A 72,089-nucleotide genomic window follows, 5' to 3' on the forward strand; every position below is an offset into this window, starting at 1 on the left:
TTTTGCTTGAACAAAACAATACTAATCAAGCTTTTCCAAAAGGCTTAATGATCATATGGCGTTATGCTCTTTTGGTAGGATTTGTGTCCAAGGTTTAATCCTTCTATGTTATACGTATTAAAAAATACTACTAAAATAAAATAAAAATGATCAAAATTTTTTTTAAAAGCTAAAAGATCGATCAAGCTTAGTATTGAGCACACTGCATACTTCCTGGTATATATCTTGGACTTCAACATAACATCATAAGAAATACTGAATCCTTAATTGTGATGGAACTTGTTAACCCAAAACCCACATATTACATATACTGAGGATTGTCAAGGCAAATTTCACAAGCACGCTAAACTAGTTATGATTATTAGACCTTTATTATTTTAACTAGTAAAATTTCTAATTGTTGAATAAGAGATTTGAAGTTCAATCCTCGCTTATATCAAAAATTGATTGATGTCTTGGTCTGATGATAAAGAATTATTATCAAGAGTGGACTTATAGATTGAAACTCTCTAAAAAAAAAACTAGGATTAAAAAAGAACAATATTTACCATAAAATGTTACCACCAAGACCGGCTAGTGTTATATTAAAAATAAACCCCTTTTCATATTGCCATCGGAGTGCTGGACACGTGGACCCATAAAAGAGGAAAAAAAAAAGCGCACACACACACACACATAGGTCAAAATGGGGATATACTCCTTTCAGCTAAACTTTCTAACAAAATGTCCCATGTCTGAAACTAATTAGGAATATACTCCTGTTTTAAACTCAATTTTTTAAAAATCGAGTTATAGACAATCAAACTTAAAAATATATATGTATATATATATATATATATATGGAACTCGAGTTCCATGTAGATTTTTTCAAGCAACTCGATTTTCGGGAAATCGAGTTTTAAAACAAAGGCATATTCCTAAATAGTTTTAAATATGTGGTATTTTGCTGAAAAGTTTGGCTAAAATGGGCAAAACCTAATTTTGGCATATATATATATATATATATATATAATTTTACGTAAAAACACACCTGATTAGAACCTATTTGTCCCTCACCTAATCCTTTTCCTAATTTTGGCATATATATATATATATATATATATAATTTTACGTAAAAACACACCTGATTAGAACCTATTTGTCCCTCACCTAATCCTTTCTTTCTCTAATTCACTAGTAGCATTCTGAGACTTTAGGCCCGCTTAGTACGTGTGTTTAAACAACAGTTTTAAATTTTTTTTAAAAATACATATGAGTAAAAAAATACATAAAAATACATATAATATTATTTAAAAACTAAAAACATGTGTTTAACCACATGTGCTAAACAACCGTTTATTTCTAAGAAAGCCGTAAAACTTGATTCCTGGAGACTAACGAGCATTCAATAACTACGTGGTCGTTGTTCACTTTGCACATGTAGTGGTGGGAGCCCGTGGGGGCACATAAACCAAGCTTGGTACGTGTGTTTGCTATCCACTAGTACTAATTGCCTCTCTTTTTTTTTCTCCAAAAAAAGTGAAGTATATATCTAAATCCTTGGTTTTTGAGGTACTTTACTTGTCCTATTTTGGTGTATTCTTTCAGTTGGATGTTCCTTTGATCTAATTCTAGAATATCTGCATGTTGGTTTGCCTATCATAAGTTCATATGAAAGTAGAAAAAGAAATAAAGGAATGCTTCCAACGATATTGGTCATAATATTTTCTTTTTCCTTTTTTTAACTTTTTGAAGGTAACATATGAGAGTGCCCGTGAAACATTGGTAAGGCTTTCCCTCCAGTACTCTAGCATACGGAACATTTTATGATATGTGTGTGCCTATATATGTTGCATCTAATACACAAGAGTATTGGATGCAAGCCAAACCCATGATATTCTTCTTCAAAACAAACACTTTCTTTAAAATAAAACTTATTAGTAAGCTTTCAAATGTTATTAATATCAAACATAACAAAAAAATTCAAACAATAGGATCGATCCATACCTAAGAGCATCTCCAACAGGAGAGCTAAATACAAAATCCTCTCTACTATAGAGAGTAAACCCACAAAATAGGTCTCCAATGGACTCTCTATACCCGAAAATTTTTTTTGGCTCATGAACAGTAGCTCATCAAGTCTGATGGGCTACTACTTGATGAGCTACTGTTCATCCTTCAAATGTTTTTTTCTATTATAATAATCATATATTGAATAGAAAAATGTTGGAAGATGTGTAGTTGTTAAAAAAAGAATAAATAATGAATGAATAAATAATATTTAAATGAGATAGAGAGTGGGATAGAAAATCTGTTAGAAAGTGTATTTGAAAAAATGGATAGCTAAAAGGTAAAAATCACTGTTCATTCTCCAAACAGTACAAAAATTTGCCTAATCTGCTGGAGATACTCTAAGCTAGGTTAAGTAATTCCATCTTATCCTTATTAAATCAATTAAGGCAACAATAATAATAATACTCCACATCAAAATCATCTTCTTGATAATGCCTTCCAACATACCAAGCACTTAAATCGAGAATATCTATTTTGTGTTGCTCAAAAAATTATTTTTCTTTCACATGATGAGACAAAAATTTCATCTAGTTTCTCCCATTTTTGCAATCAATTCATTATTATTTTGGGTAATTATACTTTAGTACTCTAAACTATACCTCAAATTATACTGTATACCATAAACTTTCAGAAGTCATGATTAGCATCCCTAAACAATAACCCGTGTTACATTTTGCACTTGCTGTCAATTCTACTATTATTTTGGATGGAAAACAAAAGTTTAGGGTGCACAATGTAATTAAAAGTATAGTTTAGAATGGTAAAATATAATTTCAATTTTATTTTTAAGAGTTTGAGAAAAGAGGCAATCGAGTTTTTTCACGTGATGTCGTCCAAGATAATGACATAATTGACGATGGGGTGCAAAGTGTAACATGAGTTATACGTTATAGTTTAAATTGCTAACCGTACATTTTGAGAGTTTAGGATGCAAAGTGTAATTTAAGATATAGTTTAAGGTTGTAAAGTGTAACTTCCCCTACTATTTTAAATAAGATGCATAGTGTTTAGAATATCTTGAGATTTTCATTGCAAAACTTGAGAAATAATATAGTGATTTTTATGATGTTGTTCATCAGTTGCAATATAAAGAAACCTCTTGGTATTTTCAATGAAAACATTTAGAGTTTAAATTCCTCTCCTCCAATTATCAAGTTATATATATATATATATATACAAGTTTGCAAAATAACCATTTTCTTCTTATGAATGGGGGCAAATACGCTAGATTATGAAGTATTTAACAAGAGCTAAATCATTAAGGGTACATTTGATACACTAAATGATAATTACATTAAGAATGATCATTTGTATTATTGGGAATAAAAAGTGATGTAATGTATTCACTATTCTTATTAATATTTCTATAAAAAAAAAAAATTTATTAAAATGTTTGCTTGTGAAATAGGAATAAAAGCACAAATCTGTATTTTTTGGAAATATTATAATTTTATAATATTTAATAATGCACATAGAAATGATTTGTATTTTTGTAAATATAATAAATTTTAAAGTTATTATATATATATATATATATATTAAGGAATAGTTAATACATCTTTTTTAGAGAGGAATTACTATTCTTCAATTTAAGAAATAACTATTTAATAAAAATATAGCCAAACCATCAAATAGCTATTCCACGTGAATAAGCATTCCACTTTTTTATTTTTTATAGAAAGCAACTGGTTGTTTATTTCATTGACACTAAGAATTAACAAAAAATATATAAGGAGCAACATCCACATGTATGTCTTCTAACCAAACTTGTAGCTTATCACAATTTCTATTACATTATGGGACCTATTACAAGAATAAACATTTCATTACGAGACCTATTGTAGGGTATCAAACATACCCTAATTCAAAATATTTATTCTGTTGTCTAATATCTATTGGTAACATAACATATACCCTTGTAAATTATATCATTTGTTAGGGATACCGTCTGATTAATGTTCCATTTCTTTGCAAGGTTGTGGAATTGTTCGACCTTCTTTTTTTTTTTACTGCAGTCATAATAAATTATAGATTTTAAATTTCGAAACCAATTTCCTAAAATTACTTATTAGAGCATTCACAGCAAGGTTATAAAAAATATAGATTTTAGTAACTCAAAAACATACTTTATTTATTTCAACAACTAACTTTATAATACACCTAACATCAAAAGTTCTATTTTAACATACAACACATTAAAAATAATATAAACAATACAACAAAATAATATATCCCAACACAATATACAATCAACCCACACCCACAACCCAAAGCCACTCCGATCAACCCACACCCATATTTCACAATAAGCCCATGAACTTGTCTTGAAGGACAAAGTGCCAACATTGCACCATAAAACCTAAGAATGTTGGCGAACGTGACCTCACTCGCATAAACTCCTAATCTATTCTTGTCTGAAAACAATTACAAGGCCTTCTTAGGACACCCACCTTGCGTATACGCTGTAATTGTCGCATTCCAAGACCCCTCCATCTCTTTGAGGAATTTCCTCAAACAACTCTCTTGCATCAACTAAACATCCACATTTACCATAAGTCTCCCTTGCCCAGTTCAGGAGAAACACTGGCTGTGTAGGGGAGAAGGTGACCAAATGGGAGTCGGGACTTGACCTTCCGGGCTTCAACAATGACGTGATTGGAAGAACAAATTTGGAAGAGATAAGCGCAAAGGGAATAAGGAAAAAGTACTAGGGTTGAAAGAGAATGGAGAGAGCTTTTTGGAGACAACTGGCTTTGAGGTGAGTAAAGACAGTGTTAGTTAAGGCTTTGGCGCTAATTAAAGTCAAATTAAAGAAAGAGGGAGACAGAAAGGCAAAGAGAAAGAGAAAGAGAATGAGTGAGGGACCTAGCAAGAGAGAGAGAGAGAGAGAGAGAGAGAGAGAGCAACTTAGAAAATCCCAAACGAGGTTGCTAAATTGACAAAAAATTCAATTTAGCAACCCATTCTCCAAAATTGTGGCTATAGCAAAGCAGCTACTGTAGCTTAAACTCAAAACATTTTTTTTTTTAAATTTTAAATGTAGTTTGTTAAAAAAAAAAAAAAAAGTAGTATTTTAATGTGTTGATGGTTGTGGTTATTGTATTAGATATATTATTTTAATGTACTGAATGTTAAAATAAAATCTTTGACATTAGATGTATTATAAAGTGGAATGTTAAAATAGATAAAGTAATATTTTGAGTTGTTAAAAGCTAAATTTTATAGATGTTTTGCTGTGAATGTTGTTATTGTAACAAGTTGCTAAAACTTTCTAAATTTGGTAGTTTTGATGTAAAGCACGTTTTAATTTTTTGAGCTATAAAATAGCATTTTTGCAATTTTTGCAATTTTTTTTTTTTATATGTAAGAGCACTCACAACAGTGTAACTAAATAGTTATATAGCTATTTTAGCTTCACTAAAATACAAAAATCCATACTACAGTAGTGGAGCTAAAGGTAAAATTTTCACCTTCATTGTTACAATGCATAGCTATATATGGTTGTGCACTGTAATTGAGAGCTAAATTTTATTTTTTATTTTTTATTTTGCGTTCGCACAACTTTTTATTTTTATTTGTTATTCTTTCTGCATTTCATTCTCCTTTCTCCATATCTCTCCCCTCACTGCCTCTCCATCTCTTCTTTCTTCCTTCACATACCCTTCTTTCTTCCTCCACAGACCCATCACCGATCTGCATGAGCCCAGCCGCCACAGACCCATCGCCGTTGACCCACGCTCCGCTGCTAACCTGACCCATCTCGGCCTTTCTTCTCTATTTTCAGCATTTCGGCTTTGTGTTTCAAGTTGTGCTTATGTTTCGGGCTGAGTTTTTGTTTCGAGCATGGGTTTCGATTTAGCTGTGTTGATTTTTTTGTTTTATTTTTTTGTTCTTCTTCATTCGTTTTGATGGGCACGGCAATGTTGTGGTTGTGCTGTGATATTTATGGATTTGATGATGGTTGTGGTAGTGTGTTGGTAGTTAAATGAAATACTCCCTCCGTTCTACTTTTTTTGTCATCTATTCTATTTTGAGATGTCCCAAAATATTGTCTTGTTTCTAAAAATAAAAGTCATTAATTTACTAATATTTCTATTATACCCCTATTAATTTACTAATTCAATTTTTTGATAAATTTTTTTAAGAGTAGTTTTGGAAACGTATATATTTTTAAAAGATAGCCAAGACAATAAATGATATTCTCTTAAAAAGTTTGACTTTTTAAATATGACAAAAAAAAAAAGACGGAAGGAGTATTATTTTATTATAGTGTTTATATATTATTTTATTATGTTAAAAGTTAAAATAAAAACGCTATAATAAGATGTGAAAAGATAAAATAAGTAAAATAATTTTTGTGTATTTAAAAAGTTAAAAATTTAGCTCTTACTGTAGATACCTTAGGTGCTCTTTTAAGGCTCATACCCATGTATAATAACGAAAAGATGCAGAGAGACATGGGAGTGTGAAGATGATTTCGATGATCCGCTAGTCCGGAAACTTCCTTAGTAACTATCCCATTAAATTCTGTCAGTAAATCCAAACCGTACGATCAGCATCAGCTAGAAAGGACTCTGCATTATATCTTTCACCATATTGGACTAGTTGGGCCCCACACGGCCACACCACTCCTAACGACTCCCAGCTCCTAGACTTAGTATTTTAAGAGTATTTAATATATGCATTTAAAAATTAAAAATATATGTTTAAAAATATTTGTGAAAATATGTATTAGTGAAAAGTGTATAAAAAAAATATATATATATATATATATATAATATTATTTAAAAATTTGTGTTTGTGTGTATCTGAGGAAAAAGAAAAAGATGAGAAGTGGTGAGGTTGTTGAGCCCGGAGAAGAGAGAGAAAAAAGGGAGCGAAAAAAAAATTAATAAACTAATCTATACATGAGCTACAGTAGCCGTGTAAATTTACACGGTTACTGTAGCTCGTGTATAGATATACACGATTTTAGCTATTTTTAGAGGGACTGATGGAGTCTAATTTTGAGCCAAAATGTGTAAAAACAACTTTTTTTTCTATTTTACATGATTTTAAATACACTGATGTGAATGCTCTTATAAAGTGGAATGTTAAAATAGATAAAGTAATGTTTTGAGTTGTTAAAAGCTAAATTTTATAGATGTTTTGCTGTGAATGTTGTTATTGTAACAAGTTGCTAAAACTTTCTAAATTTGGTAGTTTTGATGTAAAGCACGTTTTAATTTTTTGAGCTATAAAATAGCATTTTTGCAATTTTCATTTTTTTTTTATATGTAAGAGCACTCACAACAGCGTAGCTAAATAGCTATATAGCTATTTTAGCTTCATTAAAATACAAAAATCCATACTACAGTAGTGGAGTTAAAGGTAAAATTTTCACCTTCATTGTTATAATGCATAGCTATATATGGTTGTGCACTGTAATTGAGAGCTAAATTTTATTTTTTATTTTTTATTTTGCGTTCGCACAACTTTTTATTTTTATTTGTTATTCTTTCTGCATTTCATTCTCCTTTCTCCATATCTCTCCCCTCACTGCCTCTCCATCTCTTCTATCTTCCTCCACATACCCTTCTTTCTTTCTCTACATACCCTTCTTTCTTCCTCCACAGACCCATCGCCAATCTGCATGAGCCCAGCCGCCACAGACCCATCGCCGTTGACCCACGCTTTGCTGCTAACCTGACCCATCTCGGCCTTTCTTCTCTATTTTCGGCATTTCGGCTTTGTGTTTCAAGTTGTGCTTATGTTTCGGGCTGAGTTTTTGTTTCGAGCATGGGTTTCGATTTAGCTGTGTTGATTTTTCTGTGATATTTTTTTGTTCGTCTTCATTCGTTTTGATGGGCACGGCAATGTTGTGGTTGTGCAGTGATTTTTATGGATTTGATGGTGGTTGTGGTAGTGTGTTGGTGGTTAAATGAAATACTCCCTCCGTTCTACTTTTTTTGTCCTCTATTCTATTTTGAGATGTCCTAAAATATTGTCTTGTTTCTAAAAATAAAAGTCATTAATTTACTAATATTCTTATTATACCCCTATTAATTTACTAATTCAATTTTTTGATAATTTTTTTTAAGGGTAGTTTTGGAAACGTATACATTTTTAAAAGATAGAAAAGATAATAAATGATATTCCCTTAAAAAGTTTGACTTTTTAAATATGACCAAAAAAATGAGACGGAAAGAGTATTATTTTATCATAGTGTTTATATATTATTTTATTATGTTAAAAGTTAAAATAAAAACGTTATAGTAAGATGTGAAAAGATAAAATAAGGAAAATAATTTTTGTGTATTTAAAAATTTAAAAATTTAGCTCTTACTGTACATACCTTAAGTGCTCTTTTAAGGCTCATACCCATGTATTATAACGAAAAGATGCAGAGAGACATGGGAGTGTGAAGATGATTTCGATGAGCCGCTAGTCCGGAACCTTCCTTAGTAACTATCCCATTAAATTCTGTCAGTAAATCCAAACCGTACGATCAGCATCAGCTAGAAAGGACTCTGCATTATATCTTTCACCATATTGGACTGGTAGGGCCCCACACGGCCACACCACTCCTAACGACTCCCAGCTCCTAGACTTAGTATTTTAAGGGTATTTAATATATGCATTTAAAAATTAAAAATATATGTTTATAAATATTTGTGAAAATATGTATGAGTGAAAAGTGTATAAAAATATATATAATATTATTTAAAAATTAAAAATATGTGTTTGAATAGATATACTAACTAGAGATGACAATTTAGATCCGATCCATGGATACCCAGCTCGGCCCGACTCTAATGGGCTGGATTTTATTCGGCTCGATAAAGAATAGGGTCGGGTATAGATTTATAAAAAAAAAAAAAAAACCCAGAGCAAGTTCGGGTCGGGTCCGAGTTTTATAAAAAAAAACCGAAACCCGACCCGAATAAGACCCGGTTATATATATATATATATATAATTACTAAATTACTCCGGAGCAAGTTCGGATAGAGTCCGGGTTTTATAAAAAAAAAACTCGAAACCTGACCCGAATAAGACCCGGTTTTATATATATATATAATTATTAAATTACCCTCACCTATATATATTTAAAAACCCTAAATTTTTCTATCCCACTCCTCATTTCAGCTCACACCTGACCTGCGCCTCTCCCTCTTCATCTCTCAGCTCTCTCAGATGCATGGCCACAAGCCCACAACACACACGGCCACAGTTAGTCCTCTACCCCTCTCATCTTCCTCACGCCGCCGCACTGGCTCTCTACTCTCTCAACTCCATTTCATCTTCCTCGCCCATGGCCACAACTACAAGCGAGACACGGCCTCACTCCACCTCATTCTCCATTTTTTTTTTCTGGGTTCAGTTCGCCTCAATCATTTGAGTTTGTGTTTGTGTTTGTGTTTATGATTTCTGAAAAGGGAAAAATGAAAATCATAAATCTGAAATTTGTGTTTGGTTTGTGATTTTGAAAGAGAAAATCGTAGATTTAAAATTTGTGTTTGTGATTTCTGTGATTATGTTTGTGATTGTGTTTGGATTTGTGTTTGTGTTTGTGATTTTGGGCCGAAAAATCATAAATCAAAATTTTTGTTTCTGACTTTGGGTTGGGCTAGTCATGAGGGACGGGGCCCACGGGGCCCGACGGAGGCGGGTTCGGGTCCTAGAAAAAAATCCGTTTAGTAAACGGGTCGGGTCTGGGCCGCAGGTCTTGGCCCGCGGGTCAGGTCCGGATATGAAAAAACTCGGCTTGAACCCGACCCGTTGCCATTCCTAGTACTAACAAGAGTCTTAGTATGTGCATTGGACATACAGTAGGCAAAATACGACAAACCTACTCAAGCTTAAACAAAGGCTTGGGGTATTTTGGTCTTTCGGCAACCTGGCGATGGAGATAATTTCGGTATTTAACGTAAAATATGGTGAGTGTGATATGCATTTAAAAATTAAAAATATATGTTTAAAAATATTTGTGAAAATATGTATTAGTGAAAAAGCGTATAAAAATATATATAATATTATTTAAAAATTGAAAATATGTGTTTGAATAGATGTACTAACAAGAGTCTTAGTATGTGCATTGGACATACAGTAGGCAAAATACGACAAACCTACTCAAGCTCAAACAAAGGCCTGGGGTATTTTGGTCTTTCAGTAACCTGGTGATAGAGATAATTTCGGTATTTAACGTAAAATATGGTGAGTGTGATATGCATTTAAAAATTAAAAATATATGTTTAAAAATATTTGTGAAAATATGTATTAGTAAAAAGTGTATAAAAATATATATAATATTATTTAAAAATTGAAAATATGTGTTTGAATAGATGTACTAACAAGGGTCTTAGTATGTGCAGTTGGACATACGGTAGGCAAAATACGACAAACCTACTCAAGCTCAAACAAAGGCCTGGGGTATTTTGGTCTTTCGGCAACCTGGCGATAGAGATAATTTCGGTATTTAACGTAAAATATGGTCAGTGTGTGCTGCTGCAGCTGTAGCTGTAGCTGTAGCTGAAGCCTGAATAGAATAGAATAGGATCCACCTAGAATTTGTCAAAAGGGTTAAACCCCAAAAATATATAATAAAAGAAAAAAAGAATTTAAGGGGATTAACTGGGAGACCACCGCGTCACTGTCCAATCCCTTATCTCCACGTCACCAAGCTCATCTGACGGTCCCAGATTTATTCGCCGCTCTCACAATCACAAATCGAGCGGCCACGATTCCGTGTTCTAGAGCCTTCCATACACTAATTAATCACAGAAAAGAGAAGAGAAGAGCAGAGAGTAGTAGAGAAGAGTAATTAGACTGAGAGCAAAAGACAAAAAGTGTGGGGTCAGCTTTAGCTTTTTTAACCAGGGTTACTAAACCCATGTTGTGCTGTGGTTAGCTATGTTAAATGTTAAAGAAAATAAACATCCCTAAGCTGAGTTTTGAGTCTGAGTGAGGCCCCAACCTTGAAACCAAAACACAAAGAGAGGAAGAAGGGACTGCATTTTATTGAAGACTACTACTTGTCCTACTTATTATCAGAGAAAACAGAAGAGAAGAGAAGAGAAGAGAAGAAAAAGGGGTTGAATCATCGGACTGAGAGTCGGCATCCTTTGGCCTTGGCCTTGGCCTGAGTATTATTGAGCTGAGACTCGGGTCGTTAAGCCTTTTGGTTCTTGGTCAGATTGAAAGGTCCCTCTCTAACGCCCGGATCTCGCATTCTCTGGTTAGTCTCTTCTTCTGATTCTTTGTTCATCGGACGCATATCAACTACCTACCTTTCAAAAATCTAATCTTTCATTTTTCAACTTCAGAAATGTACTAAATACTTGTATTCGATCTTTTCACTGGGGGATCAATGTTTTCTTAGCTTGGACGATTTTTTTTACATCAAAATATATTCCTTTGTCCATATTTTTGCAGTTTCTTTACGTTTTCTCTGTTTCCTATTTGTGCAAGCTAAAGCTAAAGAGGATGTTTTTGCTTCAGATTCAGACATATATGATACAAAATAAATGTTCCAAAAACTGAAGGATGCCTTAAATCTGTTATAACAAGTAGCTTAACGCTCCCATGTATTCTGCTAACATCTATCTATTTATTTATTTTTTGTTTTTGGTTAAAGTACACTGGTTATGGCATTATTATTTCGGTTTCTTTTTCTGGGAGGGGAATGGATGAAAGGGTTTTATTGATTTCAGTCCAAATCAAGTGAATTTCTTATTTAGATTCAGATTCTTGTTGAATCATCGGACTGAGAGTCGGCATCCTTTGGCCTTGGCCTTGGCCTGAGTATTATTGAGCTGAGACTCGGGTCGTTAAGCCTTTTGGTTCTTGGTCAGATTGAAAGGTCCCTCTCTAACGCCCGGATCTCGCATTCTCTGGTTAGTCTCTTCTTCTGATTCTTTGTTCATCGGACGCATATCAACTACCTACCTTTCAAAAATCTAATCTTTCATTTTTCAACTTCAGAAATGTACTAAATACTTGTATTCGATCTTTTCACTGGGGGATCAATGTTTTCTTAGCTTGGACGATTTTTTTTACATCAAAATATATTCCTTTGTCCATATTTTTGCAGTTTCTTTACGTTTTCTCTGTTTCCTATTTGTGCAAGCTAAAGCTAAAGAGGATGTTTTTGCTTCAGATTCAGACATATATGATACAAAATAAATGTTCCAAAAACTGAAGGATGCCTTAAATCTGTTATAACAAGTAGCTTAACGCTCCCATGTATTCTGCTAACATCTATCTATTTATTTATTTTTTGTTTTTGGTTAAAGTACACTGGTTATGGCATTATTATTTCGGTTTCTTTTTCTGGGAGGGGAATGGATGAAAGGGTTTTATTGATTTCAGTCCAAATCAAGTGAATTTCTTATTTAGATTCAGATTCTGATTCTTATTATGAGTGAGTTAGCCATTTAGGATTTATGTAGTGCTTCTTTGTGAATGTTAGTAAATATATTTGGTGGGTTTCAATTTTTAAGTCAGTTGGAATTATTTTTGCAGATTCTTGCATCCTATTACTCGGGAGCGATGGCTGGTTCGATGTAATACTGAGCTACATCTCTTTCTTCTTCTTCTTCTTCTTCTTCTTCTTCTTCTTGTTCCTGTGTTTTTGTTTTGGTTCTTTGACAATCTTGGGTGTGATTTGAATTTTTGAGTTTGTTGATTGATGATAGTTTGGGAGACATACATTGTTCGCGCACAATCGATATCGGCTTTGGAGTTTGGTGTCTTCTTGGGAGGGAAGAAACTCTCTTCCACCACCAACACCAACACCTCCTCCGTTGTCGACTGTGCAAACTCTCAGTTACTCTATTTACTGAATGTCTCGTAAATTGGACAGCCCTGTTCAGACTCAGATGGCTGTGACACTCTTTAAGAGCCCACTCAGCAGGGAGTACCACGGAAGCAGGAGAACGGAGGGCAAACAGCCTGCTGGGAGGAGACGGGTTTTTGTGCAAACCGAAACTGGGTGTGTTTTTGGGATGGAATTGGATCGCAATGACAATGCCCATACCGTGAAGAGGAGGCTGCAGCTAGCTCTTAATTTCCCAACTGAGGAGAGCTCGCTCACTTTTGGGGATAAGGTGTTGAAGAATGATCTTAGTTCCGTTCGAAATGATTCCCCTCTTCTTCTTACACGGAGCCTTATCCATAGGAGCTCCTCAACTCCTTGTTTGTCACCCACGGGGAGGGATATCCAGCAGAGAGATCAGAGTGGTCTTATTGAGATTTTAGGACAGTCAAATTGCATTGTTAAAACAATACCAGTAGTCAAGGAAATTGTGAAGGCAATTAAGATGGGGATCGATCCAGTTCCTGTTCATGGTGGACTTGGTGGTGCATACTATTTTAGGAATTCCAAAGGTGAGAGTGTTGCGATTGTGAAGCCTACAGATGAAGAACCTTTTGCACCAAACAATCCAAAAGGTTTTGTTGGCAAAGCTCTTGGGCAACCAGGTTTGAAACGATCAGTGCGGGTTGGGGAGACGGGCTTCAGAGAAGTTGCAGCTTTCCTTCTCGACTATGATCACTTTGCAAATGTTCCTCCCACTGCACTCGTGAAGATCACTCACTCAATCTTCAATGTCAATGATGGGGTGAATGGCAATAAGCCTCACAAAAAGAATCAGGTCAGCAAGATTGCATCTCTCCAGCAGTACATCTCACATGATTTTGATGCCAGTGATCATGGGACCTCTAGTTTCCCAGTTGCAGCGGTGCATCGTATAGGGATCTTAGACATTAGGATATTTAACACGGACAGGCATGCAGGAAACCTTCTAGTCAGAAAACTTGATGGTGTTGGGAGGTTTGGTCAGGTGGAGCTCATTCCTATTGATCATGGCCTTTGCTTGCCAGAAACTTTGGAGGACCCATACTTCGAGTGGATTCATTGGCCTCAGGCTTCAATTCCATTCACGGAAGACGAGCTTCAGTACATAAAAAATCTTAACCCAGATCGGGATTGTGAGATGCTGCAAAGTGAGCTTCCCATGATTCGAGAGGCTTGCCTTAGGGTCTTGGTTCTATGCACCATTTTCCTCAAGGAAGCTGCTACTTTCGGTCTCTGCCTTGCTGAAATTGGGGAGATGATGAGCAGGGAATTCCGTAGCGGCGAGGAGGAACCCAGTGAACTCGAGGTTGTATGCATGGAAGCGAGGAGGATGCTAGCAGATGAGGTGTTATCCCCTAAAGCTGATTCTGTAGAAGAGGATTTTCAATTTGACATAGACTATGAGGAACTTGAGTTGGACTTTACGCCGAAGATGGCTCTAGACGATTATATGACCAGAGCATCATTCCAATATGGAACAGGTTTCGGGCTTGGGCGCAATCCACTATCTAAACTGGAGGAAAGCATCGAGGAGGATGAAAGTGAAGGGGAAGAAGAGCAAGAAGGAATTGCTACTCTTCCAGCTCTGGAAAGGTCCCCTGCTATTTCAAAGCTTTCTATGTCATTGAAGAATACAGTTTTAGCTGAGAAGAATCATAAACATCAGAAATATCCTGGAACAAAAGTTGAAAATGGCTATTTATCCAGTACATCATCTGGGCACAGGAGTGCAAATGAGCAGCTTCCGGCAAGCGTGAGCTTTGTGAAGCTAGCAGATATGAGTAAGGATGAATGGAAAATGTTTCTGGAGAAGTTTCAGGAGCTGCTGTACCCAGCACTTGCCAAAAGGAAATCGGTGACCCTAGGTCAGAGGCAGAGACAGAGGCTTGGTACTTCGTGCCAGTTTTGAGATTGAGAGATACCTATAGTTGTTTGACCGAGAGGATTAAAGAAAGATAAATAAGACTTAGTAGCTTTGTGGGAGTGGAGAATTGTTAGGATAGGGTTTGTTTTATGGGTTTCCTTGCCGGCACGAGTTATAGTTTGGAGCAATGGTATTAGGAGGGACTGCTGTAAATATTCTTGGTATCAGCTAAAGGCCAATGAACCTGAGTAGAATTGGTTGCTGCATTCCTTTATTAACTTTTCTTTTATTTTTTTCCCCTTTCACTCCTTATGGACTTGTTTGATAAATAAACTGTAGAATGAAATCCAAAAAAGAGATATCCTGTAAATATAGCATCCTGTTCAATTTGCTTGGAAATGTGAGTATCAGAGCTATGGTGTTTCATTAGTGTGTTCCTTCACGTCTTGACCATCAATTATCATGGTAGAGGCTTGTTGTATAGGCATTGGAAGTTGGCATTTCTGTCGTCAGCTGTTAATGAGAACTGGGATTTTTGTAGTTTTTAGATTTGAGTGAAATAATATTAAGCTGGTGCATTCTCAGGTCTCTTTTTATCATATCTTGACCTATATTCTATCGCTTCAAACACAACATATTTTAGGTTTCAAAGATTTGAAACTGTTTATTTTTATTCTTGCGTTGAAAGGCACTTCAGCGTACGGCTAAACGAAGGTTGTTGTGATGCATTCAGAACAAATTGGAAATTTTAAAGACAAAGCTTCAGTCAAATTTTGCTTTATTATAGCTTTAAAATGAATATTCAGTTTCACCTTCAGGGTCCAGAAAGTCTCCTAGTTCTGCCAATCATTACCCGGGTAGATGGGATCTCACAATGGATATATTTTTATTTTTTGGATGGAAACAATGGATTTTGATTATAGAAAGGCGAATGACCTACATGCTGTGCTAAGATATCGACGTTTCTTTTCCTTAGTGGAAGTATGTCTTATCATTTAGTTGATTGATTGTATGTTGTGAAAATTAATTTTGAAATCTACAATAAAACGTATGCGATATATTACTTAGTGATGACTTTTTGTTGAAGAAAGAGAATGTACATAAGTGCATGTATTGTTACCACTTGTGCCAGGCCACTTGCTTATCACGAAGCATGATTTCCACAAAAACAATTGGCGCCCATGTAAAAAATCACAAAAAAACAAGCAACTCTTTGTGCTGTCTTAAATACAAGAAAGGCTTTGTGATGAGTGATGACAGAATCGAGTATGGTATACGTGAATTTCTTGACGTCCTTCTGTGTTCCAAAACACCTGGCCGCCTTCCATTTTCCGATCTAATCCAATTATTTTCCCACCGTCTGAATTGGGGGATTTTTATCAGTTTTTTTTTTTATTACTCTTTAATGTCATTTTGAAAAGGACAAGAGTCTTGTTTATGTCATGGTTGTTCATATTAACTACTCAGAAGAAGGATTACAAAAAATCATTGTCTATGCTGACATAGCTAGCCTAGAAGGCAAAAAAATATATATTAGCAACCAACAAAGGAACATCTTAAGCGAAATAAACCAACAAAGGAACATCACATGTTATGGTCCCACGAGCAACTTGACTGAAATGATTTCAAGGATTGGCCTTTCAACCTGTTGGCGGGGTCTATGACTATGCTCAATAGTCCACGTTTCTTTTCTTTCTTTCTTTTTTATTTTTTATTTTTATTTTATTAAATCCGTTTTCATTCATTTCCTTGTCAATATTTGCGGGTTTCTTATAGTTTGTGCTTCTTGTTATCAATGTTCATGGGTTTAGCCAAATTTGGATTTAGTAGTGTTGGAAATTTGTTGTTGTTTTGGTCTGATAGCTCAAATTATGCTCTAGCATCTGAAATATTATATAAGGTCTACAGCCACAATTGATTGTGTCAGGCATCAGCGATATGGCCTTAGTTTGCATGCATCAATTTTTGTTTTGTTAGGTCTAACAAAGTGCCTGGTAAAAAAAAAAAATGAGGTACCTCCAAATGTACTGCTTGAGTTATAGCATTGAGTAATGTTAAAAAAGTGAAAATTGAGTGTGTTCTCAGCATCAAGGACCGCAATGAAGCCTCAAGAATGGACAACTAATGCTACTAGCTAGCACACAAAACAAGCTTGCTTAGAGATAGGTCGTAATGGTTACTATCACAGTATCACTGGTGGGGTTTTATTGCTATCACTGTAACAAACACAGCTTAATATTTAAGCGTACAAATCGAAGTAATCCAGATTTGAGGATAGACTCGAGGTTTGGTGGAGGTCTCCATCTAACATTATATGTGAGCAGAAAAGGGTCGTTATAGTTTAGGTGACCGAATAGTTGCCTCATTTGACAAGAGTAAACATGAAGGTATTTAAGCAGTTTGATGAGATTACATATGTTATTGGGAGAGAATATTAGCGTGCGTTTGCTTGAGAATGTTTGCGCATTTTGCCTTTTTTTTGGTTGGTCCCACAGCACTGTTCATGAATCAGCCAATTTGTGAAAAATGAAAAACATAAACAGTGTTTTACTTTTTAAAAAATATTTTAATACAGTATTTTAAATTTTTAACAAAATAAACAATATTTAAACAAACTTTTAATCTTCCCAATGACTGAGGGGAAATGTGGCAGCCTTATCTTTGATTTGGGTTGTTTTTGTTTTATATAGCCACTTGTCTGTGGAGTGGGGTTCGTAAGGGAATGCTTTTCAATGTTTGCAATGCAAGATAATCATAAATTGATTCATCATTAGAGGAGCATAGACAGACTGGTGGGGACTGAGATTCCTCTATTTGTCTGTCCCCTCATAATATCTTGAAGCAAAATCATGGTAAAGTTCGATAAAGTTTGTTAAATTGACTTAAAAACTGTGGGGAAAACAATTGACCGTGTAAGTTTTCTTTGTTTTACTGTGTATTTTTTTTTTAAAAAAAAAACAATTTTACAAAGTAGTTTTATTTTGTAAAATTGGAATACAAATAAACAAGTTTCACTTGGGCAGAATTTGTTGTGACCTAGTTTATCTACTTTTTATCAAGTGAATTCATAGACAAGATGAAACGTACATAGAGAAAAGAAGTCAAAAAGTAAAGACAAAGTTAAGGGCAAGGCACTTACTCAAAGCATATACTGGGAAAGCTGAAATGTATGTATTACTCTGTATGTGTGAAGAAAAAAGATCAAAAGGAACAGAAGAATTTTGCATGTGCATTTGACCATGAAAGTGAGTAAAGATGTACTTTTGCGGAATAGATTATAGAAAGCATAAGAAACATGGATCGAGTAGTGTAATATCTGTGATTGAGGGGATTTGTGTGTTGCACGAGCTTGTGTTAAGTTCCATATCAAATATGTACTAATTTAACATAGGCATAAGCAAATTATGGGGAGTCCAATCCTGACTAGTCATTTTGCATATAGTGAAAATATAGACTAATACTTTCTCAAGTCATGGCTAATGGAATCATGGCCAAAATGATAATGTCATGTGACTCGAGAGTATCAGGCTATCAGTATGTGGACCTTGACAAGGACATTAGGAATTTTAGTGAAGAAAGTATAATATCCCTAATTATTACTATTCTTTTCAAGCATAATGTAGATATGGCTAGCGGTTCCTCGAGTTATGACAGGAAGATGAAGATGAAAAAGTTCTTGCCATCAATCACGCTTGGAAGGATCATTTAATTTATGAGAGAAGGGAGCCAAAGCTGGTCCAAAGTTGTAGGCCTGATGTATCAAACATCGAGGAACTTGGCTTTTAGTCATGGCTTTAACATAGTTTTTTTACTAGTTTTAAAAATGGCAACGCATATATGTGCTACAACTACAGCACCAGTGGTGCAGCAGTTACAACTCCACAAAAACACAACTCACACCTGATAGGTGATAAACAGGATAACCTGCAGAGAGTACTTGGATATCTACAGAAGTCTGCAAATACATCATCCAGTAATTTCCACGTGGTAATTTGAGACATCATATCATATCATATCTCGTTCGGATTCCTATGTAATCAACACTAGTGCACCTACCATTCTTTGAAGGAATCCAAAAAAGTGTACCTCTCTCAGTCAGTGTAACATTGCACCTTGCAACTTGGAAGTTGCAACACGCTTTGAGTCATACAAAACTCTATGCCCATATATAAAATAATAAAAGTGGACATTATTCAGGGTGCCAATGATCATGCCAAAGAAAGACGCAATCTCCTTCTCCTACTTTGAAATATCCTTAATTGCAGAATTTTTCTCCACCTCATGCACTGTCATGTGGGACAGATAAATCCCAAAAACTCCTTCCTCGAAACACATATTCCTTAATCCGAACAGCGCATATCCGACTAGCCTTCCCAGAAAGAACCCAAATTTCTCCTATAAAAACGTGGGTGACTCATCTTTTTTGTATGATTTTGTTAGGTCTGACAATTCACAAACTGCCATTAATTAAAAAATGGCAAGTGTGACCCACAAAATAGTATGTCCAGACTGATAACAACTTCCAGTGGTAGAGCTATAGATCGTGAGCAGAGTCAAGTGCCTATATCCTTGTTAAAAGTTATGTTAATCAACCTATGACTTAGTCACATCAAAATCATATCATTCATCTATCTTCAACTATTTTTTTTAATTTTTTTCTTTTTAGAAAAATTACATTTTACCCACTTGTGGTTTACTTTAAAAACACTTTACCTACCTGTGGTTTAAAAATTAGCACTTTACCCACCTGAGGTTAGCTCTAATTATCTTCCATTACCCACCTCTGTTAAAAACAGGGATAAATTTGTATTTTTATTACCATTTTATGTCTCTTTCCTCTCAAAACATAAAAACTAAAAAAAATCAAAATAAAAGAAGATCTAAAAACTAAGTTTTGTAAAAATAAAAACTTAACTTTTACATCTTTTCATGAATCAACTTTTAGATCTTCTATTCTAACATATTAAAAATTGAAATTATGTGTTTCCTCACCTAAACCAAAGAATGAGAAAAAAAAAAAAAAAAATCAATTAAGTTCACCAGGTCTCACTCTAAGAAGCACCACGGCCTAAGCTGAATTCACAGAAAGAATTCATCTAGACTAACCCAGTTCTTTCCTTCAAGCTAACAATAGAAAGAGGATGATGTGTATCTTGCAATCCCAGACATGAGTGCATATATAACAACCAGTGCAATAACAAAGCTCCTCAGTTGTATGGATAAAATACACCAACCAACGCAAGCATAAAAATGAAGACAGTGCTGGAAATACAAACAAAGAATGAAGAGGGCGTTTAGGATAGTGACGTGATAAACTGAGCTTCATGAATCTAAACAAAATATAAAAATAAAAAGATCCTTATAGAGTGAACAATTGGCTGCCAAAACCAAGGGCAGCAGCAAACAAGTATTTGTACTTTGGGAACCGAAAAACATCACCATAAAGACGCATAATTTCAATTTTTAATGTGTTAAAGTAGAAGATTTAAAAGTTGATAAATAAAAAGAAGATGTAAAAGTTAGGTTTTAATTTTTGCAAAACTTAACTTTTAGATATTCTTTTCCCTTCATTTTTTAGTTTTTTATGTTTTGAGAGGAGAGAGATATAAAAGGGTAACAAAAATACAAATTTACCTCTATTTTTAACCGAGGTGGGTAACAGAAGACAAACGGAGCTAACCTCAGGTGGGTAAAGTGTCAATTTTTAAACCACAGGTAAGCAAAGTGTTTTTTGGGCAAATCACAGGTGGGCAAAGTGTAATTTCCCTTTTCTTTTTATTAATTCCAAATTTATTGTTATACAATTCAAAATTTATTGTTATACTTTTTCAAACTTTCTCATTGCTTTTACATTTTCATCTTTTTACTATTGTCTATCTTAGAGGCTGTTTGGTTTACTAGTTTTAATGACTCAATTCTCTGTTTTCATAACTCAATTCTCAAAAATGGTGGAACCCACAGCAAAATACTCGTTTGCCTGCACAATTTCTTTATTTTCATAACTCTGTTTTCAACACTTAATTCTCTACTTTTTGAGTTATGAGTTATGAAAACTGAAAACAACTTTTGGCTATTTTCAGTTTTCAATTCTCATAACTCAATGACATTTTTGTAATAAAACAAACAAGGGGGACCCACTGTCATAAATTCAACAGCACCTTTTGACTCCTTTTTCACCTTTTTTTTTTTCCTTTGCTCTTGGGTTGTCTTCTCCACTCCTCCTGGGGTTTTTTTTTTTTTTCACCTGGGTTCACCATCCCTGTTCTTCCTTCTTCTTTTTTTTTTTTCTCGGCAACCCAAAGAAAATAAGGAACAACAATGAGAGAGAGAGATGGTCGCCGGTCATTAATTGAAGATTGGATCAAAGCAAAGCAAACGAAAGGAGATACTGCATAAGGGAAGATTTCTTTATATTCCGATGTTTTTTTTGCATTTTGAGGAATCCTAATTTGCAAGGGATTTATTTATTTATTTTTTTTTTCCTTAGTTGATTTGGGAATTTGTTATAGATTTTTTGTGTGTTTGGATTTGGAAATTTGTAATTGAATTGAACATGGGCTAGACGCTATTTTTTTGTGGTCTTTGTAGAAGACAAGATGCCATAACACAACAGCATAGAGGAGCAGAAAAAACCATTGAGCAATTTAGGAAAAAGAGAAACCCACCAACGGTAATATTTTTGTTTTGTGAAAACGCGTTTGTACGTTTTGCAATTGCAGCTCAAAGCTGTCGTGCCAAAACGCGTAAGGCCTCCACATTTCAAAATGCAACTTTTTAGAAAAAATTGCGTTTAAAACCTTACCAAACGCAAATATTATTTTTTGGATTTCAAAAAGTGCTTTTTGCCAGAGGAAAGTGCAAACAAACAGGCACTTAATAAAATAACATTAATAGAATAATATTATATTCTTATACACTATCTTTATAAGAATATGAGTTTGAGTTTAAGAGGTTTAAAGTCTGTGCTGTGTATCTAAGAGTTAGACCATTTTGGATATACACCGCTGTAAGTTTCTTTAAAAAACCTTCTCCACAAGGAGTGTGAGTTAAAAATACTTAGTATTCTAAAAAATAAATAAAATCATTATAATGCAGTAGAATAACATCTATGAGATTAAAGAAAAAAATAATAATAACTTAAAAACACAAAACTAAATCACATCAACCTAAGTAGATTTCTAATGAACACAAAAATTAATCAACCTAAAATAGAGAAGTAAGAAAAAAATCAACCAAAACATGAAAAAATAATTGAGAGAGAGATAACATTTTTTGTGATGGAAAACTATGCATTAAATGTGAGAAAATTGCAAATTTACAGGAAGAAAATGAGAATTAGTAAAGCCAAAAATAAAGGAAAATAAAGAGATAGAAGAATGGTGATATTAAGGGTCCGTTTGGTTGCCGTAAAATATTTTCTGGAAAATACTTATTTTCTGGAAATGCTATTTTCCGAAAAAGGAAAATATTTTCGAGTGTTTGGTTGTATTATGAAAATTGTTGTGGAAAATATTTTTATGTGTTTGGTTCTATTAGGAAAATGCTATTTTCCTACCATTTTTTCACAATTTTCGGCAACAAATTCCGGCAACAACAACAACAGCAGCAGCAGCAGCAAATTCCAGAACAACAACACAACAACCACAACAACAACAACAACAACAACAATCAGTTCATAAAAAAAAAAAAAAACAACAACAACACAAAACCCACGGACAATCCACCATACACACCACCGCAACGGAAAAAAAAAAAAAAATCAGAGGAGGACGACGAGATCGAGAGGGCGGCGCGATCGAGACGACGACGAGATCGGAGATGATGATCTGACCCAGAGGAGGACGGCGTGATCTCGGCGTGATCTCGGCGCCGTGATCGCGATCTTGGCGCGATCGAGAAGGCAGTGCGATCGAGAGGGCTGCGCGATCGGTGACGAAGGAGGCGACGAGATCGGAGACGAAGTAGGCGACGAGATCAAGGACGAAGGAGGCGACAGCGACGAGGATGGCGATCTGACCGGCGAGGACGTGCTTCAGGTGGAGTGCGCCTGGGCTCACCGTTTCTTCCTTCCTCTCTCTCTCTCTCTCTTCGTGCTCTGTTTCTCTTTTTCGGAAAATTAGATTTGAAGTGAAAATGAAAGGTGAAATCGTTTTCAGCCTTGACCATTGGTCAACGGAAATTAATTTCCGGAAAATGCGTTTTCCGTGCGCAACCAAACATCCGGAAATGGTGAAAAACATTTCCGGAAATGCTTTTCACCCGATTCAAACGCAGCCTAAGAGGCTGTTTGGATGCATTTTTTGGTCACTCAATTTTCATCACTCAATTTTCATCACTCATAACTCATAACTTATCACTCATCACTCATCACTCATCACCCTAAAATACCATGTTTGTTTGGCACCATCACTCATTTCCCATCACTCAATATTTTTCACACTATTTGTGAGCCCCATTTCTGTCATCCATTGCAGCTTTTTCTTTTTTTTCTTTTTTTTTTTCACTGGGTTCAGTGAGTTTCCCAGTGAAAAAAAAAAGANTAACTAAAATTTGTTGTAAAAATATTTTAAAGATAACATTACTCTAATATAATTTTTTTCATAGGCTTACTTTAAAAATATATATATATATATATATATTTGTTCATGCCCTTGCCTCACACCACACGTATAACCAAAACCAACACAACACCTTTTTTCTTTTTCTTTTTTTCCTTTTTCTTCTCAGCCACATTTTCTTCACCATTTGTCTCCTTTATTTCTCCCTTATCTCTATTTTCCTCCACACACTTCTTCACTTTGTCTTCTTTCAAGTTTCAACACCTTTCGGTCAAAAAAGTTTCAACACCTCTAAACTATTACTTCATCAAAGGGGAGAGAGTGAGAAAGATCAAAATGAAAAATAGAGAGATCTCGGCAAACCCAAAGAAAATAAGGAACAACAATGAGAGAGAGAGATGGTCGCCGGTCATTAATTGAAGATTGGATCAAAGCAAAGCAAACGAAAGGGAGATACTGCATAAGGGAAGATTTCTTTATATTCCGATGTTTTTTTTGCATTTTGAGGAATCCTAATTTGCAAGGGATTTATTTATTTATTTTTTTTTCCTTAGTTGATTTGGGAATTTGTTATAGATTTTTTGTGTGTTTGGATTTGGAAATTTGTAATTGAATTGAACATGGGCTAGACGCTATTTTTTTGTGGTCTTTGTAGAAGACAAGATGCCATAACACAACAGCATAGAGGAGCAGAAAAAACCATTGAGCAATTTAGGAAAAAGAGAAACCCACCAACGGTAATATTTTTGTTTTGTGAAAACGCGTTTGTACGTTTTGCAATTGCAGCTCAAAGCTGTCGTGCCAAAACGCGTAAGGCCTCCACATTTCAAAATGCAACTTTTTAGAAAAAATTGCGTTTAAAACCTTACCAAACGCAAATATTATTTTTTGGATTTCAAAAAGTGCTTTTTGCCAGAGGAAAGTGCAAACAAACAGGCACTTAATAAAATAACATTAATAGAATAATATTATATTCTTATACACTATCTTTATAAGAATATGAGTTTGAGTTTAAGAGGTTTAAAGTCTGTGCTGTGTATCTAAGAGTTAGACCATTTTGGATATACACCGCTGTAAGTTTCTTTAAAAAACCTTCTCCACAAGGAGTGTGAGTTAAAAATACTTAGTATTCTAAAAAATAAATAAAATCATTATAATGCAGTAGAATAACATCTATGAGATTAAAGAAAAAAATAATAATAACTTAAAAACACAAAACTAAATCACATCAACCTAAGTAGATTTCTAATGAACACAAAAATTAATCAACCTAAAATAGAGAAGTAAGAAAAAAATCAACCAAAACATGAAAAAATAATTGAGAGAGAGATAACATTTTTTGTGATGGAAAACTATGCATTAAATGTGAGAAAATTGCAAATTTACAGGAAGAAAATGAGAATTAGTAAAGCCAAAAATAAAGGAAAATAAAGAGATAGAAGAATGGTGATATTAAGGGTCCGTTTGGTTGCCGTAAAATATTTTCTGGAAAATACTTATTTTCTGGAAATGCTATTTTCCGAAAAAGGAAAATATTTTCGAGTGTTTGGTTGTATTATGAAAATTGTTGTGGAAAATATTTTTATGTGTTTGGTTCTATTAGGAAAATGCTATTTTCCTACCATTTTTTCACAATTTTCGGCAACAAATTCCGGCAACAACAACAACAGCAGCAGCAGCAGCAAATTCCAGAACAACAACACAACAACCACAACAACAACAACAACAACAACAATCAGTTCATAAAAAAAAAAACAACAACAACAACACAAAACCCACGGACAATCCACCATACACACCACCGCAACGGAAAAAAAAAAAAAAATCAGAGGAGGACGACGAGATCGAGAGGGCGGCGCGATCGAGACGACGACGAGATCGGAGATGATGATCTGACCCAGAGGAGGACGGCGTGATCTCGGCGTGATCTCGGCGCCGTGATCGCGATCTTGGCGCGATCGAGAAGGCAGTGCGATCGAGAGGGCTGCGCGATCGGTGACGAAGGAGGCGACGAGATCGGAGACGAAGTAGGCGACGAGATCAAGGACGAAGGAGGCGACAGCGACGAGGATGGCGATCTGACCGGCGAGGACGTGCTTCAGGTGGAGTGCGCCTGGGCTCACCGTTCTTCTCTTTTTATATTTTTACAACAAATTTTAGTTAACAATATTTTTATAACAAATTTTAGTTAACAATAAATTATTATTATTATTATTATTAATAAGTAGTTTTTTTTTTTGAGTAAGTATTATTAAGTAGTTGATTTAAATATGAAATAAACTCCCTTATATATACATTGTCATTTTTGGTAATTTACAATTCAAACCGCCACTTTTATAAGTCCTAGCCAAATATTCAATTTTTCCAAAAAACACTTTTTATCAGTTTTTACCAAACACTCAGTTTTAAAAAAGCTCAATTTTATACCGCACTTTTTGAAACCCCCACTTTTTCAAAAAGTCAATTTCAAAAAGTTGAACCAAACTCACCTTAAGCTACATTAATGGCCATGTCGTGCTTTTTGTCCTCTCTCCTTTTTATTTTTAGAACCATAGCATTATTTATTCGAATTGGACTTCCTGTTTTCTTTCTTCATTTTTCCCCTCTATTTACCGTTCCTTTTCAATGTCCTTCCATGTCCCCTTAAAGTTTCTCTTACCAAATAAATCAACTTGAAAGAGTAAAACCATTGCAAAATTCAATGTTATGCCAGGGAGGTTTAGATGATAGTTACTTCGAGGGAATTTTAAGAGGCGGTTTGTGTTCATCTCCCATAATTGTTGCACAACGTGGCATTGTTCCACTTTCAACCAGTATCATATATTTAGAAGTGGGTTGAACTCAATTTCATGGAGAGGATTGGGTGGAATTGCGCAAGAAATGAAAAGAGATTTGAGGGGAATTAAGGCATTTAATTGTAAGGATAGCACAAAACGTGGTAGATTTTCCTATTGTGCAGAATAAATAAAAAATTCCCATTAATTCCAGCACTCTTTAACATTAGTTATTTATCTTACACATGGTAGATTTTCCTATTGTGCACAATAAAGAAGTGTAAAATGTTTTGACAAGACTGGTATAAGACTGATTGACATATGAAATATTGAAAAGAACTTCGGTAATTTCCATCACTATATATCTACAATGTTGCACGATCAACGTTTCAACCCAGATTGAATCAGATGGTTGCACCACAACAGGCCATGACCTAGTTTCTCCTAATGACTGGAAGCAACAGCATAAAATTTCCCCTTTGATTTTTTATGGCTGGTAAAGTTTGGAGATTGATGGAAATATCAATAGATTCAATACCCAATCTTAGTGAAGGTCCAAGTAAAGTAATTAAAACATTACTTGTAGTGCAAGTATTCAAGCTTTAGATTAGTCTATGGTTAATTTAGGATTTAACATATTATAAAAACCTTTTGACAGTTTAACGTTCATTCTAAAATGTAGATCTCAATAGTAAATATATAGCCATCAAAAGTTTTCTCTTGTAAATGTCATAATGGACAACGTAAATTTCTTATGTTCTTTATTTATCATCTTTAATTTCTCCTTTGTATTTTCCTATACACTTTATCATGGTATCAAAATTATGTCTTGCCATTTACTAATATGATATCAGAGTTATGTTTTATCTTTTCTAATATGGTATTAGAGCAAAACTTTTGTGGCCTCTATTAATTCATATCTTAATCACAAAATCCCATCCAACTTCCTTCTCTCATCACAATTTTTAGTCATTTTGTAGACTTATCCTTATCAATGGCAGCGTTATTTCTCTCATTATTGCTGTCGGCCACTCTATAGGCTCATTCTAATTAATTCCTTATCTTTTTTTTTTTTTTCGGTAAACAAAAATGGGAACTACCTCATATGCGTCTTTCTCAAATTTGATATTTTCTTACAAGATTATCTTAATGATTTTCTTTCCAGTCACCCTCTGTTTCATGTTTAGGTTGCATTACTCAAATTGTGCCTCTAATTAGTAACCATTATTTGCTTTCTCTTTGGTCACACATCTCTATCATTTTTAATTAGAGTTTTTTCAAATGACACCTTTGATTGGTAGCTTCCACTAGTATGATAAGTATGTACACCTCATTCATCATGTGCATCCAGCAGCTTGTTGTCTATGCCATTTAATTTGGTTTTTCTTGGTTCACTCCACATCTAATTTGGTCACAATTTCTTTCAAGGTCTCACTCTCTTTCCAAACTCAGGTTGTGTTCAAGTTTCCACCTTGAGTTTGAGGAGATGTTAGAGATATCAAGGCCTAATCCTAGTTAAGGCTTAAGTCTGTTATATAATTCTAGCATATGTTCATTGTATCTAATAGTGTAAGTAAAGTAATCCCAATCCTACTTGTATTGCAAGTATTACAATCCTAGTTTAGTCTATGAGTAGCTAGTCTAGAATTTAGCCTACAATATACATAGATCTCACTAGTAAAAATGTAACTGTCAATGATGTTGATGTGTGCTTCTACATTCTCATTCCCACTATCATCTTTATTTATTTGTATTTTCCCATACAATTTATCAATCATAGTATCAAAGTTATGTTTTACCATTTTCTAATAAAACAATCATATAGAAGTTTTGCCATCCAAGTCATCCTCAGTTTCATTATCACTCATGCGTTTTTTTTTTTTTTTTTTGGGGTAGAAACGGGAGGTCTTATTTATTTAATATATAGTTCATACAACAACATCATAATCCGACCATTGGGCATGCAGTTTATTACTCCCAAGGCCAGCCAAATCCCTTACGAAATAGTGGTATACAAAACTAGGACAGCTAGTATAAACAAACAAAAGATGTTGTTGGTGGGTTCCTCACTTTGCTAGAGCATCCACGCATCCATTTGCTTCACGGTATATATGACGGGCCTGCACCTCCCATTCTTGCTCCATGAGGCTCCTGCAATCACATAGTAAAGACATCACATTAAGAGCGTAAGTAGCATTATATTAGTTAACCATGATAACACTGTAACAGAATCAATCTCAAGCTGGATAAACTTGAATCCCAATTCCTATGCTAATAAGAGACCCCGCTGGACTACTGCTAGTTCGGCCATATTATTAGTGGCTATACCTAGATTTAGAGAAAATCCAAATAGCCAAAAACCAGAGCTATCACACAGTAGTCCCCCTGCACCAACCAACCCTGGATTGCCTATGACACTTCCATCCGTATTGAGTTTTATATAGGGGTCAGTTGGCACAGCCCATCTAATGCAGGGTCCTAACTTGAATCAATTTATCGGAGCTGGCTAAGAAAAAATATTTGATGGCTGCTTGCATTATTATGTAAACTAGACTATGCTTGGATCAAGATTGGTTCTTAAAAATCTGTTTATTTTTGACTAGCCATAAATTCCAATAGAGAAAAGGAAAATATATGTTCCAAGGGAGTTGCATGTGTAGAATAACCCCTACTGCAGTCGCGTTGCTCCGCAGCCTCGCTTGTAAGGGCATGTGGAGAAAGGATAGAGGTAGGATCCCCGGGGATTAATCCCAAACCTCCTTAGCCCATGGGCAATCATGTAAGATATGAATTGTTGTTTCCAGAGTGTTGCATCTGGGGTAGTGGGCAGTTATGTGTTGGTGAGAAAAGGTTAAATATTGCCTTGTGGGAAGCCGGTTGTGCATAGCTTTCCAAAGGAATAGTTAGATCTTTTTGGGACATTGTAATTTCCAAATCCAGTACCACAACTATTTATTCAGAGGCAATAGTTTTTGGTGATATACAAATTTTGATGCTGAACTAACCGAGCAAGTACCATTATTATGGGGCCATATGAAGGTATTTGAAAGCCTGGCAATATGTGCCATGGGGATACCTTTAATAAGTTGCTCAAGTTGTGGTGGCAGAGGAACGTGGAGAGAGTCAAAAGTCCAAGTATGATTAGTGTACTAACTCGGCTGTTTTCGTCATTTAGCATGAACGGTCCTTTAATGCGACTACGAAGGGTGCCTCCACGGATCCAGTGATCATCCTATACGCTGATAGTTTGCCCATCCCCTATTATCCATTTCATACTAGATTGTAACTATTGAATTCCGTCAAACAAGGCTTTCCAGAAATGGGACCCTCTCGAGTTTCTGGCACTCTCAAATAGGCTCATATATGGGAAATATTTGGCTTCTAAGACTTGGGCCTAGAGCATATTAGGATTAAGATACAAGCGCTAAGCCTAGTTCATAAGGATTGCCCTATTCCTATGGTGGATCGATTGTATTCCCAACCCTCATGCGCCCTTTGGTAGGGTTACCATGTCCCAATTAACTGTATGATAGCATTGGTGCTGGTTTGTATCCCCCCATAAGAACTGGCAACTTAATTTGTCTAGTTGTTGACTAATCCTCTGAGGAAGCAATGTAGTTTGCATGGCCAGGAACTGCCATCCTTCAATTTTCTTTTGAATTTTGTCAACTAAATAATGGTATGCATTGGTCATTCGGTGGGTTATGAAAATGGCGGTTCCTAAGTATGGGCCTATGTGATCTATGGTTGGGGTGCCAAAGATTCCGACCACCTGATCTTTTGTTTGCCGAGAAGTGTTAGGGGAAAACCATATTCGAGATTTGTGAGTGCTCATTATTTGGCCTGAACAATGGCAAAATTTCTTTAGGTTCAACTTAGGTTTTGGCAGTCCCTGGCCTTAGCTTCAGTGAATAGAAAGATATCATATGCAAAAAATAAATGTGAAATACGAAGTTGGCCCTTGAATCCTATAAGGTGGATGAGTCTGTCCCAAATAGCCTTTTCCAACATAATGGAAAGGCGTTCCAAACAGAGGATCGAAAGATATGGGGATAAGGGATCACCCTGACGTACCCCCCTACTTTGAATCACTTCTGGAAGAGGAGCCCCATTCCATTTTATATGAAAACAGGTGGATGATATCATATTCATGATAAGCGTGATGAGGTTTGGCAGGACGTGGGAAAATTCTAGTGATTCCTTAATAAAAGGCCATTCTAAATGATCGTAGGCTTTCTCAAGGTCTAATTTTAAAGCTACGTAACAAGTTCTACCCCTTTCAGGATGAGGACAAGATTGGTTATGCCCCAGTCAGGCGAAATAGTTAGCTTTTCAAAAATCTATTGAATGACTTGAATCACACTAGGCCCAAGGATATGCCAATTCTTTTGGAAGAAGAGAGTGTGGTACCCATCTAGCCTTAGGGCCTTCAGAGGAGGAAGCGAAAAAACATTCCTAACAATCTCTATTGGTTAGGGAATACTTGATAACGACTGAGAATGATCTAAAAAGGGGCTATTATGACTAAAATGCAGACCTATACTAGTCGTTGTCCTTATATGAGCCAAGGTGGCCATAAACAACATTTTAAACGCATCAGTAATGTGATTAGTTAAAGTTTCCCCAGAGAGCCATAAACCAATCCCATCTTTTAAAGTCACAATACAAGATTGTCTACGACATTTTAAAGTTTTTATATAAAAGTATTTAGTATTGGCATCACCCTAGCTAAGCCACATGATTCGAGATTTAAGTTTCCAATAAAGGTAATCTTGGTGTAGGATGGTATTATACTCTTGGATGAGCTGTTGCTCCAGTGAGTATAGAAAAGCCGAGGGTTTTCCAGTTAACGCATTTTGGATACCACGAAGCCTAGCCAAAAGATGGGTCTTTCGCTGGAATAAATTGCCGAAGTGGTGTTTACTCCAATCGATGATTTACCAGTTAAAAAGACTAGGTGGTGTTGAAACCTAGAGAGGGGAGATGAAACTGATGGAACATTTTCTGATGCCTAGTGTCACGCCCCAAACCCGATACCTGGATTTGTGACCATGATTGGCATGCTAATATCAAGCTTAAACCTGATTTTAACAAGAACCAACTTAACTTTTACAAAAGCTTCCCTCTTTCTTTTCATTCTTGTTTCTTTACTTAAATGGTATAACTTTTCAATTGATATTCAGAGCATCTACATTGTACTCAAAGAATAACATAATCCACCACTTAAATTCTAAATTTCACATAATACATCTCTTAATGTTTTAAGGTACACGACTTTCATTAGATCCTAAAATACACAATACTACAAAGCTAAACTTCAAATTGCTAATTTGGGATCTATATATTAAAACTAAAACTAGCTCCTTCCAAAACTTGACTAAGGCTCCCTCTGCTCTAAATTAAAACCTATTAACTGAAAGAGTGGAAGGGGGTGAGCTACACAACTCAGTAAAGGTAAGATACATAAGAATTTAATAAGAATGCATGTAAATCAAATCGTTTCCTTTTATAAATATTCAGATAGGAGAACATCTTTTCATACATAGTATTTTATACTATTTATAATAATAACTTATACGCTCTTCGTAGAAAATAATTGTTCTTCTTTTTCTTACGGAATAATATTGCCAAAACCTTTCAGATTGAATCCCTTTCATTTCTTACAAAGTCACCAAATATAATATTAATTATTTAAAATCACATATATGTATGTATCCTTATAAAAAAAGTAATCATTTTAACTTAAATTAGATAATCAGTAATTTTGTCTTAAACTAGAAACATTTTAAAGAATAACAAAACTTTTCTTCATAAACTTCGCGTATAATATTATAACTTTCATAGTTATAAAACTTAACCTTTCATAAAGAACAGATATCTGATGATTTTTTAACATAAAGTTGTACTTTCATCAGAAACTTTATCTCTATAGAACATTAAAACTTTTTCATCAAATTCTTTATCTTTAGAGCACAACAAAACTTTAGAAACTTTTATCTTTAAAGAATAACTTTTTTTTTTCCTCAGAAACTTCTTTTCATAAGAGCTTTTAACTTTTTATAATGCATTTAAATAAAATTATTCTCTCATGATCAATAATATATTATAGCTATTCATAACATATTGGTTAGTCCATATCTGATAAGTCTGTACTTGGTGCATATGCACAACAGAGAAGGCCTCATCACATTTGGGTGTCCTTGTGTGTATGATATTGTCCTCTTTGAGAGGCCTGATAGCACATCCCCTTAAGGTTTTGTTCCTCCACGATGTCCGTACACATTGGGAAGAAGGCCTTGTTCAGATTAGAGTTATGGGCAGCCCCATTTCCCCTACTTTAAATGGCCAAACAGATAACATTTTTCATGGAAAGCCAGTAATTTAACCCCTACTGGCCAAGTTCAAATTAACAAAGGACATAACCCGAAAACATTTCATACTTATATATCATACTGAAATTCAAAATTTGCATAACATTTCTCAATAATAACATTTCCATCACTTTCTTTAAGCATCATGTTTGTGGAAATTAGTAATAGCATCAATATGCTTAAATCACATACTTAAGGTTTCGAAAGCTCATAAACATATCTTTGTCTGAAATATGCTTATATGTCATATCTCTAATAAAAAACCTTTTAATGCATAATACACTTTAAAATAACCTCATGACTTACCAAATGCTCATATAATTTATCCCTTACCTGAAAGCAAAGGAACCAAAAGCCTACAGTCGAAGGAGCTTAGACTTGGGTACTGGTAACACCTAAACCAAATATCAAAATTTATTACTATCAATTATTCCTTATCATAAGCTTACACATTCATCTCAAAACCTATATCTTAAAATTAAGGAAATCCTAATCTCACCTCAACGAGGTTCCCACAAACATATAATGCACACATCAACAAATGATGTACCAAACTAAAGAAAAACCATCATTCTTATATTTATATCATATCTCCAAAGGAGCCAACTTCATTTCAAGATGTCCTTTGAGATTAGGGCAATAATGCATGCATAAACATAAAATCCTTTAAACATGGTCAAATAACCACATACACTCACATGGCAACATATAATGCATTGAACAAGACAACTTCATAAAGACAATAGGCAGATGGTTTAGAACCTCTCCTTTGAGTACTAAACCTTAAACCAAGTTATACACAATTAATCTATAATCTAGACATACCAAAACATAAGCATATTAAATTATAGCTCAAAACATTCACCATAACTTTAAAATTAAATCCTCAAAGTCAGAGTTACCATTTACTATTTACTGCTTATTTCAATAGCATATACCTCATTTGTAAAATACAAATGAGCTATCTAAACACATCCAATCTTCATGCAATTTTATAGAGCAACTCCTCTAGATATCTAGTAAAGACAATATCAATTTCGGAGTCAAAGCATAAACCATGATTTACTAAAAATCATACAATACAGCGTACCTAGATCTGTCCTGACAGAATTTCATGCAACTTAGAAATTAAACCATTATTTTTGTATTAATCTAAATGCTGTGAGACCACTCATTACAACCATATATGTCTTAGATTTCATAAAAAATATCCCTAATATCCAAATTTACTGTATACAATTTAATACATAATTTATCATGTGTAAACACAAAATTTGTCACAGTGATAGCTTTGCAACATTTTCTTGTAAATTCACAAACAATTATCAAACAATGGTATTTTCATATGAAATTTAATACACACCTACTAGACACATCATATAATAATTTATAACAAGCCCTTTACCCATAGATGTCCTAGAAAAATACAAGATTTATAATGACCAAATAGATTAACCAGTGAGTGCAACTCTAAACAAGTTCTTGAACTAATTCTTAACAAGTTTTAATTAATGAATCAACTACACATTCAGCACCTCCATTAACAATTCTATAAAGTTAATCTAGCTATTTTACTCATTTTAACACTTACCCATAACAGATTTTATCTTAATCTATCATCTAGGAGCAAATGCAAGCATAAATAATGACTTTCTTCATATTCAGCCAATCAACAGTCTTTAAAATCCAACACACCCATATACAAATTCATATAACCATCACTTAAGTTTAAAATGAACAATAGATTAAAAAGATTAGATTTTCCCCTTACCCTAGATATAGGTTCTTGGAGTGATAGAGCTAGAATCACTCTAGCTTTAAATTGGGAACAAGAGCTTGAGAAGATTTGAAAGAAACCCTTGTAGCTGTTGGACCCATAGGTATGAGAGGGAGAGCAGAGTTGAGAGTTTTTTTTTTTTTCTTCTTCTTTTGGTGTTGGACCCGTGGGTATGAAAAAGGGAGAGAGCTTCTTGAGTCTTCTAGTTTCTTTGAGACAATCAAAGAAGAGATAAGGTGCTGTCGTGTGGGAACAATGGAAGAAGAAAGAGATAAGAACAAAGAAAAAGGAATAGAGAAAGAAGAATAGGACTTGAAGCTTTTGGTGCAACCAAGAAAAGATAAGGGAGATTGAATTGGGTGGGGCACATGTATGCCAAGGAGAATAGTGAGTTGATGGCTTACCTTACAACTTTTAAAATTTACTTTCCACCCCCCCCCCCCTTTTTTTTTTTTTTCTTTTGTTGTTGGACTCGTGGGTATGAAAAAGGGAGAGAGCTTCTTGAGTCTTCTAGTTTCTTTGAGACAGTCAAAGAAGAGATAAGGTGCTGCCGTGTGGGAACAATGGAAGAAGAAAGAGATAAGAACAAAGAAAAAGGAATAGAGAAAGAAGAATAGGGCTTGAAGCTTTTGGTTCAACCAAGAAAAGATAAGGGAGATTGACTTGGGTGGGGCACATGTATGCCAAGGAGAATAGTGAGTTGATGGCTTACCTTACAACTTTTAAAATTTACTTTCCACACCCCCCCCCCCCCCCTTTTATAAGCTTATATTCTATAAAGACCCAAACTATAAAATAACTTGGCATATAAACCCTTACCTTAAACACCTAATTAAACAAAAACAACTATATATCTAATAACTCAACCACTTAATATAATTTTGTACATACTTATTATATATTCATAATACAATTAGTCGTTCAATTATTTACAATCTTTACAATTCTTATTCAATGGCATTATAAAATAATATGCTTATTAAATACTCTTATATTAATTTTAGAAAGTAAGTGACTCAAGATGATAATTAATCACTTGAACACATAGGTTAACTATAAAATTGGGTCGGGGTGTTACACCTAGGGGTGACAAAAATGGCCCAACCCGCAAAACAAATGGGGTGAGTTTGAGTTTTAGAAACCCAACCTGTAACGGGTTCGGGTATTATGCAAAGCTGACCTAAACCCGACCAGTATAAATATATTTATTAAAAAAAATTAAAAACCCTAACTATAAATACTAACTATCCTAACCCCTAATCCTCATTTTTTATTTTCCATCACTCACTCTTAACTGCCACCCTCTCCCTCACTCTCACTGTTACTTGTTACTTATTGCCACCACCCTTCTCCATCTCACCATTGCCAGTCTCTCCTCCACCTCAACGATCCATCCTCCCTCCGTTCCTCACCACATCACTCCCTCCCTTACCACGCTACCACTCCTCCACCTAGCCATAGACACCGATCCTTCCTTCTGCCTCCCTCAATGTGCAACCACTCCTCTACCTCACCACAGACACTGATCCTTACTCCTTGCCTCCCTCACCTCACCTTGATTGGAAAAAGAAGGGATTTTTGTTGGGTTTTCCAGGTCTGTTGTGGTTTTATTTTTGGAGTTTTGGAAGGGTTGAGACAGTGGTAGCTTTCAAGTTGTAAAGGGCAGATTAATCATTGTTTTGTGTTAGTGTAAAAGGAAAAATGAAGGATTTTTATGTATTTGGGTTATGGATTTAGGATTTCTATATTTGGGTTTCTAATTTTTATGTATTATTTCATTGTCAATTTTTTTAAAAAGATTATGTATTTAGGATTTCTGTATTTGGGTTTGTGATTTTATATATTATTTCATTGTCAAATGTATTTTGAAGGTTATGTATTAATTAGGTTTGTGATTTTGAAAGGGAAAATGAGAATTATGAAATTAAATTATTGTAGATTTGTGTGATTTGATTGTCAAATGCTATTGATTTTTTAAAAAATAAATAAATTGGGCCATGGTTTAGGCTATATAGGGACTTCGGATTGGGCCCTGAAATGGCAAATTTGGGCTGGGCCCATGGGCCCAGATTGCGCGGGTTTGGGTTTAAAAAAAAAGACCCATTTATTAAACGAGGCGTGTTTAGGCATAAAAAACCTCGACTCAAACTGACCCGTTGCCATTCCTACTGATGCCCACCAGCTGTCCTCCACTAAGATGGGAAAGGAATGATCAGTAAGCCATATTTGCTCAAACCAAAAAGGCTTAGGAGCTTTCCGATCCATGGGGTCAGTAATAAGAAAAATGGGGCAATGATCAAACTTAACTCTGAGAAGATGGTGTAATTCTGTTTTAGGAAACTGTATTTTCCATTCTACATTGCCTAGAGCTCTATCCAAATGCTCTTTTATATTACATTGCCAAATCGTGTTTTTATTAGTCCACGTGAATCTAGGGCCATGAAAAGCTAGGTCAAGAAGCCCACACTGATCCATACAATTTCTAAAAGCTAATATCCTTCTTCTATTTAAAGGTAAACCCCCCCATTCTTTCATCTTTAGAGAGCATATCATTAAACTCTCCCAATAAAACCTGAGGCAAATTAACTACTATAGCTAAATTTTTTAAGTAGTTCCAAAAAGTTTTCCTTTTATTAAAATTTGGAGAAGCATAAATGGCAATAAGTAGAAAAGAAAGAGATAGGGTCAGTACCTTAACGAGCACATGTATACTGTACTCACTATTAGTGAGAATCTCCACCTTGAGATTGCTACTCTTATTCATAAGCATCCATACGCCTCCTGAAAAACCAGTTAGGTCCACCCCTCAAGAATAGGTGTACAGAAGGGTGTTAATAACAGCCTACTCTCGTTTTTCAACAATACGAGGCTCCACGATGATCAGAATTTGTGGATGATGCCTACGATGCAGTTTGTAAGCATGACTCTGAAAAGCTACATTACCAGCACCGTGGCAATTCCATGCTATCATCTTCATGGAGGAAGAGTTGGGGTTTAGGTAGTCATTGAGGACCCCCCAGGTCCTCGGAGTCCTCAATACGGACTGAGTAGTGCATTGATGTCTAGCTGTCGTTGTCTTTTCCCTGTACATAGGCTCTAGCTCTCTTAGCCTTACCCAATGCGTGACGGACACGATAAATGGTAGGCTTGGGCTGGAGTACATGATGATGTGCAATTTTGGTTCGTCCTCCCTTATCGCGATTTTCATTTTGCTTAAGTCGAGAAAGTGAAAAAATGGCTTCGGGTAGATGTTTTGATGATTCCACACTAGTCGAACTCTCCTGGGCATTCCGTTACCTGACTAATTGTGCAACCGAGTGCCCTACTGGGGCTTGGTAGGGGTGCACAGAATGCCGAACTCGGACATGACTTCTGGTCAGTTGTCGATGTTAGAAATACTGAATGTAATAGTATTGTATTTCTTGATTAAAGAATATACATAGATGCCTTTATATAGGAGGCATATATGTGCAGTATAAGTAAAGTGTAGTACAAGATGTGTGCTATACAATTAATCTAACTAGGCCTAAAGCCCACTATATTATACACGTTAATAGCCCCTCCCAAACTTAAGGTGGATGTGAGACCAGCTTGAGGTTGTCAACCAAATCACGAAGGCATCCCTTAGGATGTGACTTGGTGAAGATATCAGCAAGTTGATCTTTGGAGGAGATTGAGAAGAGCTTGAGAGCACCATGGACAAGATGATAACGAATAAAATGACAATCAATCTCGATGTATTTAGTCCGTTCATGGAAGACATCATTGTGATCAATATGAATGGCACTCTGGTTGTCACAATAAAGAGGAGTAGTAGAGGATGTGGACACACCTAAATCCTTAAGAAGTCATCGTAGCCAAAAGAGCTCAGATATGGTATCAGCAAGGGCACGATATTCTGCTTCAGTATTAGAGCGGGCAATAAAAATTTGTTTCTTACTTCGCCAAGGAATCAAAGAAAAACCAAGAAGAAAGCAATAACCTGTAGTGGACCTGCGATCAGTGAGATCTCCTGCCCAATCAGCATCAGAGAATGTGTGGAGTATAAAAGGAGACTGAGTTGAGTAGAAAAGGCCATGGAAGAGAGTGCCTTTCAAGTATAGAAGAATGCGCAGAACAATAGCATAGGGAGTCGATCGTGGAGCAGACAAATACTGGCTCACCTAATGAACAGCATAGGAAATGTCTGGGTGAGTAACTGTGAGATAAACTAGGCTGCCAACCAATCGTCTGTAAAGAGAGGGATTAGACAATGGTTTTCCCCCCAAGGGTGTCAGATGCGCATTAAGTTCAACTGGAGTGTTAACAGTCTTGTTGTCAGTGAGTCCAGCTCTAGATAAGAGGTCAGAAGCATACTTGGCTTGAATAATATAAAGACCATCTGTGGAACAAATGATTTCAAGACCCAAGAAATAGCTGAGATGTCCTACATCTTTCATCTCAAACTGCTGACTGAGAAAATTCTTGAGTTCTTGAATGCCACTGAGGTCATCACCAGTTATGATCATATCATACATATATAGGAGAAGCAAAATGGTGCCTTTATCATTGCAACGAAGAAGTAAGGCAGAATCATAAGGACCGGTTGTATAACCCAAGCAAAAGATGGTGGACCTGAACTTGGCAAACCAAGCTCGTGGAGCTTGTTTAAGGCCATAAAGTGCACGTCGAAGGCGACAAACTTTGTTTGACTCAACAAGAAGACCAAGAGAAGGTTGTATATAGACTTCTTCACTCAGATCCCCATTAAAAGTCCTATTTACTAGCAGCGGTAACATCTAAGAGGGCACGAACAGATGAGATACGAGCAACTAGAGCATATGTCTCTTCATAATCAATCTCATACTCCTGTGTAAAATCTTTTGCAACAAGACGAGCCTTGTAGCACTCAATAGACCCATCAGAGCGAGTCTTGATCTTATAGATCCACTTAAAACCAACCATAGACTGTCCAGGAGGGAGAGTAGCCAGATCCCAAGTATGATTTTTGGTTAATGCATCAAGTTCCTCTTTCATTACAATTTGCCATAAAGGGTCAGTGGAGGCCTCACGATAGGTTTGAAGCTCGTGGAGTGTAGCAAAGGCAGTGTAACAGTGATAGTCAAGTAAATGTATAGGAATGGATCTTACCCGAGTTGAGTGGCGAGGTGGAATGTCTTGTAGAGGATATTTAGGTGGAGCAGGAGTAGGGGACCCAGGCTCAAGGTGGGGTAACTCATCATCAACCTGTTCATTTTCAACTTGTCTAGGAGAAGCATCAAAAATATCTGGACGATGGATAGAGATGTCCAAAGGAGGATCAAGAGTATTTGTAGAAGGAACATGAGACTCATTTGGAAATATTTCTAAAATAGAGGAGGTAGTCAAAGAAGAACGAAAGTGAGAGAGTTCAACAAACAAGCGGTGTTCCTAAAAGACAACATTACGGGAAACACGAAGACGATGAGTGACAGGATCATAACACTGATACCCTTTTTGAGTTTCGCCATAGCCAAGAAAACAACAAAGTCTAGATCGAGACTTAAGTTTGTTGTGCTTATGAGGTTGAAAAGGAACGAAACAAGCAGATCCCAAGGAGCGAAGGTAATGATAGTCAGGGGGTGACCCAAAAAGGCGCTCATATGGAGCCTAAAAGGGGCTCAGGGGATGATAGCGCTTGGAATACGATTAATAGCATGAACAACATGAAGATCAGTTTCACCCCAAAATGGGGCAAGAACTTTGGCAGAAAGAAGAAGAGCACGAACAGTGTCAAGAATATGACGAAACTTTCTTTCGGCTCGACCATTTTGCTGAGAGGTACCTGGACAAGTTCGATGATGTACAGTGCCATAAGAATGTAACAGAGCTTGAAAAACATATTTAGTATATTCAAGAGAATTATCAGATAGAAAAGTTTTGATACATTTAGAGAATTGTGTTTCAACCATTTTTGCAAAGTTACTGTATATTGGCAAGATTTCAGAACGAGATTTCATAGGAAATATCCAACTATAACAAGAATAATCATCAATAAAAAAAAAAAAAAATATTGAGATCCACCAATACTAGTAACAGGAGAAGGTCCCTAAACATCGGAATGAATTAACTCAAAAATACTATTAGAAATAGATTCACTGTTATTGAAAGGTAAAACTGGTTGTTTTCCTAACTGGCATGAAGTACAATCAAAATTGTCTTTGGACACAAAACCCAACAAACCCTTAGAAGCTAACTATTGTACCCGAGAAGAGGGTGCATGACCGAGACGGGAATGCCATAGTCCGAGAGAAGGTAAGGAAGAAACTGCAGCAGCAGCAGCAACAACAGAAACAGGAGCAACAGGTGGAAGATGAAGATTGTCCACGGAAAACATACGCTCAACTCTAGGACCGGTCCCAAGCTCTTGCCCCGTCCTCAGATCCTGCACAATACACCCAGAATAGTAAAAAAATAAGGTGATATCCTAGTTCAGCTAATTGTCCCACAGGGCACAAATTATAGGATAGGTTAGGTACATGGAAGACACCAGAAACAGAGAGGTTAGCGGTTAAAACAAAACCTAGACTATTCCCATGCATGGTGGAACCATCAGCTATATGAATATTTAGAGGATGTGGTGGAGGGTCAAGTTTAGAGAATAAGGACGAGTGAGATGTCATGTGATTGCAATAGGCAGAATCAAAAAGCCAAGTTTGAGACTTACCGGGTAGAACTGAAAGAGCAGTGGAAAGAGTTGCATTACCAGCCATATGAACAGCCTGAGCTATGATATCCTATAGTTTAGTGGAGGAGAGGTTGATAGTGGATCCAGGAGACTGGGACTCAGTTGAAATGGAAGGTATTGGCAGAGTAGGCTTAGTATTAGCAACAGCAACAGTAAATTTGTTGCGACAGTAACAAGTCTCAATGGTGTGGCCAGGACACTTGCAATAGTTGCAAAACTTTTTGTTGGTCTGCTTACGACGATTACTAGAGCCAAAGGAATCACCTGATTGCTGAAGATGCTTTATGGGAGGAGCAGAAGGAGTAATAGCCAAAACATTGAGCTTATTCTGGGCTTGAAGGGTTGCAAGATGAACTTCTTCTCAAACCAACTCATTTACAACAGTATCAAGAGAAGGGGGAGGACTGCGATTAAGTAACTAACCTCAAATGGGCTCATAGTCCTTGTGAAGTGACATCAGGAATTCATAGAGACGAAATTCATCTCTAACTGTAGCATATTGCTGAACACCCTTTGAGCATGCCCAAGTTGGATCAGAAAGGTCAACTTGGTCCCAAATGAAGCAAAGCTGATCATAGTAGTCATTCATGGATTGCCTTGGTTCTTGCCTGAGTTGATGCAATTCAACCACTAACTAATATTTCATGGATTCGTGAGTAGTGGAGTATCTTTCAGCTAAGATATCCCATGCTGATTTTGCATCATCAAAGCTACCCAACAGATTTGAGATAGAAGGAATGGAAATGTTCCGAATCCATGTGAGGATCATGTGGTTGTGACTATCCCATTCAATCATGCGATTAAGGAAGGCAGCATCTTCTCCCCTTGACAAGAATAGTGATTGTACCAGTACAATAATGCCAGAGCATGCGACCTTTAAGAAAACTGCTCATAGCTTGAGACAAAGATAAGTAATTCTTATTCCCCTCCAATATAGTATTGATGGGGCGAGGAAGAAAAATATCCTTTTTATTCATTTAGACACACAATATGCAAAAACAGACTGCAAAAAATGAAATTTACGTGAAAAATTGGGTAAGGAGAACCTAGACGGAAAAAGTCAACTAGGAGACAAGTCAATGGTCAAAGTCAACGGCCCAGTCAAAGTCAATAGTAAAAGTCAACGTGGTCAACGGTCAAAGGTGATGACGTAATCGTTGCTGAATACTGACGTAAGCAAGCTAATGTGTTGCTGACGCAAGCAATGATGACGTCACTAGGGCTGACGTGGCGTAACTGAAGACGTTAGCGGACTGAGTTCTGGCGCATGGAAGCACGTGGAGGTGCGTGAAAGTATGGCAGCGCGTGGAGGTATGTGCCGGTAACGCCGAGAATTCTTGTGGCACGTGGAAGGTTCGATGAAGAGGATATTTCACAGAAAGGCAGATCAGAGAGATTACTTTCCAATGGTACAATATGTGGTCTAATAGAAGAAGCGAAAGTGGTGGTGGTGGCAAGGCAGTGTTCTTTGATGTACTAAAGTCGCGGTGGAGGCAGTGGTGCTACTCACAACAACGACTGTAGATGACACCCAAGAAGACAAAACTGCTTAAGAACGGCACACCAAAGTATTAGGACAATGGCTTTGATATTATGTTAGAAATACTGAATGTAATAGTATTGTATTTCTTGATTAAAGAATATATATAGATGTCTTTATATAGGAGGCATATGTGTGCAGTACAAGTAAAGTGTAGTACAAGATGTGTAGTACAAGAGGTGTGCTATACAAGTAATCTAACTAGGCCTAAAGTCCACTATATTATACACGTTAACAGTCGAGGTTCGTTTTGAGGTGGTGGTTCGAGGTGAAGTGGTAGACTAGGTGTCTGTGTCACCTGGTTCCATGCCATCATTGCCCATAGGTGTACCGGGATGCAAACATAACTCACTATTTCCTTGTTGGAGTTTTTTAAGGAGAGGCAGCTCCAAATCTATTCGAGGTTTCCCATCCCTAGAGCTTGGTCGTTGGGAGTTGGGGATTGCGTGTGCATAGAGTGGCGGGATGGGTGGTTCGGGCTTCCTAAAGAAGGTGGTGTGAATTGTAGGTCTAGGTCGATCGGGGTGGGGGTTGTGGATTGTTGGTCTAACGAAGGTGCCATGGTTAGTCGTTAGTGTACTCTATTTTGGCGCGATGAGAACAAAGTCGGCTTTATGCAACAATTCACTCGGTGGGTGAGTATGTGGACTTACCTAAGGGGGTCTAGGATAGTTGTTCGTGTGGTGGGATTGCATGCAAGCCATGCTCTTCTCATGTAGTAGCTATAATTCACAATTTTCACCATGCAATGCCACATCGACGCAGTGAAATCTAGCTGGGGTCATCGAGTCATCTTCCTAAATTTGTAACATCGAGTCATCTTGTTGATTTTGCAACACTTGGAAGTTAAAGGATGAAGGTTGGACACGTTGGGAATTTGGTGGACGAGGGTCGTGTGATCTCATCATTAGCCATGGAGGCGTTTCCTTATTGGTCCCACTTGGTTGAGGTCGACGGGTCTGCACCGTTTTCCATGGGATGTGAGAATGGTCATTCTCAGCCATCCCATTATCCCCACATAGAGCGACTGCATGAGTCGACGTGTCCGTGGCTCCTTCTCTAGCTTTGGAGCAATGCACATCCTTGTGCCCTACTTTCCCACAACGGTAATAGAGCTCCAGAACGTTCTCATAAACAATATCTTGCCAAAAGGAACCAATTTTGACACGTTTAGGTAAGGGGTTGGCCATATTAATTTGAACACACGAGCAAACCTCCCCTGAATGGCAGAATTAGTCACCGTATCTAACGTAAACGGATCCATACCGCGGTACGATGTTTGTAACTTTGGCTACATTATGGTGAAAATCTGCCTCCCATGCCTGAACATAGAGGTACTGTTCTCCAGGGGCAGAGCCACGTTGCCCCTTGGGGGGGCCGTGGCCCCTGCACAAAAAAATCCCCCAATGATGTAAATCTGGCCCCCCCTCCTATTTCTGTTCAATTCACTCTTAGGCCCCAGCATTCTCTAGTTTCAATTGTAGGCCTCTTTTATCCTCTAATAAAACAAAACATGGCCCACTTATATTTAAATACCCAAAGGCACTACCCAACAAAATAACACTTTATCACCCATTCTCAAACTCAAAATCAAAACCCTTTCTTTTGCTATTCTTTTTATTCTCTTCTTGTCTTCTGTGTACACGCCACTGCCCACTCCACTGGTACCAGCAACCCCTAAACAAAATAAAACCTCAGCTTAGCTCTTTTCTTAAACTCAGTCCTCACGATCCAAAAAAAAAAAAAACCTGACCATTATTTTCTTTTTTCTTGCTTTCTTAAAATAAATCATTTAGAGGGTGAGTTTTCAGTTTTCTTTTCTTTCTTCAGCACTACACCTTCATCTCTTTTTAGTGTTTTTTTTTTTTTTTTTCTCAACTATATACACTTACTTAAATATTCACATGCTCTTTAATTTTTTCATAGATTTTTAGAGAAATATATGATTGAAGGCATGGGAAGGTTGTTTGTGATGAGTTTTGAAGGGAAGATCTACTAGGCATTGCCACACCCACACGATCCACACCCCATCTTTGCACTTTGTGAAGACAAAGTTTCAAAGGTAATTTTTTTTTGATTTATTACCTATTTTTAATTAGTTAGATATCATGTGGCAGTGAGTGTTGTTAAATTGTTTGGTTTATATTGTGTACTTGTGTGTTTAATTTTTGTTTTTGTTTGAGGGGTTATTCTTAATTTTAAAAAATTAAAATACAGGAAAATTTTAATAATAGGAATGATGATGGGTTGACTATTTAAATTATAGTGGAATTTTGTTTTTTCTTGGGTATGAATAACATCCATATAACTAAATAAAAATTTCTAATTAAAATTTTATTTTTTAAAGTTCTTTTCTAGTTAATATGATAGTTTATATAGAAAATGAAATTGTTGGGACTTTCACCATGGAAATGATTATGGATGAATTCTATTCCATGAAAAATCGTCGTCAGGCATGATTTTGATGTGAAATGTTTTTTTTGTGTGGATATTTTGTATATGTTTACAATAAACTAGACAGTTTTTGCTGTTCTCCCACCAACCAAGATCCATCCATGAGTGCATGGTGATAGTCCTTAAGCACCTCAAATTTCATAATAAAGAAACCGTACCCAATATCAATTAAATTTATATTACCTGTGGGGTGCCATATACCTGCTAACCTGGTTTGGAGAGCACAATACCCTAGTTGTTTGCCCATAAGTTTGAGGCTGACACTAGTTTGCCATAGCCTGGCCCGCTTGCGCTTCAATTCTGTGGACATCGGGATTTCCCATGTGTCGTCAGTCATGCGGTCCTCCTCCCTGTGTTGCTCATCGTCCGTCCCTGGCGACATATCATCTTTGGTTTCAGTTTCAGATTGCTCATCAACTTCCACATCACCTTCACCATAATCTGTATCTTGCATGACAGCATCCTTGGTTGCCTCCGCATATGCTTTTTTTTCGTGAGTTGTCCTTCAGAAAACTGCTCTCGAGGTCATCGGTTTCATAGGACGAGTTGTTAGTATGTGTTATATTATTGATTGTCTCAAAAGCTTAAACTGTTAGGAAATGGTGAATTTAATCACTTAACCATAAGTTTAACACTCACCCTCACTTGTGGGCCTAAACTTCCCCTTAATAAGTGGAGGCCCAACAAGTGGGAATTTAACATTTTAATGGAAGGTAGAGTAAAGCCAAGGATCGAGCTTAGGATCTCCTGCTCTGATACCATGTTAAATTAACGGTTGTCCAAAAAGCTTAAGCTATTAGGAAATGATGAATTTAATCACTTAACCATAAGTCTGACAGTGTGCGTTTCCATTTCTATAAGAAAAGCTCTCCTTTTTTTTTTCTTTCTTTCTTTTTTTTAAATGCTTCAATTTGAAACAAAATTATTGAACCACTCACTCGTTTGAAACTTAACTACTCATGCGTCTTTACCTTATACAAAATATGCATCAAATTCAGCATACATTTCATTCATTGGTGCAGCTTACATGGCATAGCCTTAGCCAATCACTGGGCTAGCATGGATATGATATGATAAACCTAATTGCCAAACGTATTGGATTTATGGAATGGGCTACGTACAGACCTGATTTCAGTTGCGCATCAGTGCATCACCTAACTTTATGCATCTACAATCAACTGCCTCAATAATAACTAAATTGGATCTCCCTGATGGACTTTGCTGGGAACAATTTTGGGCTTTGTGTACAAAACATTTTAGGAGCGTCCCTACTCAATTTAGAGTTTTTTTTTTTTCTTAAATATTTTTTGAATTATTTGATTCACCGATGAACGTTAATTATTTATTTACAAGGAGTGAGAGAGGGAGGAGCTAAATCCAAATCTTCTCATTAGAAGAATCAGACAATACCACTAAATTATGGGTCCCTGGAGTTTTCGGGATGTCTCATTTCTCATAGATATCATTTTTTACTTTAACCCCACCAATCAGTGCAGGTTCCTCCTATTCATGACTTTGTTTGGGCTTTTGGGAGAGTTTCTGGACCGTATTGGATGAAGAACATAAGATTTAGTTTTGATATCAATAAAGTCCACTAGACTAGATAAAGGGCTTTAAGCCTGTCAAGCTAGGCCTTAAAGAGTAAGAGATGCGGTCTGGAGTGGAGGAGAGGCCGATTTACTAATTTGTCTTCGAGAATCGTTGACTTCCCTGGATTCTCTCTTGCTCTCAAACAAGCATTTGTATATTGCTACTTTGAGAATTAGGTAGATTCTTATCAATGAAAACTTAATTAAACAGATACATTTGTGCATGCCTGGGTGAGAGAGAGAAACAAACCAAAATAACCAAACGGCTGTCCTAATAATCAATCTGAATCACCAGAACTTCTTCAACTTACAAAGCTTTACCATACAAAAAAGGATCTATGATTGTTGGTTATTATTAAGGCATTACCATATGGTCCATATTCACCACCCTTGTCATTCTCATAAGTACAACCGAATTATATTGTAACAAAACAAGCGCTCAGATCCTCTACATGTTGCCACTTTCAAGTACACAACGTAATAATTACTATTTGCTTCTTCTTTTACAGAATTAGTACATATCCATATGATAAATTACTAGTTGTTCCACAAAGCTTAAGCTTTTAAATAGGAGGTAAAATGGAAACATGATTCCAACTCAGGCCACCAGCTTTGATACTGTGATAAATTACCAAATATCCCAAGAGGTTAACTGTTAGGAAATGGTAAATATAATTAACCCCATATTCATGTTAGATGTGCCTCCAAGGTCTTTCGGCAAGGCTTACACATTCACTGTATCTATAACAATCAACAAGATGATCAATCGTCAATCCAGCAGCTTGCATGAAGGAATACACAATCACTGGCCCAACCAACCGAAATCCATGCTTTATTAGTTCCTTGCTGACAGCTTCTGCTTTTGGTGTCCTTAGAGGAACATTTCTTGGGTATCTATACCGGTTGATCACTGGTTTGTGATTCACATGACCCCACATATAGCTACCAAAAGATCCAAATTCCCTCACAATCTACATTTGAGGTCATAATTGAGCACAATGAGCAACCTATCAAGTACTATATTAACCAGCTGAGGAAATATGCAAACGAGTCAAAAATTTTAAGCTTGCCTTCAATATGCATTTGGCATTGTCTAGAATGCACCTCACTCTGCACTCTGTTAACATGATAGCCTTGTTGGAAGCTATATCTGTAATCTCTTCCTCCCCCATTTTGGCAACAAAGTTAGGATCAAATCCGCCAAAAGCTTCCCTATGTCACAGAACAAATCAATATTTTCAATCCCACATTGTTCAAAATTATATTAACATGGCTTTTCAATTTGTAAAACAAGTAATTTTAAGCTGTGCAAGTTTAATTCAAGTGGTACAAACACTGTTACCTGAATAGTTCCCTTCTTTTGAGGATTTCAGTCCAATTGTAGTCCATCAACATACCAGACATTGCAAGTAGCTCAAACAATTGGCTGTTGATAATTTACCACTTTAAAATTGGCAAATCACTCCATAATTAGTAGTAGACTTCCATTCAAAAAAGTACGAAGGACTTACTTGTCATCATAAACTGGAACTCCCCAGCACTCATCGTGAAATGCCACGTAAACTTTATCTGCATAAAACATAATCAGTTCTAAGTAGAATTTCTTTATTTTGTACCAAGAATGCTAAATAAAGAATTGCCATAAAAGCCATGATTTCAACGCAAGGAGTTTCAAATTTATAATTTCAACAGAAGAATTACCATAATATGCTAAATAGTTCCCTTCTTAATTTATGATGAAAGCTAGGTGACTTTCTTCTTTGTTAAACAAGTTTGAGTATTCTTTTCTTTTTAAGCAAATTCCACATCCCAAATGCTATGACAATGTTGAAGCAATTGAGCAATAGGCTCAGGAGATTATAGAAACAAGAGCACAAGTATTTTAGTTTAGGAGCAGCCGTGTGAATCTTATAGCCTTCAAATTCGTTTGACACGAATGTTTATCACATGCCATACACAGATACGCTCTACAGACACTGCAAGAAGCTATAGCAGTTTGACATGAACGTTTATCACATGCCATACTGTCTACAGACACTGCAAGCTTAATATATATATATATATATAGCTTCTTACATGCTAACAAAGCCATATCCATTCCATAATGCTTGAAAAGTAAATCAAATGTTATTGGAAATTGATAAATTAGTATTCTAAAGCTTACCGCTATTCTTTGTAATCCAGTTGCACCTCCTTAATTCCCCAGTACTAGTATCCTGACTTTGCTGCTTCACGGTTTTTGCCCAGGGGGCTTCTCTTCTTTCAGATGGTGCAATCAGTCTTAATGCTAAAGAAATCTTCTGGTTCAGTGGAGTAGTAGAATCTGTAAGCGAAGAGTCATTCGAGTTCTGTGACAAAGACAACGATAAGGATGATAGGGAGGACAACGATGAACCGCTTCTCTGAAGCCCAATTGGGTAAATTCTCTTAAGGTGTTTGGACAAAATGCTTTGGCTTGGCTTCTCTTTTTCTTTCGAGAGTTTGTTCCTCTCCAAATCATGTCTTCTTGTGTTTGCTTTAGACATGCTTGGAGAAGATGAAAGTTTAAGGTTTAATTAGGATAGATGTAAAGGTTGGTTGAGAGGGGTTTTAAAAGGAGTTGGTGCCATGATGAGCAGTACTTAAACGTTGGTTGGTGAAATGTGAGTTTCACAATTATGGATTACCATTTGCTCCTTAGTTTTTAAGCAAAATTTGTAAGAGTATACACAATTGGAATCACATCAATTTTTTTGGGGAAAGCATAGTTTTTAAGCAGAGTATAGCAGGCTCCCAATGTATGCATGTACCCTGACAGACTGGACTCATATAAGGACCAAATGAGCCATCTTTTTTCTTCTTTCTATTTTGTATTAATGGTCAGGTACACTCATCCTCAAATATCTTATTTAAAAATTAGTTAGGTGAATTAAAAACTTCATGTTTACATCACACATCCAAATATTTAGGCCAATAAATGTTTCTCTGTAATTATTGCTGGAATGTTTCTTTCTTCGCATGAAGACACAGAAATCACAACCAACCCTACCCTTATTAACAAAAGGAATAGGGTGAAAATGGAGGTGGACTTGTAGCTGTTGTGCTATTGGTAGTCCCCAAATCACAGAAATTAACTCTAATAATAACCCTTTTAGTTGTGGTGTTTGTCTCATTGTAAGTGTAATGGGTCCGGTTTATTCTTAACTCTTACTCTTTTCTTGTGTCCTTAAGGTATGAGGCATACCTGTTGCCTGTATAGACAAAGATATGCCATCCTATTTTTTTTTTTTGGATGAAACAAAGATATGCCATCTATTATTCTTAGAACTGTTCCCCATTTGATTTTATTAAAATATTTATGGGGTTATTTGGTAGCAAGGCCATGTATTCAAGGTGCAAAGGGGTCACTAATGTGCCCTGCGCTTCAATTCGCAGAGAAGATATTTTGAAACTCTAACTAATCTCTATACACCAACAATCTCTTCAAAAAGCAATTTTTTTATTTATTTATTTTACAAACAAGGTATCCAAGACCTCTTCAGCGCTCTTGTCCCCCACACACACCAAATTATTACTTATTATAGGAAAAAATTAAAAAGTTTTGAACCCAAAATCTCATATATCTACCATAATATTCGAACTCTGAGCATAACTTTTTGAGATGCTAAACACAAGTCTTAAAAATTACAAAGACTAAGTAAACAATGTTTATTAAATTTTAGCACTCCCTTGTCCCCTCTATGAAAATTTATAGACCAAACGCATTTTCGATGAAACAAAATTTTTTTTTTATAAGATATCTAGTATCAAAGGATGACTACAAGTGTAGGGCACTTTTTAACATACGTTATCAACCTAAGATTAGGAATACTTTTGAAAGATAATTATGTTTATTTTGCTAATTTAAATTTAAAATATGCATACTTTTGCAAAACTTCATTCGTTGCATGTGGGGTGGAGGGAGTTTTAATGATATCAATTGATAATGCAATTGATTATATAATCAGATTAAATGACAAACGCTTATGTGCGTACCCAAAATATGGTTAATGGGCTCAACCTTTACTTGGGCTTACAATCTATTTATGTTCTGGGCTTTGGGTTTCCTACTAGGGATGGTCCTATGTTTTGAGACTCAGATACACCCTCTTATTTTTACAAGCCCTTCCCTTTATCTCACAGGGCTGCTCCTTTTTCTTCCTCAGTCTAGTCACTCTTTTCTCCCAGTTTTTCTTCTGAATTGCCAACCCCCACTTCTCAATCCATTCTCCTATTTATAGCTCAAGGTGAGTGGAGGTGTTATGATTACTCCCTCATTAATGTGAATGGGGGTCCAATTCCATCGTTTCTAAGTAGGCGCTCCATCGGGAAAGGTAGTAATGGCATTGGAACTGATTCCCACCTCCAAAAACCCGCTCAGCAGCAATATTCTCGAAGGCACTGCCGGGCAATCGAGTACAGGGTATCTTCGAGCAATGATACCCTCGACCAAGTTGAAGATGACTAGAAGGGCCTTTTTGTAGGTGTCCAAGACAGTGCAGTCTTATCTCAGCTCTTGAGCCCAAATTGGTCCCTAAGGTGCCAGGATCGAGGCTATAGACCCAAAATGGGGATGGGGAGATGTACTAGGCTACCAGGCTAGGTCCCTAGGCCTAATGGGCCTGGCGCCCTAGCGCCCATACAATAGCCCCCCCATGATTCGTGCTCGGCTATCGAGAGTGAATCAAGGACAATCCGTGTGGTGCTAGTGACTCCTCAGGAAGCCCAACCGTCAGCTACTGAATGGACGAGGCAGTCATCAATACTTTCTTAAAAGGAGTGCTATGCCAAGCTGTCACATTTAACCGTTATCATATTCTAACGGTTTGTGACCCGAGCCCATGTGTGTAGGTGTTACAGACACAAGCCAGAAAGGTTTTCTTGCCTCCTTCGTTAAATGCCTTCAGTCCTATAAATAGTTTCTCCAGATCATTCATTTCACTCTTTGCATCCTCTCTCCTTCAATTTCCTCTCTGTCGAGCATATTCCTCTTGTGCGTAAACACTTCATTCTAGATCATCACTTCCTAAATTCCAAAGTAAGTTTCCTTTACTCCCCCCCTTTTCTTTCAATTTTTCTTCATTCTAGAATTTAGGAATGGGATACTCTTACCTCCTTGCGTCTAAGGCAGCCTTGGCTAATTTTAGAGCAGCCTTTGGCGTTCCTAGAGATGTTGATATTGCTTACTGTCACGAGGGCAATATTGCTCTCCATAAACGCTCTAATCCTAATGTAGAATTTTTCCCTTTGATGGCTGTACTAGAGGGTGGGGTTAGGTTTTCTGTGGACCCTCTCATTATAGGTACTCTTAGGTTTTATGGCCTATGCCCTGACCAACTCCCCCCTACTAATTTTTACCGAGTTGTGAGTTATGTCAGTAGACTAAACCAAATATATAGGTTGCAATTGAACCATCACAATATCAGCTTTATGTATAGTTTGTGTGGCAATATTAGGTCTGATTATTATTTAAAAACTAGAGACATGTGAGTATGGCTTATATCATGCCTTCCCGATTCTGACAGAAACTCGGCGGGAGAATTCGTCCGGGTGAGCGGCAATTGGCTTGCCGATGAGCTCCACTGCCCACTTTTGCTACGTGATGTTGGTTGATATCGAGCATCTTTTACTTTTTAATTGTGTTTTACCCATTATTATTTTGCTCAAATAGGCACTAACCAACATTTATATTGTTTTGATGAAGAAAACAAAAGGTTTAGGCCAGACCTTAGAGTAGTGCATGTAAGAGACATAAATTTCATACTCCGGTCTGAAATATTTGTGCACTTTGATGGGCAGCTCCAAGCATTGCACCTTATTCTCGGCTGCAATCCTGTTTATACTACTTGGCAGCCTTTCAGGCCAACTTTGTTGGTGGATAGCCCGTTGTTGTCGTACATAGGCGTGCGGCATGCCAATTTTCTTCCACCTTCCTTGATAGTTAGTGAAGCTCAGTACCTCGGCCCCAAATATACTACAACAGAAGATCTTGCACCGGTGAGTGACGAATTGGCTGAACGTGTGTCTTGAAGCCGTAAAGTCCATGTACCCAGCGAGGAGCCTGAAGCTCCGGTCCAAGTTGCTGAGCTGACAACAACAGAATTCGTACACTCCTTAGGAGTTGAATCCGATCTCGACAAAGAAGAAATGGTGACAAGACGGACAACGACCATTGACCGATTTGTGCTCTGCGCCCAGTCAGCAGCTCGACAGCAAGAACCCCAGAGTAGGGACCCAACTCCTCCTCCTTCTCCTCCCCTCAGCTGCTTTCAGAAGAGACAACGCACAGCCGAGCAACCTGCTACATGCTCAGGGGATGCCCCATCAAGAACTCCCCCCTGAGCATCTGGTGGGATCTCTATCTGAGAGCCCTATGGTGATGTCCAACCCACCACACAGGTTGGGTCTTATGTTGCCTCCTCTTCGAGGCAGGAGCCAGGCTGGTAGACCACGCTCATGCTCGGCAACGAGCCATTGCTAGTAATAGCCGGCGTAAGGACATAGGCACAGGAAGAAGGGGGGCGAGTGGCCCAAAGTTTGACCCAAGGACTGCTGCTGCCCGAAGATGTCCATTTCTTCTCGGGCACGAATGATGAATCGCTGGCTAAGTGTTTACAGTGGCATATTATAGCAGTAACGCATTTTCCTACCCCTCTTCCATTTACTATGAAGCGTATGTATTATCCTTTTTCTTTATACTTATGGTTTTTATGCAAGTAGACCGCGTAGCTAACCTACTTTATTGACTGGAGGTTGAGGGAGGCTGCTGAGGACGCTGAACGAGAAACGTCTCTCAAGGATGTAGCAATGGCCACCGCGAAGGACCAGACCAAAGCTGCTAAGGTTGTTGAGAAAAAGGCCCAAGCATCCGAGAGGGCCCAGGCGTTGGCAGAGAAAAGAAGGACAGAGATGGAGATGAAGCTCGGGGGGACAGAGCTCAAGCTGGCGGAGGCAGAGAGCTTGAACCTCGCATAAGCTGATAATATTGCTAACTTGAAGGCAGCTCTAGAGGCTTATGAGAACAAATGGTATAACAAAGGCTTTGTTGATGCAGAAAACTCTGCGAGCCTATCATTCGCCAAGCTCAGAGGCACAGATTCGATGAGGGGTGGCTGGTCGCCCTGCAAGCTATAAGGGTTCCTGAAGATTCTCCATTAAAGAACCTCAACTAGATCCCCTTCCTGGTTCTCGCTCCCCTCAACCAAAATCCCCCAAATGCTGATGACGAAGAAGATACTCCCAGCATAAGGGAGTTGGTGCAGAAAATTGACTCCCATGTGGAGTTAGCTGACCTAGAAGTCACTAGCAACCTCTGTACTAGTGACCACCTCGAGGGTGCTCAAATCCAGCTTCCCACAATAGTTCAACCAACCAAGGACATGACTGGACAGCAAGTCAAGGACATAACCCTTCTCTTGCCCACGGATCCTTATGCTTAATATTTGGATTCAAAATCTGCATTTTTTTACTTTTTCTTAGCTAAATTTCATTGCTTTTATTTGGTTTTCCCATAGTCACCGGGTTGTGGTGACAAGACAATGGTTTACTTTTATGTTTGTCTTATTTGATTAGTCTTCTGGGTGTGATGACTAAACATTTGTCTTAGCTATTTTATAAATAATTACTACATTATTATTGCTATGTCGTGCCTTATTTATTTTTGCTTATTATTATTTCGAATGCATAGGTAGTTTAACCAAGGCCTGCCCCTATTTAGTGGCCGGGACCGGGCCTAAAAAGGTTTTCTAGAGCCTTCTGAGCCTAGGGAAAGTTAGTACTAAGACTATGCCTACTCAACAATTATGAATGACTTAGGTGTATGCTAGTGTACTTAATGAGAATGAATGCCAAACTTTCGCGTTTAAAAAGCCCTAGCAGTAGGTTCCTAGTTGCTTTATGAAACATGAATGTGTCGGGCCTTCGTCGTTAGGAAAGCTTATTATGTGGTTCCCATCTTCCTGGTAATTAAAATTAAACCAGGTAACAGGTTTTAACCTGAGTAAATTGGCAAAAAGTTTCCACCTGCTCGATTATTCGGATCAGACCAGGGAATGGGTTTCTATCCCTCTTTAGAGCAATTTGATATAAAGTTTCCACTTGCCCGGTGATTGAGATCAAACCGAGAAGTAGGGTTCTATTCTTAGAGTAATTTGATATAAGGTTTCCACCTGCCCGATAATTGAGATCGAACCGAGAAGTAAGTTTCTGTCCTTAGAATAATTTGCCTTAGTTCTCCTCGCGTTTGTTGACCGGGGTTAATGAGTTAACAATGATGGAATTATAAGTACAAATACACCTACATGGATAAACATCACCTTCCTATTAATTAATAATATGTACATATAACATTATACTCAATCCATACCCCTGTGTACTGATAATCAGTGGTAAAATTTCTTCAGATTGTGGGCATTCCATGGACGGGGAAGTGATCTTTCATCCAAATCTTCTAAATATTATGTCTTTCGCCCGCAATAGCAGTGACTCTATAGGGTCCCTCCTAAGTCGGTGCTAACTTCCTTGTGTTGACATCTCGTATTCCCTACAACCTTCTGAAGTACCAAATCCCCCGCTCTAAATTCCCTTCTTCTCACATCCCTGTTGTATCTCTAGGCAAGTTTTTGTTGATATTCTGCCAGCCGTATAGTCATCGATTCTCGGCGCTCTTCCAAGAAGTTCAACTGTTTCAGCATTAATTCCGAATTCTTGGCGGGGTTGAATCTCGAAACTGGGGCACTGCACAAGTTTATTTCTGCCAGTATAACTGCTTCCACTTTGTATGATAGAGAGAATGGAGTTTCTCCCATGGACCTCCTCGGAGTTGTTTGGTATGCCCACAGGACATTAGGCAACTCCTCTGTCCACCTGCCCTTAGCACCTTCCAATCTCCTCTTCAACCTATTCACAATAGCTTTGTTGATAGCCTTGGCTTGGCCGTTGCTCTGTAGATATACTGAGGTAGAATACCGATTTGTGATGTCGAGATTGCCATAGAACTCGCGGAAAGCTTTGTTGTCAAACTGCTTGTTTGACACTAGGGACTCTGGTACCCCGAACCTTATCATTATGTTTCTCCATACAACCTTCTTAATATCCACATCCCAGATATTCGTCAATGTCTCTGCCTCTGCCCACTTGGTGAAATAATCTACAGCTACTGGAACAAACCTTTGGTTTCTTATAACCCGAAGGAATGGACCAACGATATCTAGCCCTCACTGTGCAAAGGGTTAAGGGCTACTAATGAGATTTAAGCTCCTTGCCGGTTGGTGGATCATCAGGGTGTGCTTCTGACACTACTCACATTTCCGTGTACATTCAGTAGCATCCCTTTGCATTCATGGCCACCAAAATCCCTAAGTCATTGCTTGGTGAGCTAATGAACGTCCCCCCCTCGTGACTGCCGTGCACTCCCTCATGTAGCTCGGCCAGGAGTTCTTCAATCTTTGTTGGGGTGTAAACACTGTAGGTAAGGCCCGTCAAAAGATCTTCGATACAGCTTACGATCAACTGATAACCAATACCGAGCAGCTGTTCTGCGTATTTTTTCTGCTTCCTTCTCATTAGTAGGCACTCGATCCTCGGCTAAAAAGTCGATGATCGGATCCATTCAACATGGTTCAACTGTCGTCACTAGTGAAACACCTACCCCTGCATTGATACTTGGTTTTACTACCAATTCCACTTTTATTAATCGAGGAATTTTCTCAGTTGATGATGACACCAATGTGGCCAAAGAGTCAGCGTGCCAGTTCTGCCCCCTGGCTACCAAAACCACTCTTACACTTAGAAAGCAGTCCATTGTTTGTTTTACCAACTGTAAGTACTCCATCATCCGGGGATCCTTGGCCTCAAAGCTTCCCTGCACTTGATTAACCACCAATCGAGAGTCTGAGTAAACCTCTACTTCTTTAGCACCTAGATCGGAAGCAACTCTTAATCCGGCAAGCAGCGCCTCATTCTTGGTTTCGTTATTAGATGCCTTAAAGCCTAACCTAAAGGAATGCTCCAATTTTATTCATTTTGGGGTGATGACTACGATTCCAACCTCGGCTCCTAATGCGCTAGATGCATTATCCACAAATATCTTCCACGAGATTAACTCTATAGGGCAAACCATCTCTTTCCCCCCTCGGGGAAAACTTTACAATGAAATTAGCGAGGACCTAACCTTTCATCGAGCTTCTAGGCCTGTACCTAATGTTAAATAAGCCTAACCGAGTTCCCCACTTAGCTATTCTTCCCGTGAAATCAGATCTCTTCAATAACTACTGTAGAGGATACTTGGTCAATACATAAACAATATGAGCCTGAAAGTAGTAGGGTAGCTTCCTCATGGCATGAACTAATGCCAACACCAACTTCTCCAAAGGCAAATACCTCGTCTCAACATCGACCAAGGTTTTGCTCATGTAGTATATAGGCTGTTGCACACCCTGATTTCTCAGTAGCACTTTACTCACAGCATGTTCGGACACCGAGAGATACATGTATAAGTCCTCTCCAAGTTCTGGGGCTATCAGCATAAAGGCCCATGTCAAATATTCCTTCATACCCTAAAAAGCCCTTTCACACTCTTCGTTCCATTGGAATTCCTTCCATTTTTTTAGAAGTTGGTAAAATGGACGGCATTGATTAGCAAATTTGGAAATAAACCGGTTAAGGGAAGCTAACATACTGGTCAGTACTTGAACTTTCTTTGGATTGCTCGGTGGTTTGAGGCATTTTACTACTTCAATCTGAACGGGGTTGACTTCTATTCCTCGGTTAGTGATCAAATATCCTAGGAACTTGCTAGTCCCCACTCTGAAAGTGCACTTATCGACATTGAGGCGTAGCTTGTGCCGTCGAAGTACTTCAAACACCTCTTTGAGATCGCCAATATGCTGCATCTCTTGTTTGCTTTTTACCACCATATCATCAATGTAAACCTTGACTGTGCGCCCAATCTTATCTCTAAACATTCTCGTCATCACCCGTTGATATGTGGCCCCAGCATTCTTTAACCTAAATGGCATCACAGTATAATGATAGTTAGCATCAGGGGAAGTAAATGTTGTCTTCTCCTGATCCGCAGCAGCTAGGGCGATTTGATGATAACCCTGAAAAACATCTAAAAAGCTCATCCTCAAGTGTCCATAGGTAGCATCTACTAGCTGATCAATTTTTGGCATGAAAAACGGGTCCTTTGGACATGCTTGGTTTAGGTCAGTGAAGTCAACACAAACCCTCCATTTGCCATTCTTCTTTTTTACCACCATGGTATTCGCGAGCCACTCCAAAAAAAATATCTCCTTTATAACCCCGGCTTCCTTCAATTTCTTCACCTCTTGCCTAATAGTTTCAATGTGCACCTTAGCCGATCTCTTCGGCTTCTGCTTCTTAGGAGGGTACAAAGGGTCCACGTTGAGCTTGTAAACTATGAACTCGGGGTCCACTTCGAGCACCTCATATGAGCTCCAAGCGAACACGTCTACATTCTGCACAAGAAACAGCAGCATCTCTACCCTCTCTTTGTCCTCCACACTTGCTTCTATTAGAAAACTCATGTAATCATCCAGTAATATCCTTACTCTTACTAAGTCCTTGGCATAACTAACCCCCGCTTCCTCTTGGGGTTCTTGTAATTACTATAAGGGTGTCTCCTCGATTGACTCATTTTGCTTGATTCCTCGGTCAATTGTGGCTACCAAGCATTGCTTGGCCACTTGCTGATTACTCCTTACTATGGCAATATCTTGCTCAGTGCGGAACTTGACCTTCATATGCAAGGTGCGCGGTACTGCTTCCATTGCATAAATCCACGGCCTTCCAAGGATCTCCATGTATGGAGAAAACGAAGCGACCACTATGAATGTTACCATCACCTCTTTACCCTCCATATTCACAAGAAGCGAAATCTACCCTTTTGGGACCACCATCAGGGGCGTATCGTACTTGGAGAGATCTTCATTCTTCAGGCCAAGCCCCTTGAACAGATCGGAATACATCACCTCGGTACCACTCCCTTGATCTATCAATACTCTCTTTACTATGAAACCATTTATTCAGGCTGTAACCACCAAAGCATTGTCATATGGTTGAATTGTGCCATCTAAATCCTCGTCATTGAAGGCAATGGACTCCCGAGTGTACTTCAACTTCTTCTCAGAGGGTTGCTCACCTGCGTAGCTTTCCGCTGGTACCACAGCCTGCACCCCCCTCCTCTTAGACATGAGAGTGTCCCATGGAGCTGTGTGAATGACTTTTATTACTCCCAATGGGGGTGGGAGAGGATTCCCACTAGGCCGAGCACCCTGCCCCGCTCCCTAATTCCTAGGGTCCACCACGAACTCTTTCAAATACCCCACCTTCACTAACTGCTCTAGATGATCTTTTAACACTTTGCATTGTTCGGTGGTATGCCTTTATCCCTATGGTAAGTACATTATAGGTTCTGATTCCTCCTTAAAGGGTCATCCCTCATCTTGTTTGGCCACCAAAAGTATGGCTCGTTCTTGATTCAATCCACAATCCTATGCACTGGCTCCTTGAACGTTACATTCACTTCCCCCATCTGTGGCCTCGGCTCTTGAATCCTTAAATCCTTCCAGAGCCTTGACTGGAAATCGCTTTGCCAAGGATGATTTATGACCGGGGCCTTACCTTTGCTTTGCAACCAGTCCTCCTCTAATTGTTTATATTCTTCAATACGCCTCATCAACTACCTCATATCCTCGAGAGACCTCCTTGTTAACGAGTTTCGTAATTCGGGATCCTCGAGCAATCCGAACAAAAAAGTACTCGCTGCGATTTTTTCATTACCTCCGCCAATCACGTTGTACAGCTCCTAGTACCGGTTAGCATAGTTGCGGAGGGTTTCCCCAGCCTCATTTTCATTGATAGCAATGCATCCACAAGCTGCAGAACTCGATTGCAAGTTATAAATCGGACACCAAACTCTTGAATTAACTCAAAAAAACTGTGAATTGAGCCTTTTCTTAACCCATTGAACCACCTTAAAGTAGTGGGCCCAAGACTCGAAGGAAATACCTTACACATTAGTGCATCGTTATAAGTGTGCAAAGACATCATTTGAAAATAATGGCTTACATGTTCTATCGAGTCCATCTTTCCATCGTAAGAATTGAATGGCGGCTGTGTGAATCTGCTTGGCATAAGGGCTCGTTCAATGCCCTTCGAGAATGGTGATCAGGCAACTCGGCGTAATGTGCGGCTTATAGCATCCATGGCAGCGTTCCAGGGTCGTCACTCCTCCATGGAAATCGAATCCCGATCTGCATATTCCCGTGAGCAACCCCGATGTCGATGAGATCTGGATTGGTGGGACCTTACTCCATAGCGGCCTTCCACACTAGTTGACCCTTCTCTTTGCTCCTCATGGTCCCTTCTCCGATGCCTACCTCTCGCTTCCAACTTCAAATCCCTCACCAACCTACGTAGAAGTTCAAGTTCCTCATCCCTTCGCTTAAGCTCTTCATCTCTTCTGTAGAAACAATTGCACCCCGAAGCACCGAACATTTTCTGGTACGTTTGAAATGACCCTTCTCCAAGGCCAGACTGCCCTTCCTCCTCATACTCCCTATCTTCGCATCCCTTTTGTCTTCTTCCCCGCCAGGTGGATCCCTGAGAAGACCTTCTAGAGCCATTTTCATCATAACTCCCTAATTAACCTCCAGACATTTTCTTGTTCACGTCTTGGTAAAACCACAGCTTTGTAAGAGATTCCCACAGACAACGCCAATTATGCGTACCCAAACTATGGCTAATGGGCTCAACCTTTACTTGGGCTCACAGTCTATTTATGTTATGGGTTTTAAGTTTCCTACTAAGGGTGATCCTATGTTTTGAGACTCAGATACACCCTCTTATTTTTACAAGCCCTTCCCTTTATCTCACAAGGCTGCTCCCCTTTCTTCCTTAGTCTAGTCACTCTTTTCTCCTAGTTTTTCTAATGAATTGCCAACCCCCACTTCTCAATCTATTCTCCTATTTATAGCTCGAGGTGAGTGGAGGTGTTATGATTACTCTCTCACTCGTGTGAATGGGAGTCCAATTCCATCATTCTTAAGTGGGCGCTCTGTCGGAAAAGGTGGTTATGGCATTGGAATTGATTCCTACCTCCAAAAGCCCGCTCGGCAGCGATATTCTAGAAAGCACTACCGGGTAGCTGAGTACAAGGTATCTCCGAGCAATGGTACCCCCGACTAGGTTGAAGACGAACGTAAGGGGCTTGCTATGGGTGTCCAAGACAGTGCAGTCTCATCTTGGCTCTTGGGCCCAGATTGGTCCCTGAGGTGCCTGGATCGAGGCTATAGGCCCGAAATGGGGATGGGGAGATGTACTAGGTTGCTAGGCCTGGGGCCCTGGTGCCCATATAGCTTACAATAAATCACTCTATTAAAATGACATCATTAGTGTGGTGCGAAGACCCCTTTGATGTTTAACTCAAAAATAACTTTTTTTCTAAGACAATACTCAAGGAATTTGAAAGCATTCACCCTCTCTTACCTAAATCAATGCATGAGATCCTGACTTATGCTAGATTTTCGTGGTGTATTGTTATGAAACTTTTTTTGATTTTTAACTGTTGTGTTCATGATGGAGGTGAGATAAATGTCATGCTTTAGGAGAGAATTTTGATATTGATAATTGTTGCATACTCTTGATTGGTTGGGTTGATTAGGAGTCAAGTGGCCTTGTCAACCCTATCTATATCATTAACTATCAAAAAAAAGAAAAAGAGAAGTGACACTAATAATTATATTTCGACCCTCACTCTTTTTCCATCATTTGTTTTATTTCATTTTCAATCTTTCATTGTGGGGTTCATATGATATACCCAAGTGTATGGCGATGTCCGCTTCTTTTAATCTAGTTCTAAAAAAGCCAAACGATTATTAGTTTAATCAAATTTCTTGATTGATCGAGGTTTTCTGAGTTTTATCATAAAATAATAATTTATTAAGTTTCAAAACTAATCTAAAGTATGGTTCAAATCTATATCTTCTATTGTTGTAATTATCTAATTATTGTTAAAGATCTTGTAACTTAATTAATATCTTTTAATGTATAGGTTTTTTTTTTTTTTTTTGAATCGGAGCTTAATATTTCATTTAATGTATAGTTAAACTTTTATATATATATATATATATTAGGTGGGTTGATTAGCCCCTTACATTCGAACCAGCCTAGTAGTATTTTTAGTCAAATTTGATCTACAAAACTATTTTAACTAATTGTTCGTGGTGCGGTAAGTTTAGCTCTTAGTTCTAGAGAGTCAATCAGTTTGTGATTAGGTTGTGCAAGCCTTACCAAAGCTCATTATCATTATTATTATTATTATTTTCTAAAAGCCGTGAGTGCTTGACCAAAGCTTTTGCATGAAAAGAAGTCCTATGACTTTTTTCAAGCTTTAATTCTGAGGTTTTTTTTTTTTTTTTCTTCATTTGGTAGACTGGGTTAATTGGTTTTATGAAGAGCAAACTGAAAGTAAACCACTTAAAGTTATTTGTAATAAATAAAAGAGAGAAACATAAAATATGCTAGACTAATTGGGATATAATTTGAGGTGTACTACGTTTTTTTAGCTGTTAAATTTCATACATACTATATATATACACGCGCAGGTGTGTGTGGAGTTAAAAAAATTCTAAATATGAAACCGAAAGTTAATTCTAAGGTTCTAATTGTCACAACCAATTTATAAAACAAGAGGATAATCCATAATGGGAGGACTAAACAAGTAAAAATCAAAGCATGAATGAACACTTTTCTGATTAATAAATACAAATATATTGTTGCCAAGGTTACAAGCAAGTTTCGACAAATACAAATGCTCTCTAGAAACTCTTACACTCTCTCTTCTCAATTTTTCTAATCCCATTTAAGTGTAGGGGAAGACCCTATTTATGCACTCAGCTCATCCCCCAATAGTGGGTTACTATGCTGGATATTAGAAGGTGTTTGTCTCAAGTGTCTCCTCCTTTCTTTTAGTGATGAAAATTGACTTTTGGAATGTAAAGCATTGTTGACTGGTCATTCAACATTTAATGCTTATTATATTATATTGGAAATTTGGAGCATCTAATAAATGTGGAGGTGAATATCGCTTACCTTTCCTGGCTCCTCGCTTTGTTTTCTCTACAACACCTTTGTTCTCGGCTACTTTATCGGTCCTCAGGTGAGACTTGACCGCGGTACAGGTACAACGAGTCTCATCAGCTCTTCTTAGCCTTATTAGGCCTTTGCCCTCATTTTCAGTCTGGCCCTTACCCGTGGGATTTGGGCCAGGCTTGGTTCCCTAGGCCGTTGTTCTAGCCCAATATATTCGGCCCGAAAAACCTTTGAGGGGACCAAGACCAACCCTCTAAAAAACGACACCATGTTTGGGTGGGTTGATTAGGTCCTGACATCAAGAAAACCGGTTAGGATAACCGCTGGCGCTACAATTCATGTCTCACACTTCACGCAACACAATAGAAGAGCAGGGCTGGCCTTAAACATTTTGGAGCCTAAGGCGATAATTAAAAATGGGGCCTTTTTTATACTTATATATTAATTAAATTAATGTTTATTTAATATCTATATATTGTAATATATTTCATTTAAAATCTATTTTTCTTGCCTTTTGAGATGCAAATTGACTAATTAAATTTTTATATTCAAGTTCTTCTAACATCTTCTTTTCAATCGATAATATAGCTAATCTACTTAATTTTTCTTTGGATATTATTGATATTAGATATGATTCTTGGGACATCTCCTTTGAAGTTCATTATCAAGATTTGTTGTATTGCAAAATTGAACATCATTGTTATCTTGCAATTGTATCATTTCATTATCTTCTAACTCTTTTTGGTGAATTTCTTGTTCATTTGTGATATTTTCATCTAAATTTTGTGTTATATTTTGTTTATTACTAATAAAAAATTTATCCATTGATCCTTTTTGAGACTCAATTATTATTATTTTTTTTTTATATTTAAGTTTTTCATATCTAGATGCATATTTTTTAGTAGACATTTCTAATTAAACAATATATTTATAAAGACTATAATAAAAAATAACTTTCAAGTGTAGAGCAAATGAGAAATAGAACTTGATTTATATAAAAAAGTATTGTTATAGTTTCACAGAACAATAACAAGTTTTTAGCAATCTCAATCTGCATAAATAAAGACTTATTCAATATATTACCACTAACTAATATATATATATATATATAAACACAAGATTTATAAACACAAGATTAAAATTAAAAAAAAAAAAATAAATAAATAAGCATAAGCATAACAAAAATTTAAGCACAGCCATAACACAAGGCTTATTAATAAGACCCACCCAAAAAAAAACACAAAATAAATCCTATCTATAACCAAAAAAAAAAAAACGCAGGCTTAAAAGAAAAAAAAAATTTGAAGGCCCAAACTTAACACCCAGTCCGGCGGGGGGAGGGTCCAGGCAGCCATAAACATAATGATAAACTGATAAACAAATTTACAAAACCAGGGCCCAATCTTATTATCTTAAGTTCTCAACAAATAAAATGAAGTCTGAAGAGAAAGCCGAGTGCGGAGTGCCCAAATATTTATACCTGATACGGTGAGAATGAGAAAGAATGAGAGAGGCGGTCCAGCCGTCCAGGCGGAGGAAGCTTGCTGCCTTGCTTGAGCTGTTGAACAGGTGAGAACAGTGGAGGCGGAGAGAATGAGAGACAGAGAGAGAGAAAGGTAAAATTTTTAGGGTTTTGAGTTGCGATTGTTTTGTAGTTAATCTGGATTTGTAGTTTATAGTTTATCTGGTTGATTTTTGGTTGAAATATTTCCCGCGAGCGAGCGAAAGAGAAAAACCAACCAACGGCTCTCCTTAAAACCTAAAATTGTCTCTTACATCTTTATTATGGATTACGAAACCCTAAAGGCGTAGGCGAGTTCCAAATGCTCAAAAAACTCCACCAATGCCAATGGAACAAACCTCCTCTCCATTTCCCAATTCTCTCTTCCCTCCTCTTCCCCAAACCCTCCTCCTCCGTCTCCGCCGCTATGCTCCACCACGACCACGACCACGACCACGACCAAGACCACCAGTTGAAGACATTCGCCTTCGGAAGATTTGTGGGCCCCGCTCCCCGTCTCTATCCACCAGCTGAGCTGAATCGAAAGATTTCACAGTTCTTGCTTTCCCATGTTTTGGCGGGAAATAGGAGCTTCAAGGACTTGCACTCGCTTATATACCAAATCGTCCAACAGGAAGGTATATCTATATCTATATCTATATAATAGGAATTTTCAACCTTTTAATTGTACTAGTAATTGTTTTGCTTTCTCTTTATGATTTTTGTAGCTTAAATTTGTGTTGGGTATTTTTATTTGCTCAATTCCATGTCTTCAATTTCTTTGCTTCTAGATAGGATATTTTGTTTTGCATAATCACCCTACCCCTACATTAAAGATATGATTTTGTTGTTTATAGACTTCTTCTGAATTTCTGCTAGGCTCTGGTTCTGCACCTTCAATTTGTGAGCTGCTCTTGAATAATTTCCACGGCTGGGATTCGAATATTGTGGTTTGGGATATGTTGGCTTTTGCTTATTCGAGATTTGAGCTTGTGCAAGATGCCCTCTTTGTTCTTGCCAAGATGAAAGATCTCAACTTGCGTGCATCAATACAAACATATAATAGTCTGTTGCACAACTTAAGGCACACTGACATCATGTGGGATGTGCGTAATGAAATCAGAGATAGTGGAACTCCCGAGAATGAGTACACTAATTCCATACTTATACATGGCCTATGCGAGCAATCCAGGCTACAAGATGCAGTTTCGTTCTTGCAAATTTCCGAAGGGAAGGATACTGGTCTTTCCGTTGTTTCATTCAATACCATCATGACAAGGTTCTGTAAATTGGGTTATTTAGATGTCGCAAAGTCATTTTTTTGTATGATGCTCAAGTGTGGACTACTTCCTGATTCATACAGTTACAATATTCTTATTCATGGATTATGTGTAGCAGGTTCCATGGAAGAAGCCTTAGAGTTCAAAAATGACATGGAGAAGCATGGGGTAGAGCCGGATATAGTAACCTACAATATTCTTGCTAAAGGATTTCATCTACTTGGTTTGATGGGTGGGGCTTGGAAGGTAATCCAAGACATGTTGCTTAAAGGGTTTAATCCAGATGTTGTTACATATACAATTCTAATGTGTGGGCATTGCCAGATGGGAAATATTGAGGAAGGCCTTAAGTTGCGGGAAGAGATGCTTTCTCGGCGATTTCAGTTGAGCATCATCTCATACAGTGTATTACTCAGCTGCTTGTGCAAAAGTGCACGGTTTGAAGAAGCATTGATATTGCTTTATGAAATGGAAGCTCTTGGCTTGAAACCAGATGTTATATCATACTCCATCCTCATTCATGGCCTCTGCAAGAAAGGAGAAGTCCATAGGGCTATCCTACTATACGAGGAAATGTGCTTGAGGAGAATCTGTCCAAATTATTTTACACACGGTGCCATTTTATTGGGCATATGTGAGAAAGGAAATATATCAGAGGCAAGGAAGTATTTTGATAATCTGATAACAAGTGACTTGGTGGAGGATATAGTCCTGTATAATATTATGATGGGCGGATATGTAAAACTTGGTAATATTGCTGAAGCTGTACAGTTATACCAAAAATTAACTGAAAAAAAGATTACTCCTAGTATTGTCACTTTCAATACTCTTATTCATGGATTCTGCAAAAGCAATAAACTAGAAGAGGCTTGGAGGCTCTTGGATACCATCAAGCTGCATGGGTTGGATCCAAGCGTGGTAACTTATACCACTCTTATGAATGCATACTGCGAAGTAGGAAACATAGATGGCATGCTCGAATTGCTTTGGGAGATGGAAGCAAAAGCTGTAATGCCTACTCGTGTCACTTACACTGTAGTTATTAAAGGACTATGCAAACAATGGAAGTTGCAAGAATCTGTCAAATTACTTGAGGATATGCGTGCGAAGGGTCTGACTCCAGATCAAATTACATATAATACTATCATCCAATGTTTCTGCAAAGCTCGTGACTTGAGCAAAGCTTTTCAGTTACACGATGAGATGCTGTTGCATAACCTGGAGCCTAGTCCTGTCACATATAATGTCCTCATCAATGGTCTTTGTGTATATGGGGACCTGAAGGACGCTGACAAGCTATTGCTGTCTCTTGAGGATCAAAAGGTCAGTTTGACAAAAGTTGCTTATACCACAATAGTTAAAGCACATTGTGCAAAAGGTGATGTAAGTAGGGCAATAATATTCTTCCATCAAATGGTGGAGAAGGGATTTAAAATTTCAATCAAAGATTATAGTGCTGTGATCAATAGATTGTGCAAAAGGTGTCTAATAAATGAAGCAAAATATTTTTTCTGTATGATGTTATCTGATGGTATTTCACCTGATCAAGAAATTTGTGAGGTGATGCTTAATGCTTTCCATCAGCAAGGTGATCTTTATTCTGTTTTTGAACTACTTGCTGAGATGATCAAATGTGGGCTGCTGTGTGATTGATCCATGAGAAATGATGATTTTCATGCATCTCACCAATAGAAAGAGCTGTTCCTTGGCTTATAAAGAAGTCAGTATGTGAGTATAACATCACACTACATGCATATCTGTCAATCAATTTTTAACTCTTCTATTAAGTTAGGAAGTGGGTATAAATCCTCTTAAATGATTTTTAATTTTTTTTTATATCAATAAAAACATTAGACGTAATCAAATTACAAGAATCAGATTGAAGAAGACAATCCATTTCTGTTTAATGCCTGAAGCAATATGTTGAGGGCATTTGATTGCACTTTTGATTTGTGAAGGCTACATATGTCATTAATCTTTTGATTTAACCATAATATTAGATCTCGATCTGCATCACATCTATGAACACTTTGATGATTTGGCTTGTGCCTGGATATAATTATCATTTTCATGGTCAGTAGGGATAACTTGCTATTAAATTTATGGTTGTACCATACAAGCTTCAAAGGCAATCCTACTGGGCCAATTAGCAAATGGCAAAAGCAAAACTTGTTTATTTTATTGGCTAGACACTGCATATTATAAGATCATTTCTGTCATCTCTGATTCTTGCAATTGAGACTTGTATTTACTATTTTCTTGGCAGTACAAAAGGATTTTATGTGCAGCTGTAATTGTCAAGTCCCTTGGTCCCTCCTTATTTGGATATCTCTCAGGTTGAAAGGAAGAATATCACAATTGGCATGAATTATGTACCTGCCTCATTACGTTCTTCCTGAAACCAGACTTGATATGGTAAGACATCAAAAAGGTCGTACCTAGTGCACAAAACTCTCAATTTTGTGGAGTCTGGGAGAGATTGGGCCTTGCTTCAATGGCAAGTGCCTTGATATGGTAAGACATATTGTATCAGTTGCTTATTTGTATATTTCTTCTGTTTGGAGAGCAGCTATCCAAGTTTCTAACTTTGGTCTCCAGGGTTGATTCAGTGGCTGTGTCCTCAATTTCTTCATATTTTTGAAAGTATGAACTTTAGTTGTTGGTTTCTTTTCAATTGACTTTCTTTATGTTTGCAGGACTGTTACCCACTTTCGGTGGATTAACGGGGAATTGTGGAATGGTGAAGCTTAGTATCTCTAAATGTGTGAGGTATTAATCAGCTAAGACTTATATACTTTTTTGGCCAGTAATAATTTAGAATAATATCCTCTATTTCAGGCACTGTTAATTTAGAAGTTACTAAGTTCTTGGTGTAAAAATAATTTGCCCATGGGTTGCACACCAAAGTTGTTCATGGCATGTGGCCTACAGGAGACTTTTTGAAGGTATAAATGATATTGCTGTCTTCACACAGTCAGATTTTCGCAAGCCAAAGCAGTTGAGATTATGACAAATGTATGTGAGGTATGTATCCAATATGACTCACTAGACTTGTTTGACTATGTCATTGCTTTGTCAGCAACAGTTAGGAATAATGTACTTTTTTTTTTGCACAGACTATAAAATTAGTGGAAAAACCATTGGCTAGAGTGCATCATGAAATTTTTTCATTCAACATGGTGTATAGGAGAGTGTGCCGAAGATACAAGTCAGATTCTGTTTTCAGACGGTCAGATTAAGATTATCTCAAGTTCTTTTATTAGGTAGAAGGCAAGCCTAGAAAGTAGAAACAATGATTTGTCGTTTGTGAATCTCTAACTTGGTTTGTGATTTTAGTCTATGCCACGAGGTAAAATAATTTACTCTGGCAAGCATGTGCAGGTGATTATTATTGATGTTCATGGTTGAATCCCCAAAGATGTGAAGTAACAGAAATTATTATGTACATGGTGTATTACAGACTTACGGTTCTCTCTATTAAATATATTAAAATGTGTGAAGATTCCTGAGGAATGGTGATTGGTTGGTTTTAAAAATTTGGTGAGTCTCTGTCTAAACGCACTGATATGTCGAGCAGCACAGATGTTTTTGTTGTGCACCCACCAAAACTCACCATTTTATCACTATACCTCTAGAAAAAGGCTAAAATGAAGACCCAGTAGAAGAAGAGTATGTTGGAGAGAGAATGAAACAACAGGAGTAGAAAGAGAAGAGATGTGCTTCGATCTGCTCTGTATGGCCCTATTTGTTGCTTTCTGCGTTGAGATTGAACAAGGGAGAGAGAGGAGTGCTAATCACACGAATTCTCGGCTGAAAATCTGGGACAAGGGATGGGTCTTTTACCTTCTCCATTTGCATTAGGAGTTCTACAAGCAAAGCATATATAGTTTCTTTCCATTGGCTTCTCATTCTTCTTCATGATACCTAAACGCCCAATTCATTCATCACTCCTATTTTAAAAATTTTCCCCAAAAAAGAACACCTGAGACTGTTGAGGACCTCATAGTTTCAAGCAATTCGTTAGTTATGATCTGGTATTACTCGGTCTGAATTTCTCGAATTTTTGGTCCTTTTTAAAACTTTTTCTTTCTTTTTTTCTAAGTTGTTGTTATTGAGAATTTTTGTTATTTCATTCTCAATTAATATATTTTATTTTTCCCCTTCCTATGCCAGATAAATTGATAAATTGAAAGGATTTGAGCAGAGTAAAAGCTCACTGCACTAAATGCTGTGAGGTACTCTTTGTAATGTCTTATAAATAAAGAGTTTATTACATGATGGTTCCTTGTTTCTAGCTCTCTTTCTTTTTCTTCTTCATTTTTTTGTTGTATTACTTTTATTTTTATTTCTTTCAGAAGATATTATAATTTAAGTAAAGGAAGAAATTTCAGAAGTTAGCTATAAAATGAAAAGAAGGGTCTAGCATATAGATTTCAGAACACAATTGCTGCAAACATCTGAGAACTTCATGGACACCAATGCAAAGTGAAAGATGAGAATTATGGCATAGAAATAAGCAATTTGTGAAGTACAGATCAAATTGTAAAAATCGAAAAGTTCCTGGAAAAATGGAAAACAATGACATGATCATTCAGATACAAGAGGTCTTGAAAAATGTGAAGGTTCTGGTATTAAGCTTTATCACTAGCAGACAACAGAACACAAACTTTCTCAATCGTGACTTCTTTTACTCTCTCATTTATTCTTTACTCATGTTTTCTTAAGTGATGATGATGCATTACCTTTCCATCATAATTTTAATTTCAAACTTCTTTTTGTCTATATCAAACCAAATTCTTGCAATGTCATGTTTTTATACTGCCATCTTCCCCATTTTTATGATTATTTCCTCTCTTAGTTCTACATTAATCTTCATTTTAAGTGATTATGATTTGAAGGCCTCTTTTAATTGAATTGTTTCCTTTAGATATATTGCAGGCCAACATATGCCTACTCTGAGGAAAGAATGTTGTCCAGCAAAGGTACTAGCCATTTTTGCCTGAAAAATTACCTTATCCGTCTTATTTTCACATCCATTTACTGCTGTGGCCTTGCCTATTTTTGGAGATTTTGTGTCCTCCTGTGGTGCAATTGGGTTTTCACTGCACTGGATTTTGTCTTCACTTCTGTAGCATATTTGAAAGCACGAAGAATGTGCTGGAACACCAAACGTTGTGCTTCTGCTGCATATAGTCAAATAAAGTCTCTTTTAATGGTACACTTTTATAAGCATTTCAAAAATCAAATGAATTTTTTTTGGTTGATCTTATAAATATATTTTAAATCTAACCTTAATTGCTAATCTTTATTATGGCAAGCATGTGCCTTGCAAGTGCAGCCCAAACTATATATTTAAAAGAGTGAAGAGGTCAAATGGATAGTATTTTGGTGGCTTTAAAACATTTTGTGAGTCCATCTTATATGCACCTTTTGGTGTGGTGTTTAGGTTGGTTTTTTAAATGTGTGTTTGGGTTGGAAACGTAAAAGCTTGAATAGTGCTTTGTTTGGTTTTAAAGATTGGGTTAGTCTGTCTATATACACTGTTTTATGTATTGCTTTGGTTATTAGAAACAACACACAACCCACTATTTTAATTTTCAAGAAGAGGGGCTGGCACTGGCAGCCTGGCACAGAGAGAGGACAGAGAATACTGCGTGAAAAATATCTCTCATGTCTTTGGATAGCAGAGAGAGGGTGAGACACAGGCACGGAACGAGTGGGAAATCTCCTGCAAATCTGAGAGAGAGAGGGTTGGTGAGAAGAGTGCATGTGTTGGTGGGATTTGTACAAAATTGGTGAGGTGAGCAGAGGAGGAATGGGGATGGCCATCTTTGTAGCTTTCTGCTCTGAAATCGATGAGGAGTGGGTATTCCACCTGCTCCATTTTCTGCTTTAAGAGGTAGAACATAAGCAAACATCATTTATTTCTCTCCCGAAATTATTTCCATTGACCTCTTCACCACTAGCTTCTTCTCATTCTTCTTCATGACACCTAACTGCCCATTCTATTCCATTCCTATTAGAAGATTTATTGAAGAAGAAGAAGGTAGAATCAAATGAAAAAAATAGTATTTTGAGGGTCACATAGTTTGAGACACTTTGTTAGTTATTCTCGGGTATTTCTCAATCCTAATTTCTCTGAGTTTGTCTCTTGTTATGCCTTCCATTTGAGTATTGTGTTTGTGTCCATTCGTGGCAAAGCAACTATAAGTATCGGCCCCCGTAAAAGATTTAAGATTCATTCATAACTGATGATATTTGTTGACAGCTCAATGAAACAAAAATAGAAAAGAGTAAACCCAATAGAGAAAATGGTCACGTACTCTTGCTCTTCTGGAGGAATGAAGCTTGATTTTGAGATGTCTATATGGTTGGTATATGCGTGTGTGTGTGTGTGTAGCTTTTAGCTGTTTACCAAAGGAAAGCTAAGGGAACTACAAGTACAGTTAATTAATAGAAATGTAGAATTTAGGTTCTGGGTTTTGCACTTGAGAAATCATAGTTGTATTGTTGGGCCACGCAGCCTATTTTTCTTTTCTGCTCGATCTATTGGTTGATCTTGTGATCAACACAATGGAAAATATTTTTGTCAACTTTAACCCTCAGAGTCCACGAACTCATTATTTTTATGGAAGTAATGATAAAAAGTTTATTC

The 72,089-nt window shown here is 37.2% G+C and overlaps 3 protein-coding genes and 1 long non-coding RNA gene across 18 annotated transcripts in view; 2 read left to right on the forward strand and 2 right to left on the reverse strand.

Moving 5' to 3' along the window:
* Window positions 1–11,785: 11,785 nt before the first annotated feature.
* Window positions 11,786–15,297, forward strand: LOC111996833 (phosphatidylinositol 4-kinase gamma 5). Of its 2 annotated transcripts, XM_065782882.1 has the most exons (3): window positions 11,786–11,924; window positions 12,553–12,593; window positions 12,893–15,297. In XM_065782882.1, the coding sequence occupies exons 2-3, from the start codon at window positions 12,580–12,582 to the stop codon at window positions 14,793–14,795; spliced, it is 1,917 nt and encodes a 638-aa protein (XP_065638954.1). In that variant the 5' UTR covers window positions 11,786–11,924; window positions 12,553–12,579; the 3' UTR covers window positions 14,796–15,297. The 2 variants fall into 2 exon arrangements, with proteins under 2 accessions (XP_065638954.1, XP_065638953.1); XM_065782881.1 differs by having other exon boundaries at window positions 12,553–15,297.
* A 12,729-nt stretch (window positions 15,298–28,026) lies between these two features.
* On the reverse strand, window positions 28,027–34,597 carry LOC111996831 (uncharacterized). The gene is made up of 2 exons (XR_010632805.1): window positions 34,225–34,597; window positions 28,027–28,233 (listed from the first exon to the last, which is right to left on the reverse strand). It is a non-coding gene; the product is annotated as an uncharacterized LOC111996831 (long non-coding RNA).
* Window positions 34,598–46,842: 12,245 nt separating this feature from the next.
* On the reverse strand, window positions 46,843–49,109 carry LOC111996832 (uncharacterized). The gene is made up of 5 exons (XM_024028862.2): window positions 48,684–49,109; window positions 48,031–48,088; window positions 47,862–47,945; window positions 47,590–47,731; window positions 46,843–47,490 (listed from the first exon to the last, which is right to left on the reverse strand). Exons 1-5 carry the CDS (start codon window positions 49,042–49,044, stop codon window positions 47,212–47,214), a joined length of 924 nt encoding a protein of 307 aa, XP_023884630.1. The 5' UTR covers window positions 49,045–49,109; the 3' UTR covers window positions 46,843–47,211.
* A 14,939-nt stretch (window positions 49,110–64,048) lies between these two features.
* Window positions 64,049–72,089, forward strand: part of LOC111996827 (putative pentatricopeptide repeat-containing protein At1g13630) — an 8,668-nt gene continuing 627 nt past the window's right edge. Inside the window, exons 1-9 of one of the 14 annotated variants that reach the window (XM_065782892.1) lie at window positions 64,049–64,792; window positions 65,034–65,680; window positions 65,759–67,162; window positions 67,771–67,948; window positions 68,131–68,203; window positions 68,273–68,458; window positions 68,551–69,468; window positions 69,608–69,669; window positions 70,362–70,416. In XM_065782892.1, the coding sequence (XP_065638964.1) occupies window positions 64,477–64,792; window positions 65,034–65,680; window positions 65,759–67,087 (2,292 nt within the window). In that variant the 5' untranslated portion in view covers window positions 64,049–64,476 and the 3' untranslated portion in view covers window positions 67,088–67,162; window positions 67,771–67,948; window positions 68,131–68,203; ... (2 more) ...; window positions 69,608–69,669; window positions 70,362–70,416. Of the gene's footprint in view, window positions 64,793–65,011; window positions 67,163–67,700; window positions 67,949–68,130; window positions 68,204–68,272; window positions 68,459–68,550; window positions 69,469–69,607; window positions 69,670–70,361; window positions 70,417–70,566; window positions 70,650–72,089 lie in introns of those variants that run through there. The other 13 variants (XM_065782888.1, XM_065782885.1, XM_065782884.1 and 10 more) reach the window with 13 other exon arrangements.

Source organism: Quercus suber, unplaced genomic scaffold (assembly GCF_002906115.3).
Source record: "Quercus suber isolate HL8 unplaced genomic scaffold, Cork oak 2.0 scaffold_320, whole genome shotgun sequence".
Classification (NCBI taxonomy): Eukaryota; Viridiplantae; Streptophyta; class Magnoliopsida; order Fagales; family Fagaceae; genus Quercus; species Quercus suber.

What these genes read in the sequence shown, in the direction of transcription:
- LOC111996833 (XM_065782881.1), top strand. Translation starts at nt 12,873, where the DNA reads ATGTCTCGTAAATTGGACAGCCCTGTTCAGACTCAGATGGCTGTGACA.
- LOC111996832 (XM_024028862.2), bottom strand. Translation starts at nt 49,044, where the DNA reads ATGTCTAAAGCAAACACAAGAAGACATGATTTGGAGAGGAACAAACTC. An exon ending in CTGGATTACAAAGAATAGCG is followed by an intron (nt 48,089 to 48,683) that starts GTAAGCTTTAGA and finishes TGTTTTATGCAG; the next exon opens with ATAAAGTTTACGTGGCATTT. An exon ending in ATGCCAAATGCATATTGAAG is followed by an intron (nt 47,491 to 47,589) that starts GCAAGCTTAAAA and finishes CCTCAAATGTAG; the next exon opens with ATTGTGAGGGAATTTGGATC.